General features: G+C 37.8%; 1 pseudogene; it reads right to left on the bottom strand.

Moving 5' to 3' along the window:
* Nucleotides 1–19,761: 19,761 nt before the first annotated feature.
* Nucleotides 19,762–33,449, bottom strand: LOC142139962 (Y-box-binding protein 1-like; annotated as a pseudogene).
* Between the last annotated feature and the right edge of the window lie 38,640 nt (nucleotides 33,450–72,089).

Genomic DNA, 72,089 nt, shown 5'->3' on the forward strand with positions numbered 1-72,089 from the left:
TGCTGGGGCTTGTAGTTTCACAACACCTGGCGTACCACAGGTTAGCCAAGCCTGGTCTAGTGGGACAATCTTGATTTTTGGTGACTGTTCTTCCCAATCTAAAGGGCAGGTCAAGACTGTGTATTCTTTATACACACACTGTATGCTTTATATACTACACTAAGGTGCTAGCTGTCCTTCGTGGACTGACCACTCCCCCTCTAGTGTCAGGTCCCGCCTCTATAATGGCTGACCACACCCCCTTTGGTGGGCCCCTAGTGTTGCAGTCCTCCGGTGGGCCCTTCATGCCCTAGTCCGAGACTGCATATACATAGCCTTTGTGATGCTTAAATAAGGAGTGGAAGGGATGTTGATAATCTAGACACCTTCTTCCTGTTATGTCATTTGCAGCGAGTTCATTCAAGTAGTTTTTCAAAACGTGGCAAATTGTGTATAGTAGCAGGCAGTGCAGCATCAGGTAGCAGCCAAATGGATTGACACCTCAAGCAATCCTCACCACCCACACCTTTATCATCCACCTCCTCATTATTACTAGCATGCAGTCCAGCATGCACTACAACTGCCATTGCTGGGTGTGATACATCTATACAGAAGGGGATTAAGAAGACTAATCAGCATAATTTTGCCTACTTGACTGTGAAGCAAGTATTTGATAGAGGAACCAAGTATGACAGTCAGCATTCTGTTGCACATTGGATCACTAAAGCCATGACAGCAATGTTAGGATTGGATATACGTCCAATTTCTGCCATCAATGACTCAGATTTCAGCCAATTAGTTGAGGTCAAATGTACGTGCTTCCAAATTCTATCTCAATTTAATTTCTCTTGCAGAGCAATTCCTCAGCTGTAGTGGGAGGTTAAACATAAAGTAATTCAGCCCCTACAAAATTACATTGTACAGGCTTGTCAACTACGGATATGTGGACAAGCAGTACTGGTCAAACAAAAGATGACATTGTTTATCCTCTTTTGTAAAATGGAAATGTAATTAATCTAGACATATGTGATGATGATGATAATGAGGATAATGACATTGTCACCATTGAGGAAGATAACCATGTCAGTTATACACATCAGTTAGTTATACACATCAGGCAATTACATACATCAGTCAGTTATTAAGGATGAGCGGGCTCGGATTCCGCTAATCCGAGCCCACCCGAACAGTGCGGATCCGACGGGATCCGAGCACTGTTCGGGTATTTCCGGCGCCAAAAAAAATGAAACTGAGGCTCTGACGTCCAAGTCTCGCGTCGGATCTCGCGAGACTCGGATTGCATAAATTCCCCGCTAGCGGCCGCCATTTTCATTTGGGCTGTGATTGGGGTAGAGGGAGGTTGTAGGGTAGTGGTACTCCTGCGTGATCAGTCCAGTTGTGCTTTATGCTTGTGTCCAGTGCTCTATCCTTGCTGAGTCCAGTGGTGCTTTATGCTTGTGTCCAGTGCTCTGTCCTTGCTGAGTCCAATGGTCCTTTTGTCCTGTGCTCTGTCCTGCTGAGTCCTGTGTATTTTTGTGCTAAGTCCATAGTAATTGTCTAATTATTAAAAACTACAAAAAAAATTAAAAAAATAAATAAAAAAAAAGTAAAAAAAATATTAAAAAATAATTTAAAAAGTATAAAAAAATTCTAGAGAAATATATTATTGCAGTCCTGAAATATTAGTACTGCAATACCTACATTCACTGTTTCTGCAGTCCAAAAAATAGGAACTGCAATCTATATTACTACGTTCACTGTTTCAGCAGTCCAAAAAATAGGAACTGCAATCTATATTTCTACGTTCACTGTTTAAGCAGTCCAAAAAATAGGAACTGCAATCTATATTTCTACGTTCACTGTTTAAGCAGTCCAAAAAATAGGAACTGCAATCTGTTACATTTAATACGTTCAATTTTTAAGCAGTGCAAGAGAATAGGTACTGCAATCTATATTACATTTACTACGTTCATTTTTAAGCAGTTCCAGAGAATAGGTACTGCAATCTATATTACATTTAATACGTTCAATTTTTAAGCAGTGCAAGAGAATAGGTACTGCAATCTATATTACATTTAATACGTTCAATTTTTAAGCAGTTCCAGAGAATAGGTACTGCAATCTATATTACATTTAATACGTTCAATTTTTAAGCAGTGCAAGAGAATAGGTACTGCAATCTATATTACATTTAATACGTTCAATTTTTAAGCAGTGCAAGAGAATAGGTACTGCAATCTATATTACATTTACTACGTTCATTCTTTAAGCAGTTCCAGAGAATAGGTACTGCAATCTATATTACAAGAGAAAGTGAGGGAGGAACTGGTAAACCATTGCGATTCCACCAAGCATGTAGCTCTTGTGGATGAAGCCCTTCGTACGCTTTGCCAGGATCCGAGGGTGGTCACTCTTTTAAAGTCAGAGGAAAACATTCTGGCCACCGTGCTCGATCCTCGGTTTAAAGCGTATGTTGTGTCTCTGTTTCCGGCGGACACAAGTCTACAGAGGTGCAAAAACCTGCTGGTCAGGAAATTGTCCACTGAAGAGGACCGTGACATGCCAACAGCTCCATCTTCATTTTCTTCCACACCTAAGGCTGTGAGGAAAAAGCTCAGTTTTCCTAAAAGACCCACTAGCGTGGATGCAGACAACATCTGATCCGGACTGAAGGACCTGCCAACCATTGCAGACATGTCTACTGTCGCTGCATTGGATGCTGTCACAATAGAAAAAATGGTAGAGGATTATTTTTCTGACACCATCCAAATAGACATGGCAGACAGTCCATATTGTTACTGGCAGGAAAAAAAGGCATTTTGGAAGCTCCTGTACAGACTGGCTCTATTTTACCTGAGTTGTCCCCCCTCCAGTGTGTACTCGGAAAGAGTTTTTAGTGCAGCGGGGAACCTGGTCAGTGAGCGGCGAAGGAGGTTGCTTTCTCAGAACGTTGAAAAAATGATGTTCATAAAAATGAATTATCAATTCCTCAATCAAGTACAGCACTGCCCTCCAGATAATACAGAGTGACCTGTGGTTGTGGAGTCCAGCGGGGACGAATTGATAATGTGTGAGGATGAGGAAGTACACACTGAAGGGGGCCAGTAATCAGAGGATGAGGATGACATCTTGCCTCAGTAGAGCCAGTTTAGTTTGTACAGGGAGAGATGAATAGCTTTTTTTGTGTGGGGGCCCAAACAAACCAATCATTTCAGCCACAGTTGTTTGGTAGGCCCTGTCGCTGAAATGATTGGTTTGTTAAAGTGTGCATGTCCTATTTCAGCAACATCAGGGTGGGTGGGAGGGCCCAAGGACAATTCCATCTTGCGACTCTTTTTTTGGCATTATGTGCTCTTTGGGGCCTAGTTCTATCTCCATCAGAGATATTCCTGCAGGCCATGTCACCGGCACAGCTATGTTGGTGTTAGACGTGCGCTGCATACTCTGTCTGATTTAGCAGAAGCTAGGCATTGCCCTTGATAAGCAAATAGGCTTTCCGTGATATTACATTGTCAGGGATTAGGCTAAACAGAGTGTCATGGTATTTGAGATCCCTACCTTACCTACACACAGCGTATACAGCGCTGCAATTTGTTCTATCATATTAATGTTTAGATAGGGTCTCTCCATATTAACACACTCCGCTTGCTCACATCACCCAGTGAAGCAAGCGCTATAAAAGTGCCAACTTTTAGACACGTTAGGCAGCGTCTTTAATGAGAATACAGTCTCTATATAATTGTGAGTGCTTTAAGATCTTACATGACCTTTAATCAGGCCACTTTAATCGCTGCTCTATTACAGATCTCTGTCCAGTGATCATCATGCATATTTTTGCAGAACCAAGTTAAATATATAAACAGGGTCTCCTAGAATACGTACTATTTTATTTAAAGGAGTTTTAAGGGGCATTACACTCTAATAGAGAGACTCATCATTTCTGAATAAACAAAATTATATAATTCTTATTAAGTTCCAAAAAAGAGGAACTGCCATTTCTATTACTACGTTCTTTGTTTTTGTAGTTCCAAAAAGGAGTAACTGCCGATTCTATTAATACTTTCTTTCTTTCAGTAGTTCCAAAAAATAGCAACTTCCATTTATATTACTACGTTCTTTGTTTTTGTAGTTACAAAAAAGAGGAACTGCCATTTTTATTACTACGTTCTTTCTTTCTGTAGTTCAAAAAAATAGTAACTTCCATTTATATTACTACGTTAATTGTTTGTGCAGTCCCAAAAAAGAGGAACTGCGGTCTTAACATCTATGTTGGTTTTAGACGTCCATCCGGTGTCCGCCATCTGTGCAGTGGAATTCAGACCTGTTGAGGGTGATATATTGTGGCCCCGGTACCAAATTGGGTACCGGGGCCACTCCACTACGCAGTCCAGATAGATGCGTATCAGATATTAAACTACATTCAGTGTTGGGGGCAAATCCAAAAATAATTAAAATGCACTGTCATGATCGAAAACAAGAGGTATTGACACGCTAGAACTCCACCCTCTATATGCTGCAGAGGATGGAGGAGCAGCCATATGTGCAGTAGAATTGAGACCAGTTGGAGGAGGTATTGTGGCCCTGGTACCAAATTGGGTACCGGGGCCACTCCACTACGCAGTCCAGAAAGCTACCGCGGTGCAACGTTTTGGACTAAAAAGAATATTGTGAGGTGTGAGGTGTTCAGAATAGACTGGAAATTAGTGGAAATGATTGTTATTGAATGTTATTGAGGTTAATAATAGCGTAGGAGTGTAAAAAACCCAAAATAATGTATTTTAGCGCTTTTTATGCTTTTTTAAAAATAAATCAGAACCCAAAACCCTAAATCAGAACCAAAACCTTTCGTCAGGTGTTTTGGCAAAACAAATCAGAACCCAAAACCTCAAGCTAATCAAAACCCAAAACCCAAAACACTAAAAGTGCCCGGTGCACACCCCTATCAGTTATACACATCAGTCAGTTATACACATCAGTCAATTACATACATCAGTCAGTTATACACATCAGTCCATTACATACATCAGTCAGTAATACACATCAGTCAGTTATACGCATCAGTCAATTACCCACATCAGTCAGTTATGCACATCAGTCAATTGCATACATGAGCAGTTATACACATTAGTCAGTTATACACATCAGTCAGTTATACACATCTGTGGGCAGCACGATGGCTTAGTGGTTAGCACTCCTGCCTCACAGCACGAGAGTCATGAATACGATTCCTGACCATGGTCTTATCTGTATGGAGATTGTATGTTCCCCCCGTGTTTGCGTGGGTTTCCTCCAGTTGCTACGGTTTCCTCTCACACTCCAAAAATATACTTGTAAGTTAATTGTCTACTATTAAATTGCCCTTAGTCTCTCTTAGTCTGTGTATTTTAGGGGATTTAGAATGTGAGCACCAATGGGACAGGGACTGATGTGAATGAGATCTCTGTGCAGCACTGCAGAATTAGTGGCACTATATAAATATATATGTGATATATGTGATGATGATGATGATTATGAGTACCACTGTTAGCCAAATGCCCATTACTACATTTTTAAAATCCCTATCTATTCTCCAGTCCAAAATGGTTCTGAAAGGTTCGCTTTGTGGGGACCCCAAAAAATTAAGCAGTGTGTATAGTCTTTCTCTAACCATTTTTCTTTTGGGGTTAGCCCACCTTCGTCTGTCTTCTTGTTGAAATGTCTACCGATGTCACTGTCCATCTAACCTCTTATTCTTACTGCCTATTCACTTTCCATGAAGCATAAAGTCTAATGTTAAAAATATAGTGTGCATGGTCTTTCATCAATTTTCTTCTGGGTACAGCTCACCTTCATCTATCAACTTGTCTAAAATGAGCATCCTATCAGCCAGTGCTCTGCCACTATGTTTCATAGGGATTGTAGCATGTTTTGCATACTAAGGGCCAGATTCATCAAGGCACGTATAATGAGCGCAAACTGTGTTTGTTTTAAAATGCACAGAATTCAGGGCATATGTACGTCTGAATTAAAAAAGGAGCAGATCTGAAGATATGTGCGCTGATGAATGCAGGTGAAGGTCTGTCTAGCTCTACTGCACAAGACACTGGAGGATGCATCCAATATCTATGTGAAATATAAATTTGCATAAGAACGCACAGAATAAAAAAATCAATTAATGTCATTGATTGGGCAGCACGGGGGCTAAGTGGTTAGCACTTCTGCCTCACAGAGCTGGGGTCATGAGTTCAATTCCCGACCATGGCCTTCTCTGTGTGGAGTTTGTATGTTCTCCCTGTGTTTGCGTCGGTTTTCTCCATGTGCTCCGGGTTTCCTCCCACATTCCAAAAACATACTGGTAGGTTAATTGGCTGCTATCAAAATTGACCCTAGTCTCTCTCTGTCTGTCTGTCAGTGTCTGTTAGGGAATTTAGAATGTAAGCTCCAATGGGGCAGGGACTGAGGTGAATGAGTTCTATGTACAGTGCTGCGGAATCAGTGGCGCTATATAAATAAATGGTGATGATGATGATGATGTCATCTGTTAATAATGTAGGTATTCGTGATAAAACAGTTAAAAAAGTGGGTTTTATTATTTATATTTTTATTTCCATGAAATACATTTATTAGGATGTTCTTAATGTCTACTGAACATAAAATAAATGTTTACAGTTGTTCCTGATTGAAAACACATGTTATAGCATGCAGCGGAGGGCTGGCAAATTTTAGCCCTGGGGGGCAAGACTCGACTTGTAATCAGGACTTACACTAACCCTTAACCCTGTAGCTGTAGCAAGAGATATGGCAGAAAATCTAGTACCTTTGAGATGCCCAAAGCTTGAATCATACGTGGCTGCATGAGCTAGAGTTTGGCATGCCCTTACTGTGCATTGACTGTGAGCAAACACCCCTTTCCCACCCCATTACCTCCCTGAAATTTTAAGCTGTAGTTCGGGTCCTTTGCATATGAAGATGAATTAAATGCTGCTGCGTTTAGTTGCAAATGGTCAGGTTCTGGACATGTGCAGATCAAATTTGCGGATTATGCGCAACAAAATCGGCACTTGCATTCCTTGATGAATAAGGCCGAAAACTGGGTTGTTCATCATCTTTCTCCACATGCTTTGAGTATAGTAGTGCTAGTATACAATGCTAGGTCATTTACAGGCAAGCTACTCTTTGTATTGCTGCTTTCACTAAGAAACACAACAGTGTCAATCTGTTGGAAAAACTCAGGAATGTCATTTTCAGCATTCAGTGACCTCATGTAGATAATTTATGCACACTGCTGTGCCTCTGTGTTTTATAAGGATTTTGTAATTAGCGGCTTCATTTAATATTGAAATAAATATCTGAATTTGATTAAATTAAATATGTGATTTTGTTAGTAATTATTATGTAATGAAAAGGTTAAACTTGGTAATATATATGCAGCAGAAAACATTCATTGTCCTTTCTACACTTCATACTTTTTTTGGTATACGGATTAAATGTGAACCATTATAATTCCATGTAATTCATGGAATTATAATGGTTGTGTAAGTATATTTACCTACTTGAATAGAATGTACATTTTCAAACAGAGATCCTGTGGTGTTGTGTGTGGGAGATAATGAGGGGGAGATATGCAGTTGTTTAACTACTATACAAGCACAAACAGAATATGTTCACCTAGCAATAAATAATAAGAAATGTTATTTGTGTCGCTGTTTTCTTTGCTTCTCATATGTTTTAAGAAATTCAGAATAAAATATAATTTTTACTAAGAGAAAATCTACTTTATGATCCACTACCACCTAATCTGCCAAACCTTTTAAATTAAAAGTAGGTGCAAATGGGGGGAGTGTGAGTGAGAGGACCAATCAGAAAAAGCAATGTCTTTGGTTGCAGCTTCTGATTGATCTTCCCATTCACACCCTCTCCGCAGCACCACATATCCCCAGTTTTTGGCCGAAGCTGTGAGACAAGCTGCACGGAGGAACTGATGAATTAACTTGTGGTTTGAGTGAATCGGCAATCCTATCTAGGAGTGCTGCTTTTGAGTACATTTGATGTACTTTGAATGTATTTAGCAGTCAAGAGTATAGAAAGAAGTTCTTATGTTGTGTAAATTAGATATTTTGTAAAAAAATTAACTTTCATCAGCTTAACTTTCAAAGGGATTGGAATGCTCCTATATACTCCTAATTTTTAGAAGAGACACTCCATCTCCTAATAGCAGCCATATTCTCCAGTGGTCTAGTGAAACTGGAAGTGGGGCAGGATGTGAGCACCTGATATGTGCTACGGCGCATGCACGAGTAGCGCAAACTGAAAGTTTGGCTTTCACGCATGATCTTTCATAAGAGGTAGAGAAGGGAACGGACGCAGTGAATATTAGCTGCGTACAGTGCATCTCAAGTTCCTCAAAGAGTAAATAGATTGATTGGAGACTCCAAGTATAGTAATCGGTGTCACGATAATGACCTTTTAAAGGATACCACTGCCTGATATTGGTGCAACTAATCAGGAAGGTGCGGAGTCTAACACCCCCCGGTGTTCACCAGGGACCCCCCGCAAGGAGGTATGGGCTTGGCTGCTTGAGGTGCGCAGGTCGCGGTTCTCCCAGTTAGTAATCAGGGCAGCGGTAGAGACAGGAATGGTCGTACGGTCTGGGTCAAAAGCCAAATGATGGTGCAGTACAGAAGGGCGATCCAGAGGGGAAGTCAGAAGCAAGCCAAGGGTCAGATTCCAGGTAACAACAGAGCCAAATCGCAGAACAGAGAATAGTCAGAAACAAGCCAAAAGTCAGTCGCCAAGGTACAAACAACAGGACGAAGTAGGTAACGGGACGCTGGAGCTGGTGAAACCAATACTCTGGCACCAGACTGATGGAGGGAGGTGCCAGATATACCTAATAGTGGCTCCTGATCGGGTGGAGGAGATTTTGGCAGTCAGATGCACCTGACCGCCAATAAATAGAGGAAAAGAAGTGGAGGAAGTACGTACTGTTGCTAGGCAACGCAACGCAAAAGTACGTATGGACAGTACAGGGACGGCTCCTGACAATCGGAGAGCCAGTGATCATAATAAGTTCCTGCACGGACGTGCAGGGAACATAACAATAACCTCCCTTCATATATATGTACAAGTGTATAAGTCCATACTGCATAATACGCCATATAAGACTGTATACCTGTTGCTGTACTACAAACTAATTTTGAGTACCTGCAAAAACTGTTTGTTACCAAGTTCAATAAACCAGCAACCAGGTTAACTTAGAAGCGTTTGTGGTTTAACATCCTCCAACCACTGCTGACACCTTTCACAAACATCAAAAGGTATAACTAATACTAATCTTTTGAGATATCATTCAAGGTGAATGTGTTTCTTGTGGCACTAGGATCTATCATTAGTGAGCTGAGTGTTTTAATTCAATGATCCACAGGGAATAAAATAAAAAATATATATTCTAAAATGTATTAATGATCGCTTAATCTTGAGCCTCAGTTGCATGGAAGAATTAATTGCCACTCAGCCAGTTTGGAAAAATGCTCATTTTATTGTGGGCAAGTGCCCTATAGAGAGTCCAGTCTAGGTCTAAATCCATCAAAACCCTGTAAATTCATGTGTTCTGGAATGAAATCCTTGTCACAATATCCAAGGATATATTTGTCATCCATTGACTGTCATTATGAGTATTTTATCCAGTTTCTGACTTGCCTATTTGGTATACAATGTATAGGTAAAATTTGATAACAATCTTAGAAAAATTTGAAAATGTATAAACAAAAAAACCTTTACCTGCTTCAAAAAAGCTATTTCTATAAATACCAGAACAGCAGCAAAGTACTTGCAGTTGCTTTTTTTGGTATTGATAGTAGAGATGAGCGGTTTGGACTCTGAGAAATCTAATAGATACAAGATTGGGGGTTTGAGAAGATACAAAACACATCTCGATTCTTTGCACCAAAATTGGATCTGAAAACGAGGCAAAACGTCATTTCCAGGAAAATATGGAACCAAAGCGCTTGTTATACAGGAAGTGTGTCATTGCACTTCCAGCCAATGCGTTCCAAGCTGGAACGCATACTGCCAGAGTGTACATTTGATAGGGGAGGTGTGTTATTTTACCTCCTTGACACATGTCTTAGGTACTCACAGGGAATACACATCTGCTGGGCAGGTGTGCCAGTGACTCACCTAGGAATCGCTGTGTTTGGTTGCAATAGTGAAAACTCGTTTGTGTATTTCCGTTTTGGCACTTCCAGGTTTGGCAGTTCTGGTTCATACGTTCCAGGGTGGAATGCATATTTTTTGGAGTGCAATGGAGCCATTGCCTCATATATGTGGCAATGATATGCAGACTATCACCTTTTCATGAATAATGAGCTGCAACTGAAGACAATCAGGGATTGCATAAGAAATCAGGTAACTACATGTTTTATTTAATATCTGTTCTTTACGTTGTTCTATGTGGTTGTCTTGACAAAGAACCAAATGTAGGACCAAATCGTTGACTTATAATGTGCGATATGGAACTGAATTAAATTAATGAAAGCAGAAATGGTGATTGTTTCTTTTAGTAAACTGCCATGTATTTTTACGCTACTCTGTCACTAATTTTAGCCACCTCGATGCAGACTAGTGAAAATTTGTACAGTTGTGAAGAGATCATTAGAAAATAGACTGTTAATGAATGTTAATTCTATAAATAGTAATATAGGAGCAAAAACAGCTCAAAATCACATCATTTTATCTATTTTTGACAAGTTTGAATTAGGTCCAAAACAGAACCATTCAGGATATTTGGGCAAAACCAGTAACAAAACCAAAAAATGAAGATGATTTAGAACAAAGACCACATTCAAACCAAAACACTGGGATCAGCGCTCATCCCTAGTAATGCACATCTGTCAAAGCGAGGGTTAATGTTGTTTCCCTTCAGCTGCACTAATGAAGTAATGGATACCTGGTATCCATAAGGCACGGTGATAGGAAAAAGGTCTGTATAAAAAGAGTATTTGTTTGTTTGTAAATTGTATACCTGTCGAAGGAAATGTAAACCTATATACTATTCCTTCAATTTCTGTGATTCAAAAAAAAGAAGAATTTCTTGTGAAGCTGGATTTCTGACTGTGTTGCTTACTACGATATATATGGAAGTGATGCTGGCGTGGTCCTGGAGTCTGGGCGATGGCATTTTGGTCAATTTCTGTAAATTCAAAGAAACCCTTCTCAACTGTATTTCATTGTTTTTACAAGAACTCCCATTGAGATAAATATAAGTTTTCAACCAGGTTGAGGTGCATCAGAGGGACTGAAATGGAACATGAAGCATTTAAAATAAAGTGAAATGCAAGTTAAAGTCATAAAGTCACGGATTTATAAACCCCAGTGAGACCCAACTTTAGAATCTTCCTTAAAATACATGAAAATAAATCAAAGTACTCAGTGTCTGCAAAATTTCCTTAATAGCTTTTAAATTTACGATGAGGGCTTGTGCAATGAATAGTCTCCAAGTATGAATTTCCAATAACATAGGAATATGCAGTTGTGGGCATTATCTTGTTTTAGGTCCAATGCTTAAGCAGAATGTACTATAAGTGTAAAATTGTTTAAATAACTGATTTTTCAATTTTCAAAATATAGAGAGATTTAAAAGCTAATATGATATATTAACAGCTGCTCTATCACAGGATTTTGGATTTTAATTTGCATAGGTTGAACATGAAAAGGTCACTTAAGAACAGCTTGTTAAATGCAGAGGTAATTATTTGTAAACTAACATAGCCAGCAAGGATGCTTACCCACTGTTCTCCACCTGATATTACATCTGCCCATGCTAATCCCTCTTTTCAGCTCTTCCTGCTCTAATGCGCTTCCCACTGACTAGATTGTAGCATAAACAAGACGGAGCCCTTTACCAAAAATAAAAAAATAGAAAAAGGTGAAAGAAAAACAGAAAACAGTTAGGAATATACAATCAAACATTTTATTTTTCTATTTTCTAAGTAGTGTGCATATTACACATCGTCAGTTCAGGTGGAAGGTTATTCCTGGAATGAACTGGTTAATTTTCATAACACAATCTGAAGGTACAGCAAAATGGATGAGTGAAAACATAAAAAACCATAAAAGTGTCAAAGTAATGGAATTCACTGTGAAGGTAAGGAAAGGTGATAGTGGGGTCAGTCTTCATTAATACTTTTCTAAGTGACAACTGAGAAAGGTTAACAGGGAATATTTGTGGTACAGTACAGGTATCTAGCCAAGGGTAAGCTGACATGTTGTCCAATGAATACAGAAAATGAAACAAATAGAAATGGTATAGTATTTTTTAAACTAAAAGATTGATTACCAGAGGGAGTGCTGCAAAACATATTTGTTGAAATGTAATCCGTAAAACTGTTTGCTGCACAGTGAATGTAGGGAAAATGAATGGGTGATAATTCATTATTACGGGTTATAATTGGAGCTCGCTGTCATGTTGCTTTTACAAACCAATGAAAACAAGATGGTGTAACACATATTGGGCAAGATTTATCTTCGGATGCAACCTGCACACAATAATGTCATTTCACATGTACTCGAGACTCACATGGTCCAGGTGCAGGTACCTTTCTCCTTGTCCTCATTCACATTATGTCCACCTCCCCTTGTCACACATGAATGGGAGAACAGGGCAGGGCTGGGTCAGCCGTACCAGCAGGAATCCACCCCTGTGGAGTGCGTTAACACGCTCTGCGAGGTGCTGCAGTAGTCTGTCAGCTTCCAATCAATATAGAGTAGCGTCACTCTGATTGGTCAGGGTGTAGGAAAGCTGCTCTGTATTGATTAGTAGCGGCGAGACCCCCATATGGGTTTTCTCCACTAACCGCAATGAACTATATTGTAAAATGTGTCAATGAACTCAGGGCCATCTTTTCCATTGGGCACAATGGGCACAATGGGCACAATGGGCAGGTGTCCGGGGGCCCCATAAGCAGGGCTCTTAGAATAAATAATCCTCAAAAGAAAAAAATCTGCAAAAAAACCTTCAAGGGTCACTGAGCAAGTACTTCTATCTATATCTCTATACATCTATATATACATATACATCTATATCTATCTATCTATCTATATATATATATTTCTATATATATATATATATATATATATATATATATATATATATATATATATATATTTAGGGGCCCTGGTGCACTGCTTTGCCCGGGGGCCCATAATGTTGTTAAGATGGCTCTGAATTAACTGCATTGCTACACTGTAGGGTCTCATCACTACTAACCAATACAGAGGGCCTTTCACATACTCTGACCAATCAGAGTGAAGCCGCTTTATAATTGAGAAGAAGCTGACTGGCCACACATGGGCACAATCAAACAGTAGCTCAATAGTGCCAAACATGTCATGATTCAAGGTGCTCCACTTTGTAGTCTAATATTGAATGCAATGGATGTATTCACTGTAATTTGTAAATTGAGTTATTTTTCAGATAAGATTATGACACATTCCCATAATTAAGTAGCAGCTTAACATCATTTAGCACCATCTTGACATTATATTAGGTACTCATGTTGAACAATTTTATGAAATAATTGATGTTGCTATGTGACATTAGTATAATATTCTGGCAAGTATCCATCTAACGCACATTCGCTTTTCAGTTTTTGTGCTATAATGGGATATCTGCTGGAAAACCATAATATTGCACATTAGTAGGTAATATCATATATGCTGAGTTACCAGAAGTAGTACATTACATCAAACTATACATGAGGGACCAAAGAAAATAGTCAGCCAGATCCATTGATCGTTAGAACCTAGGCATCTGTACAAGGAACACTTCAGTGCATAAGATTTTAACTGCATTTGAGTTTTGTTTGAAGCATAGTTAGTGTCGGACTTGCAAACATGTGGATTATTGATCTTGGATTGCAAGCTTAAATGTTTTTATCAAAAAATGAATTAATACCTTATACTTTCATTTTGTAATACTAAGGGTAAGCTTCTATATACTCAACACTGCGATATCTGCACTCATCATATGATGGACAGAGACATGACTGGAGTATTTCAGTTGTCCCAGATGAGAGGAGAGATATAAATAAATCCTAACTGAACAATACTAGGGGCACACCGACCAAACCAAATATGAGAGAAAAAAAAGAATGACATCCCAGCACCCGAACTTAGTGTAAGATAATAACTCAGTTGTGCATGGTACCATGATAAGTGTATAAAGCATAAAGCTATTGTTTGTTCCAAGTAAGTGGATTTATGACTATACACCAAGTCAAACTTGGTATCAAAGTGTCGAACAGACTCTAGTTCACAAAAGAAGGGACGATTACATTAATTGGCTAAACAATGTTAATGTAAAAAATTAATACATTTATTAATGTAAAAATGTATTAGTGTAATTGAATATTGAATCAGCTGATTGAAGCATGAGACCAAGTCATACATTTACTTTCATTAAGTGATCTTTTTGTTAATCTGCAGGCAACTAATTTTTTTTTTTATCTATATCTAATTAAAAAGCCAGTAGATAATTGTTTTGCTTGTAAAATGTTATAAGCATTTTGATAGGCAACTGCTTTAACTGTCAGGTTAAGGTGCTGTGAATGAATTATTTCCAGTTTTGTAACACCATCAAAGTGCATATGTACATACTGAGATTGTTATGCATTATGCTTGACAAAGGCCATAGGAGTGATTGAAAGCTTTTGCTTCACTTACTATTTTAATATACATGGACAAACTGAATTCTCCTTTTGCAAGTCCGAGTGCTGCAATGTCTTACATAGCATGGAATTTATACATTTCCTTGGACTCATTAGAGCTCATACCAATTAGCATTAGGCTGTCATTATTGAAGGAGTTAAGCTCAAGAGGGTTGTTAGCATTTGGCTGCTGCAGGGGATGAATATTGTGGGAGGTTTGGTTAGGGTTAAAGGGGGAGACGCTCCTGTGGTTCAGTTCACTGAACAATTTGTGGACTATTAATCTATTTTGAGTATATTGATTCACAAATATTTTGTAGATATTCTAGTATTCTTTATAATGTAGTTCTATTTATTAAGTATAAGTATAATTACTTTTCAATCCAAATATATTGTTGTCATTAACATATCAGCTTTTCTGTCTGTCTCCTGAGTACAGTAATGAAGTTAGACATTACTTAAGTTAAATGTGAACTTACTTGAAGTCTATTAAGATCACTGTATCCTATGGTGTCAGCATAATTTGGCCAAAGTCAGAGAATTTAGCCATTATAAATAATGTTTGTATGGTCACCATAAAAATGTTACTCTGTTAATGACATGTGTGTGGTGAAGGTAATGGCATGACCCTTTTTCATACCCTCACTTGGGACAAAGCTTATCCTCTTCCCCAAATTCTCTATTTTTTATGTTAAACCACCTCACAATTTCACTTGATTACAACTTACATTTATCAGCAATTCCACTCCGGCAGAAAATTTGAGTACTAGTGAGGAATATCAGGTAGAGGTGTATAGTGGATCGATCTTATGCATGGTGGTCTGTTTGTGAACCGGATTACTTCAAATGTGCCTGTCTGTCTTTTGTGTATATACATTATATGTGTAAAAATCCAGTATCACAGATTAAAATTAATCATTAGATAAACAAAAATAATAATATGTTGACTGCCTGCAGTGGAGGCAGCCATTTTGTGACCTGAATCAATAGTAGTAGAAAGTTGCCTATCAATCAATTCACTAGGAAAAACTGAGGTAATTTGTAGTAGTACCTCATGCCTCAGTGATTTCACTAGTTTAATTTAAAATCATAGATTAAATTGACATGATTATTGGAGACAAGTACAGTTGAATTTAATTCATACAGGTATTGCAAGCAGCATCTTCAAAAAGCTTTCTAAAGCATCACAAAACAATATTATTTTGAACAGAGGTTATCCCTAGACTTTGCTTTCGACTCTCAGTGCCCATGATTGTTCAGAAAACAGGGCACTCTCCAATATTGTAAATTGCAGACTGTAAAAATAATTTTTCAGATGGTAACAGGATTTTGAGAAGAGCAAAGGAAGTGAAGTGGAAATAAACCCATATGGCATAAAAATTACACTGCTTTTCTAACCCCTTCCTATTATAATTTCCAGCCTTTTAGAAATGATTTAGCTATGTGCCGCTCTTATTCTAAGACATCACTTATCTTTTTCCCCCAATAATTCAACTTCCTTTGTCCTCAGCTTATAGGAGCTTTAAAAAATGATATAATAAAGGAATGTACTGAATGAACTTCTGTAAAACACCTTTATTGCTGGACGCAAAAAATCAAGGACATTTTATACAAAATGGATTGTGAAAATCTTGCTGCCTTAAAATGTACATGGGTAAGCATGCTTAGACTCACTTATCTGTAGTATGTGCAAATTTAACTAAGAGCTGAAATATTTAATTGATTTTTTTCCCATGCTCCAGATGAATACGTTGGCATATTTTGCATACTTACGCACTTACTCACTGAAAATCCAAAATCTAAGTCTATGGATTGTTTTTTAGCATATTATGCAGTTCATGCAGTTTAACACAGTGCTTTACACAGAACTACTAAATGAATTAGATGTGCAATGCAAAAAAATTGATGGTTTCTCAATTTATTTCAAGATGAATGCCTTTCAAGATGAGTACCTATACTCTCAAATTTGAAGTGAGCCTGTGTGTTTGCAGGGAGGCTTAAAAATTTCAACAGGAGTGCTGTGCAAAAGTGTAAAAGTCACATAAAAAACAATGCCATATTATTTAGAGCATGGTCAAAACCTTGTACTTTGTGCTTTTAAACAAAACATTCATTGTTCATGTTCTCAAAGCTTCCCCACAGCATAATGTACCAGGTTTTTAATGAGCATTAATCCCATTGTATTTTCACCCAGGCTACACTGAAATTAAAGCAAAGTAAAGCGTAAGAAATGCTTGGCAGAAAGCGGTTATGTATGGGGAAAATTGTTCTTCTGGACATGGCAGTAGGAGGAGACAGTCCTGTGACATTTTGTGTGCCTGCACCTCATATAAGACTGGGATGTGAAAGATTGTTTTTTATTATTCTTAGGGGCATATTCAATTTTCGGTGGAAACGCCGAAAATCTCGCGGTCCGTGCACGATTACCATTATTACGGTAATCGTGCCTGGAAAAGCAGTTAATACGGTAATTTACTCGCTGGATTTCATCTCGCAGCTCTCTGAGCCACGAGCTGAAATCCAGCTACATTTTACCGTATTTGTCTGAGAGGCATGTTGGTGTCAGTAGCTGAGAGGGGGTACTGGCACTGAATTGCTGTTTGGAGGCTTCTGGGGTACCTCTTTGCACCATTGCAGCTTCTGCACTCCTGTTTGTACTATCTGGGCATCCGTCCATACAGGAAGTGACAGAAGGAATTGTGCGGTTCACCTGCGTTCCACTGCAGACTGCACGAGCTGTACTCACAGCCGAATACCATCTGGAAATACTTGTACTCTTTTCTACACATCGCGCCTCAGATTGGGAAGCCAGCACTCCGCTGACACCGAGGAGAGGAAATTTCGAGTGTATGCAGGGAAAGAGCAGGGTAAGACCATATTGAAAACTACTGACTCGTTATTTTTATTACATTGTTACAAAAGGGCTATAAACATCTTCATGTGCATTTCAGTGCCATATTGTATGCTTCAGATCTCCGTGCGCTGATCACCTTTTTAGTATTTTACCGTATTAACTGTAATAGTTTTAACGCCGCAGGACTTCTTAACAATTGAATACGCCCCTTAGGGGGGTATTCAATTGTGAGCGAGATCGGTGAAATACTCGCGCTCGAAAAATATTACCGTTAATACGGTAATTACTCGCTGAAATCCAGCGAGTGAATTACCGGATTAACGGTATTTACGCGCAATATTACAGTATTAACGGTAATATTTTTCGAGCGCGAGTATTTCACCGATCTCGCTCACAATTGAATACCCCCCTTAGTGTCTATGCTGTCCATTGTATTGGTATATTTTAGAATTCTCAACTTTAAATATACAACATTATTATGCAAATATATTATTTGTGCAAAAGCATGCATCTAGCACCCTTGTTTAACCTGAATTAACCCGTTCTGGGTCCAGTTTTTCTGCAACTGGGGTAGAGGGAGTTGTGGAATAGCTAGAGAACAAGAGAGTGTCCAAGGAAGTACATCCATATTTCTAATTAAATATGGAAAGAAAAACACTTTGTTATATTCATTTTATTATAAAATATATCTTAACATTACTTTAAAACTATCAAAAGATCCTAATTTTTTGTTTTGATGTTCTCACTCCTACGTTAAGAAAGTTTGCTTCAGTCATTACATTTGATCACTAATTAAACAATCCATTTAAGGGAAGTGCTTCAAACCATTTTTGCTTTATAACCAACTTTAAAAATATGGTAAGGCAGACACATTGTGCGATATATTAATAGTTTTTTTTAATGTAAACTGCTCTGGGAACATATTCCACTCCAATCCATTAGCGAGAGAAATAAATTAACTGCAAGAGCTAATGGCATGGTGCAGTATAAATATTTACATTAGTGTATGACTACATATTTTTATTAGTAGGTCACACAATCTCTTCCATGCTGTATGTTTTCCCATTATTATTAGAAATTAATGTGGAATAATTCCCCAGGTAGTTAGAGAGTTTAACTGCAATGCAGAGCAAGGAAGTAGCGGCTTATGCTGTGCTAAACTGATTGCAAATTTATTTCAAGGTTCTAATGGTTTGTGGTTTAGAAATGTTTGGGGTTGTATTCTAGCATTTATATATTACTTCTGTAAATCTTCATTCTGAATTGATATTACACGCTGTGGTCAAAAATGTAGAAGACTTTGCCTACACACTTCTGTAGCTTATATGAGAAACACTGTACTAAAATGGACAACAACAGCAATTATGGAAATTGTTATATTTAAACAAGAATAAAACAAACTGTCTAAATTAAACTTCATATCTAAGTATGTGTTGCCTTTTTATAATAGTCTAAGCATGTAAAGAGGGAAATACTGTAGTTCAAACTGCACCTTCCTGGTATACTGGAGTGAGGACAAAAACAGGCATCAGAGTGAAAAAAAGTCACTTGTCATTGGACAGATATTGTGTGAATGGGGGGAGCTTACTACAAACAGCACCTCATTTTTAGGTACATTACATTAAGATGTCAACTCCTATTTAATTCAATCTGAAGTTGGTGATGTCCATGAAGTCTGTTTTTTCATGCATTTTTGAAATGCATACGGTAAGTTTTGGTGACGATGGAGGATAATACAGCAAGGACAAGATGGATAGTGTATGTGACAGTTTGGGGGTTCATAATTACCTGCTTTAGCTCCCAGTTGATTTGCCTTCAAGTTTGTCATAACAGTGTCTAACCTTGGGTGTTAAGACTTATACCACAAAATCCCATTTGGCTGTAGTGAAACTGAGAGATACTGAGTGAGCTGACAGTGGGATGTAAAGTTAGTCTGCTTTCCTATAGGGTGCCTCCCCAGAACCCAGTGAATGCCATGAGGAGCTGGAGAGATTCTAAACATGTGAGAGCTTGATGTGAAAGACTGGTGTACAGTGCTGTAAACCTGACCGGTTGGAAATCAAGCAGTGAGGACTGGAAAGCCCAATCTGGAAGATTAGCAGCAGAGACATGTGATTCAAGTGGAATCTTGCATATCCTCACGTAATAGCGAGCAGTAAAAGTCCACAAAGTCAGCTCAAACAGCAGAAACAATAGCATAACTTATTCACTTCAACACTGCAGGTAAATAAAATAGATAACAGTTTACTCTTTATAGCAGGCATGTAACACACCTTTGTCACATCTTTCTGACCGTCTAAGAGCTAATTCAGTTACATCACTCTCGGAGGAGTGAGAAGTAGGGGCATTGGTGGTATCTACCTTGGCCTCCACATACATTGCTAACCCCGGAGCTTTTCTACTGCCAGCTCTCGTGGTAGTTGGCCCACACTTAAAAGTGATTAAGATAATAGGGTCATTAAAGGGATTATGTCCAAGGGTTCCCATCCCTCTGTCATGGTTGAATCTTCTGCCAGTGGTTTTGGACTCACAGCAGTAAATGGCTTGATCTTAACTCTAGGCCCGACACTCAGCTTCCCATCACCCTCTCGTTGGATTTGGTATGTGTTGACTTCTGAAGTAGGGATACTGATTACTTTATAAGGAACGCCTTCCCACATATCCCCCAGTTTACTGTGGCGATGAATCTTTTTATTCCACACTCATCTCCCACAAGTAATGGCATAGTTTTTGCGTTGATGTTGTAGTGAAAGTTACAGTGGTAATTGCTTTTAGGTGACTGTTGAATCTGGGTTCCAACCCCCTGATTTTCTTTGTCATCTTCATTTCCGTCTTTTCTGGGTAGCATCAGATGAGGTGGTCCTCTGTGGAATCTTGACCTGAAACTTCTATACATGTTCTTTAGCACTGATCTACCTTGTTCTCTGACACGTTGACTGACTGGGCTCTCCACCACTTCACTCTATACTGGGGCAACATTAGAATACTGTATTCTGTGCCCATATGGTCTCTTTACGTAGTATGGTGACTAGAGACACTTCCGGTGAGAGTTTTGGCTTGTGGCACACTTTTAATTTATTCTGGCTTCTCTTCATCAGTTTCACTGTTTTGGTTGTATTAGTGGTAGTTTTGTGGAGGACCTCTGTGATATGGATAGTGCCTATAACGACTACAGTCTGTTGCATATTTACTACCTTGGACTGAAGCACCACCAGGACCAGTTACATTAGTTGCCTCTGCATCCTTCTTCCCTTCTATTACATCAAACACTACAGTCTTTATGTCTCCCACACTGCGTAGATACTTTGGTGAGTTGTTCTTCTTAATAACAGTCTGGTGTACAAGCACATCTTCCTTGAAACGGAGGTTAGATATATTTAATGTGTTTCCTCCCCTACATGGACTTTTTGATTGATGGAAATGGAGGAGATGCTAAGCAGAATATACTACTTAAGAGACAATGAAATATGATGGTGTCAACCCCTTTGAGCAAGTCCTAAGAGATGAAACTCGTCAGGGAATGACTAATTGGCTGATCGGATGATTTGCAGCCCAAACCGGAAGTTGTGCACACAAACCGGAAGTACACATGCGTTCCAGGATAACGAGGTGGAACGCATGCTAAGGGAATCAGTGATTTGAGGTATGCTCCAGACACCCTCACAGAATACAAATTAACGAATGCATGCATGGGACTGATTTCACCACCAAAGATTTGAACAACTATTGGTAACTATAAAGTGGATTTTTCATGGGATACAAGCGTTGAATGTTTGGACTGAAACATTTCTTATGTGTTCTTTATATACAGGCTTGGAGTTTTTCTAATATGAATATTTATTTTGGAAGCATGATAACACTGGTTTTATTTTTTATCTGAGGAATTATTTATATTTATATGCATTTGTTTTTTATACAAATTTATATGGTTTTATCCTTTATCTGAGGCAATATTTATAAGCATTTGGTTTTTATATGAATTTATCTATATGTGATTGGAATATTTTTTATTATTGAGTACATATGGAAGATTTTATTGTTTAATAAAATTAATGGGTACATAAAAGGCTGTGAGCCTTTTATTCTTAGAATTGTATGTATCTATAGATTTTATCCAGAACTATACACCCAATTTTTTATATCAATTGCTGTGGTTTAAAGTGGATGTAGCGCTAGAATTTGTTATTAACATCTTCCTTGGTGTCATTCCTGTTTATAAATCCATAGTCATTGCACACATTAAACCATTTGACAGTGCACAAACCACAATCTCTGTTGGAAACCCATATGTATTACTTACCCAGCTACGGTTGCACACAGTCTATTTGTGTGTTAGACAATACATTTTCCTGTTCCTGTGTCCTAGTGCCTTACCTGTACTATCTTGTGTCACCGTCCGGCTCCACAGTGTCCTAGTGTCCTGTAGTATCAGGGTATAACATATGAATGTGGTCCATCACAGCTAAAATTCTTCTCCAACACACTGATAGACAGTGTGGAACTGTAGAAGGGTAAGTAATACATATGGGTCTCCAACAGAGATTGTGATTTACAACTTAGTATCAGCAGAGATCTGGGATCTGTACAGTTAACCCAACATGCTGTGAGTCTGGGGACTATACAGTAGAGACTCCAAAGAGTATTTGTGCTCTGCATTATATACATCTACCAGATAGTTAGGGATCTGCACTGTAACACCACCAGAGATGTAGTGTGGATACATTGTAAAATCTGTAGAGAATAAGGGGAATTGTACTAACATCAGAAACATGGGGATCTGCATTTTATCGTGGCCTCTGGAACAGGTTTGACATTGAACAGTAGTCACTAGTATGCATTGTGTTGACTAGTAGTCATGAGAATGCTGACTGTATTGTACAATGGTTACTAGAATGATGTCTGTATTACATATTGTTTATTAAGATGCTCTCTGTACTGTATATAAGTCATTAAGATGCTTTATGTATTGTGCATTGGTTATAAAGATGTTATGTGTATCGCATAGAGGTCTCTTGAATCCTCTTGATTATTTCTTTATATCAGTCTCTACAAAGCTCTTTGTTTTCCTTTGTGGATGACGATTTCATTGCCATTTAGATACAAATTTTAAAATAATTTTATGTTTAAGGCTTATTATATATATTTTCAGGAGCATTTAAAGTACATTTACTTATCAGACATTTCCAAAGTGTTCTCATGTCTCATATGATTAAGTAATGTGTATATTTTTTATGCTAGCTTTTCTTTTCAACAGGGCAATATTCATTCTAATTGTAGATATACTTGTATTATTAAAAATAAAACAAACATGACATAGTACTAATTAAGAAGTGGCTGGTGTGTGCATGTAAAAAAAACCTACACTTAATTTACCTCTGAGTAATTTATTAATTAGCTGTTGTTCGTGCACATTATTTCAGTTTTTGTGAAAAGACGTCATATTATAACTGAATCTTTGTTAATACAAATCTCAAGGGATTCAGAACATAGAGCGAAGATTCAATATAGCAAATACAGCAAATTAATATATTTTGATAACACACTTCATCAATATGACTGATAAATTATTAATTCTTTTTTGTACATATAAATATGGGTACAGTAAAATGTGACAATAAAATTATTTGTAAGTTTAATATCTTTTAAATTATAAACAGAAATATGATGTTGCTATCTGTCATGCAGTAACAGGACAGTACTAATAGGGCTAGAGAAATGGATAAAGCTGACTTTAATCCCTGTTCTGCTTGGTTGGTGATCTCGTAATGACCCAGCCTGAAGCAGTGTATTGATTACTTAGAAAGCTGATTTGGTATATTCAGTTTAATTCAAACTACAAAATACAATTTCTGCTGAGACCACATGAAAGGTTAGCCAAAATGCTCTGTAAACTCTACTGCATGACAGCTTTATGATAACTGCCAAAGGATCAGTGGAAGTCCTTTTCGAAATATCAGAGGATGGAAAGGTCAAAAGCCTTTGTGCTTTAAAATTCTGTGGTATTATTGATGTCAATAAAGTCCTATGGGAATAGAGGAAGAGTTGGCAATTTTGAGATTTTTTTTTTTTTTTTTTTTAAAAAAAAGTCTTAACAGAGTTAACCAGATTCAATAGTTCATTGGTAAATGAAGGTTTGCTGCAATATATCACGTTAGTGCATTTAGGGATTATGCAGATGAAGCATGGCATTTACTTTGGAATATAAAATAGCAAACAAGTTCATGTGCAATTTTTCTTCCAGAGACACATTTTCAAATATGATATATATAATCTGACTCTATTGAAGAGAGTATTAGCGATAGTAGAAATAGAATATTTATAACAGATAATAATCTGTTAATAATAATAATAATAATAATAATAATAACAGATATAAACTATTTGGCATATTTTGCCTAATGTTCTGTGAGAGTAGGCTCTGTAGAAGTAGTGTAGTACCACTCAGTGGAGCAGGATTGGTTAGCTGAAGTAGCACAGCTCCCATGCAGCGGGTCCCATAATCTCCCTTTTGTGTTTTGGTACCATGCTGTCTCACCTGTTGCTGTTTTATCCTGAATCTGACCTTGTACTTGCCTGATGACTCTATCTGGTGTTGAGCAACTTAGTCAGATCTACCCAGTTAGTCTTCCAAAACATTAAACACATTTAACCTCGGGGCAACTGAGTACCTGTAAGCATATTTATAAAGAATAAGGGGCTTCTACTGTGTTCTTTTGTAGTAAGTGACTCCAAAACTACAATGCATAAAACTTGTGTCTTATGTACAGAATTTAATATTGGCAGACATGATTATATTAATATTACGTTATTGTTAATTCAAGTAGCCATATAACATTCAGGCTAAGGGTCTTGATGGTATTGCATTTGAGGCAGAATATGAAGGTCTAGGTGATTTTTTAGGGAGTTTTTGCATGGAAGCGGATGGTACCATGGCTAATGAGGCATGTTCTGCCATGTGTCACTTTCCCCAAAAATATTAGACCGCTAAATTTCTGCTGAATGCTGTAGTGGTCTAGAGTTCTCCTTTAATAAACTCTGACTGAAGTTGTCCTTTAAAAATATCTGAGAGACAAAGATCTACTAAACAATGTTATCATCAAGGGAAAATGTACACAGCAAATATTTGATTTGTTAATTAAAGCATTGGTTTAACAAAGTCAATTACTTTGAGTTATTTTTAATTTGTATGCAGAATAGTAACTGTCTGTTTTTTTTTTTCAGATCACACTGGCAGCTGCAACTGAAAAAAACAAAGAAAACAGCTCATTCCACTGAGTTCATCCTCAGTCTGGCAAATTAAGTGATTTTAAACTCAAAACAGCACAGTATATACAGAGAAGACTTGGATTTTTTCCCGCGCCTATCAGTAAATAACATCCGGAAAGTATTACTAACAGTATAGCAATAAAACAATGTTAAATCAAACATAACATCTTTATAACAAATGCACAATATATAAATCAAATGTTACTAACTAGCTACACAATGGAAAAAAAGCTGAGGCATACAATTCTATATCCTCCCCCTCTCTCTCTCTCTATATATATCACAATTTAATGTCCAGCCTTTATTGTACTTATTATCAGAATATTACCATAGAATTACTGGGTAGCTAAAGAGTCCTGAGTTATTTGATGGGCAATTAAGTCGTTTAGGACAAAAAATGTCCAAAAGGGGCAAATCACCTCTCCCTTTAATCAATTACTTCAAATGGACAGTATTATCAACAGTATGTGCATTGTTGTGTTTAAACATAGCATTAATCAGAATATGCTTATCATATCTATTATACTTGGGTAATAGATTGCATTATTGTATATGACTATTCTTTTATTTTTGAAGCCGAGACTGGTATTGACAGCTTTTTTTCCTAAGTCTCAAAACCATCCTTTACTGGGATGGTGGTTTCCCTCACTGGTGTCATTCTGACAAAAGTCTGCTGTGCTATTTGTGACGTGAACAATAAAAAGCACAGCTTTCCAGTAAGAAGTTGTTTGTGTCTGTCATCTGACCAATGTCAGTATCACATTGGTGTCATCATGTGATTACAAAGGACACCCAGATCCTACTTTCCACCCAACTAATTATATGCAATATTGGTGAGTGAAATGTGCTCAATACCACTATCAATTAACAAACTGTTATAAAGTTGAAGTAGGGTAAAATTGCTGTGTTGTAATAAAAGAAATACACCTGTGAACTGTGTAGCAGCTGTCTGTTTAGAAAAGAAAACAAATGTTTTAAAAACTGCTGGTTATTGTTGTGTCCCACCTGCTGATTTATTAAGCTTTGAGTTGGCTGTGGTCCTAAAAGCTTTGCTATTTGCCTGTGTGGAATGCTAAAGCAACTGTTGGTTTTGCACAGAAAGCAAAAGTTTTAAAAAACTGCTGATTATTGTAGTGCCACACATGCTGATTCGCAAAGTTGTGAGTTGGGTGTGGTCCATATAAAAGTTTTGTTATTTGCCTTAGTATTCACAAAGGGAAGCAAGATTCCACCCAGCCCAAACTTCTGTGGTAATGGAAGATGTAATAAGAGCCTTTACGAAAGTGGCAGAAGCACAGGAGTATAATATCCATCTTTTCTGTGAGGTGATTGCTCAGGGAAGATGAGACAGGGAGGCTCCAGCTGCACCCAAGCTGCTGAAATTAACTTCTGATGATGATTTAGAAGCATATCTGGTAGCATTTCAGCGTGCTGCCACACGACTCAAATGGATTGGAGTCACCAGTCGTTGAAGCCCAATGGTATCATAACTGTAGACTGTCCAAGGATGTGCCGGTTCGTGCTCAGCTTACTGAACTTTGTAAAACATTTAAAAAGTGGTTGCATCCAGAAAAGAACACTACTGTCAGAATGATCAAAATGGATTAAGGGCTTCAGAGGAGGAGCCTTAGACGTACAAAGAAGTGGCCACTGCATTAGAGAGATACAGTCTCTTGCAGCTTATACCAGACCTCCGTTGCCTACTCCAAAGTTGGTGCCTCAGCTAAAACTTGGTATATGGAAAGGTGGACCAGGCATTGGTGAGAAAAGTTTGACTGATAAAAAGGCAGCCAAAACTGCTTTGGGTTCAATATGCTTTGATTGCGGAGAGCCTAGAAATTTGTGGGCACAATGCCCAACATCAATTGAACCTATGGATTGTTTGTGGCCAGAATGCTGTTCGGGAGAATAAACCTCCACAAGATAAATGGATGAAAGACAAAGGCAAGATGTGCAAGTTCCAACACAGAACTGGTTCCTGCCATCTTTTGTTGGCGAGATGTCAGGTGAAGGTGCCAGAACTCAGATTGGTCAGTGTTATCAAACTTGTTTCCTCTAAGAGACTTTGAGCGAGACCAACTTGGAGATGCTACCTTAGTGAATGTTTATAAAAATGTAATTGACTTAAATGGGATAGAGAAGGCTGACAGGCCTACAGAAAATATTACCTATTATATTTTGAAAAATGATTTGCTGTATAGAATTGTTAATGTTCAAGATAAAATTGTTGGTGTCACAATTTAATCTACCACTTGTACTTAAAGCTGCACATACACATCTCTGTGAGGGACACTTGGGAGAAGATAAAACCTGGAAGCATATATTACTTACAGCTTTGTCAGAGAACATGTCCAAAGCTGTACTATCTGGCACCGCTAGTTACCATTCCCAACGGGGCAGGAATCCAAAGTTCCTACAAGGGTTGTTCTGTCGCTAGAGCGGAGATGACAGACTGAGGAAATGTTTCAGAGGAACTTAGATGTGTTTTCTAAGATAAGTGGATGTACCACCCTCATAAAACACAATGTAGTTACACCTCCAGCGGTGGCAGTAAGAGTAAGACTGTACCGCACCCTTGAAGCTAGGTGTATAGCTGTGTGATAGGAAATTAAAGAATGTTGGACCTCAATGCCATTGAGGAATTTAATAGTAATTGAAATAGCCCCAAAGCGTGTACTGCTCGCATCTAATAATAATCTGTGATGCTTCATGATTTAAAGCAGTTACAGGAAGCATTAGTAGCATATTCCATTATAGAAACATTAAAATTAGCCATTAATATTAAGCAGACAGATTTAGATATGAGATGGGTGAAGAGGCCTGATGAATGAAGAGGTGAAGTTGACCTATCTTAGTGGGGCAGCACGGTGGTTAAGTAGTTAGCACTTCTGCCTTACAGCACTGGGGTCATGAGTTCAATTTCCGACCATGGTCCTATCTGTGAGGAGTTTGTATGTTCTCCCGTGTTTGCGTAGGTTTCCGTCCGGGTGCTCCAGTTTCCTCCCACACTCCAAAAACATACTGGTAGGTTAATTGGCTGCTAACAAGTTGACCCTAGTCTGTGTGTGTGTGTGTTAGGAAATTTACACTGCAAGCCCCAATGGGGCAGGGACTGATGTGAGTGAGTTCTCTGTACAGCACTGTGGAATTAGTAGCGCTATATAAATAATTGATAATAATAATAAATATCTTGCTGCACTGTTTCATGATTAAAGACTAGGGCTAATAGGCACAGAAGAATTTGTGGCTAGGAGCAAGTTCGAACCATATAACAGGATAAGAGAAGGAGTAATCCCAGCAGTGTAAGGTAATGGAGGTCTGTACCATGTCAAACAAGCTGTCTCACGTACATAAGGCTCTGAATGTGGTGCATTGCATTCTTAGTTTACATACACTGGCACCCGATCTGGAAACCTGCAGGGCACTTTGAACACAAATCAAAGAGCCTGGTATGAACTCCAGTGACTCTCCTCACCATAAGGCAATATAGAAGGGGTCCAGCAGTATCATTACAAGGAACCTGGAACAATAGCAAAGAAATAGGACAAACAACAGACAACTCCAGACTGTCCCTAGATTCCTAACTTGGCGTTAGACTGCATCTGTTCCTTTGGGCTGGACTTGGACTCCAACTACTTTCTTCTGGGCTGTTATAGGGATTCCACTTAGCTTCATCTGGATTCCCTATACACTTCTGACAGCTTATATAGGATCCCTGGCAGCTTTGTCTTTGGCTGTGGCCATTCCTTCTGTTAGTCTGGCAGCTAGCTCTAACAATCTTGCAGCTCAAACTGATAGATTGGCAGCTTTGGTAACTAAACTGGCAGCCTTGTTAGCCTTGTCTGTATGACTTGCAGCCCTCTCTGTTATATTGTAGCTTGCCCTATAGGACTTGTATTTCTGTCTATTGGATGTGCAGCCCTTCTTACCTACTACAGTCTCTACATGCTGTAGTATTTTGAGTATGTTGTCCATTTGTTTTGGGATGGAATTTATATATTTGTGGCCTCAGAATGTCAAACCCACAGTTTCATGCACAGAAAATAGAGTTCCATCACTTTTTAAGACTTGAGCACTAGACTACAGAATATGGACAAAAGTATTCAGGCACTTGACCATTACACCAACAGGGACTGTAATGAGATTGTATTCAAATACATATACTTTGATATGGAGTTGGTCCCCCTTTTGCAGTGATAACAGCTTCCACAAAATGTTGGAGTCATTCTATGGGAATTTGTGCCCATTCATTCTGTAAAGCATTTATGAGGTCAGGCACTGATGTTGGACGAGAAGACCTGGCTCACAATTTCTGTTTCAGTACATCCCAATGGTGTTCGATGGGGTTGAGGTCAGGGCTCTGTGCGGGCCAGTCAACTTCTTCCACACCAAACTCATCAAACCATGTCTTTATAGTCCTTGCTTTGGGCACTGGGACACAGTCATGTTGGAATTGAAAAGGGCCTTCCCCAAACTGCTGCCACAGTTTGGGGATAATCCAGTCAGGCAGTTCATGTTCTCCCAGCATCTGCCAAACCCAGACTCGCCCAACTGACTGTCAAACAGAGAAGTGTGATTCATACCCACAAGAACACGTTTCCATTGGTTCACAGTCCAGTGTTGGAGTGCTTTACACTACTCCACCCAGCGCTTGGCATTGCTCTTGATGTTGTGAGGCTTGCATGCAGCTATTCAGTCATGGAAGCCCATTGCATTAAGCTCCTGCCGCACAGATTTTGTGCTAAATTTAATGCCACTGGAAGTTCGGAAATCTTCAGCTATGGAATCAGCAGAGCGTTGGTGACTTTTACACACCATGTGCCTTAGCAGGCATTGATCTCGCTCTGTGATTTTATGTGGTCTTCCGCTTCTTGGCTCAGTTGCTGTTGTTCCTAAACGCTTTCACTTTCTAATAATATCACTTACAGGTGACCGTGGAATATCCAGCAGGGATAAAATTTCACGAACAATCTTATTGCAATGGTGGTATCCTATCACAGTACCATGATGTCACTGAGCTCTTCAGAAAGACCCATTTTGTATTACAGATGTTTGCGAATGCAGACTGCATTGCTAGGTGCTTGATTTTATACACCTCTGGCAATGGGTGTGATTGAAATACCTCAATTCAATAATTAACAGGTGGGGCAAAATACTTTTGTTCATATAGTGTATATATGACACTGAATTTACTGAATGCTTGTTAGCAACGACGTTACTAGCTAATTGTGAAGTTAACTTATGAAAACAGTGGCTCCAACATGACATCTTGCAAGCTCTTTCACTGAAGCGAGGGATTATGTAAAAATAATAATAATGTGAAGTAATAATAATGTTTAAATGTGCTAGAAATAACTAAGAGTGACTGCGAAAAAATGGGGGACATTTATGAAAATGTTCTATAGATAATTGTGTAGAAAAGGAGGTGTTGCCTATAGCAACCAATCAAAACTTAACTTTTATTTTTCTAGTACAATTTATAAAATAAATGGAAACTTTGGAGTGGTTGTCATGGGCAACACCACATTGTATACACAATTTCCTTTTGAATAGTACATTTTATAATTATCCCCAATGTTCCCCAGTTGCCTGCATGCTCCCAAATGAAAGTTTTAATTGTGTTTACGAAGACAAATTTTTAGACTGATACAAATTTACAAAATTGTGTTTGCTGTTATAAGTATCCAAAATAAATTGAATGCAAACTAGAGCTGAAACTGTTTGTTCATCTGTGAATATGAATACATTAGGTAAGAACATTTCCAGAAAAGTATGAACAACAAATATGCATTCAGACAGATACTACTGAGGTGGGAAGAAACAATCTACAAGGTTAGCCTGTACCCATGTATTATAGTACAGATGGCACCAAGCTATTAACCTTCAGAAAAGGTTACAGCAATTTTCATAGAACGCATGTTTCTGGTAGGGATGATTAAGAACTACAAAGGTCCTTCAGGAGATCTAGACATTGATTTTCTACCTATTTTTAGATATGTTATTCAAAGAAAACATGTGTTGGACAACTTTATGAACATTCATCATGGATGACTACCAACTCTATCTTGCAGTCACTTAACTAAACCAGATCAAGAGTTTACAAACACCTTCCTAAGCAGGTGAAAATGTTAATGAACCTTTGAGGTTTCACATCTCTGACAAGTGTGTTTGACCATTTATTATTCTGTTTATGCTACATTCCTCATATCAGCAGAAGGAAAGTCATACAGTTGCATAGCCTAGAAAGGAGGACACAGTGGGTCAGGCTCCACTACCCCTGTATTTTTCAAAGTTAAACTAAAAAAAGATTATTGGGCCTAGAAATGGACATAGAAATGACAAATACAAATGTATTGCTATCAATTCTCAAATCTTAATTTAGATGCATTACTTCACAGATAATAATTATCAATCCAATGTGAGTTTTAATAGAATATAAAATAGTGGTTCAGCAGACACACAGCTTAAAACAAGTTTCAGGGCTGCCCATTTGTGCATACCCTTGTTATATGTGTATACAAAAGACTGAAAATCACCCACATATAGTCCCATACTTATCAGCCTAAATAGCCAATTATAAAATCAGCCTGCTAACCAATAATAGTTTAGGTTACAGAAATGCAAGGTATCAGATTGAAATGACATTACTGAATGTTTGTATCAGACACAGTCTATTAACTTATTAAGAACAAGCTACACAATACAAAGTATTAGATTGATATCAGGTTACTGAATGAGTAAATAAAACAAAGCATTCAGGCAAATGTGGTGGCGCAAAATCAATTTATCAGATAAAAAAAACCAATATGTACAAAAAAAATTACTCAGTATTTTAATCTATTATGCTGCTGATTAATACTATATACTGTAGCATTTTTTCAGAAAAAATATGTTCCTGGATAAAAAAAATAAAAATAATAAACAGCTTAATATATATGCAGCAAGATATATATATATATATATATATATATATATATATATATATATATTGTGAAAAGCATGCAAACAGGTAGCTCCTCACAGGTTTTCCTGAAGAACTTTGATGTTTATTTTACTTATCAGGATGGAAAAACAGTCTTGGTAGTGTCTTCATCAAACAAATGAAGCATTCACTACAATGAACATAATCCAATAGCCCTTAACTCTGGCTATAACAGTTAAGTCTCTAACTGATCACTGGCCACTTGTTGACACCAGTCTTACACACACAGATCAAACCCAGCATTTTAAGCTTCCTGTCAGGTCTTGCACTGGCTGACTCCTTAATTGATTGGACCAGCTGCTCCACCTGGTCTCCTGCTCTGTGTGTGCAGATTTAACCCTTTCTGCACCTTTAGGCTGTGGTTTCCCAGGGAAACCACCACTCTTTCCTCTATTAGACTGTGGCAAAGTGTCCAAATTGCCACATACCCATCCCCTTTGCTTCGTCCAGCTACACGAAGCAGACTACCGCAGGGAGCGCAAAACTGGCCTCTTTGTCATACACCAGTCCATTTGGCTTCATCAACCCCAGTGAAGTAGATACTACGGGAGGTGCAGTTTTATGGAAGTGGGCATCTGCAGTTTTAAGTATAGGTCCTAGTCTATGCCCTCTCAGTGGGGTCTTCTCATGCCAGGTTTTTAGAATAGCGACATGTTTCACTTTTCGTTCTTGACTTTTATTCATCTGGAGGACTTTATCTCTATTCTTCTTATACAAGAATGGGGCCCTGTAATCAGATGTTAGAGAGGTATTTTTTCACTTTGGGCAGGATAAGCAATAGTTTTTTACAGCCCTATGTATTCCTGGCCAGTAACAGCGTAGTAAAACTCTTTCCCGAGTATTATCCTCTCCTAAATGACCCCCATAAAGATGTGTATGTGCGGTTTCCAATATTACAGGCACATGTACCTGCGGTATTAACAGCTGTTCAACTTTCTTTCCCTGAACAACCCCCGCCCTATACAACAAATCCCCTTTAATAAAGAAATACAGTACACATTCTGCCGGTCTGGCAGCTTTCATCACATCATTGACTTTTACCACAGATCTAAATGTAGTTTCTAGGTTAGCATCATTATGTTGATCCCTCTCAAAGTCCTGCAATGAAATGAGTCTTGGAACTGGGTACCAGTTATCAGCTTCCTCTGCTAACCCCAAAAGTCTCCATGACAGTGTCACTGAAAAATGATTGGCTCAAGTTCCCCTTTTGTTTCCTTGGGTGAGAATTAGGACGAGTAGCAGTCGTGGAACTGTATTTAGCATCCATAGGCGACAGTGCTGTTGTCTCTTTTCCCGGGCCCAGTGAGAGTTGGACAGGTTCCTTTAAGATTGGACTTTCGGCCGGTGTGTCAGTTGCCAATATGTCCAACCAGATCCGGTCACTAAGAACCTCCTGGAACATGGAAAACTCTCACCCCAGGATAAGAGGGTAAGGTAGTTTTGGGGCTATAGTAGCTACTACCTCAACCGTTTGGTCTTTTAGGGTAATTGGTAGTAGAGTCTGCTTGTACTCCACAGTAGCTCCATGAATGCACATCACCTTCACTTTAGGTAACCTTGCAGACACCTCTTTTGGAACCAAAGAACTGGAGACTAATGTCAACTCAATTCCTGAATCCACCAGGGCCGAAACAGCACACCTATTCACCAGGACAGGCACTTGGAATGATGAAGGACTCCCCATGGAGGAAGACATAGCACAGCAAGTAGGAAAGGCTGACCTCCGCCGAGCCATAATACAGTCCATTGGTTCCTGTTGCTTTGGACATTCAGCATGGAAGTGCCCAGGTTCATTACATTCAAAGCAAAAAGGTGGATAAACTTTTCTTACTGGCTCTGCCAGCCGTAGTGGCCACTTTGGCTTGAGCAATAGCTTTGGATTCTACTCTGGAGCCTTAGACATGCGTTGCAGTGCTGAGTAAGGGTTTATCTATGGATCCGCTTGTAGCTCCCATTTCTGTATGCTCTTTTCCAGCCAGCGGACACAATGGTCAATTGGCAGCATCTCCACCATGCGGCCAGGTGTATTGATATTTGGCTGCAACCAACTCTTTATCAATTTAGATAGATCAGCCATCTGTGAGCGAACTGATTTTCCTGGGAGATAACGCCAGTCATGGTAGCGCTGAGCTCTCCCTGCTCCAGTCACACCTACCCTGGCCAATATTTCAGCTTTTACTTCCTGATAGACAGCAACCTGCTCATCAGATAAATCAACATAAGCACACTGAACTTCACCACCCATATATGGCGCCAGATTCTCCGCCCAGGTTCCTGGCGGCCATTTCAGTCTTGTGGCGACTATTTTAAAGGCTAAGATATATGCCTTCACATCATCTGAGGTGGCCATTTTCTCACTTGTGCTAGCTCTTTATGCAAGAGCTTGTTATTCTCTGTCTGGGCCTCTGCAACCTGCAGCATTTGGGCCTGCTGTGCTTATTGTGTAGCATCTACAGCTAGTAATGCTCCCTGCTGGTCCAGCTGCCTAGTGGTCACATTCACCAGAGCCCTCAACAGTTCCTCCATATTGCTATTTTGGTGTGAAGGAAAATGAAACAGACTTGTTTGTGGGAAAGGCTGTATGTCACTTGTAGTTTACAACAAAGAACCATCAATCAATTGTATACACCTGCTTTTGTGGTTAAGGTTTGAACCACCTATTAACTCCACACATTTGCAGCAAAGATTTTGTAATAAACAGTTTTACACATTTGCTTTGTGATTAAGGTTTATGTCACCTATAAATTTCTCATATTAGCAGCAATGATTATGTATCGAACAGTTTTACACATTTGCAAACAAACATTTGAAATAGGCAGGTCTTTTTTTTCAGTACTTGCAATCAAAAGAAAAAACTTTATGCATTTGCCTTTGTGTTCAGAGATTGCAACAGCTTTTGCATGCAGCAAACAACAATGTAGTTAGGAGGTTTTGCATAAATTACCACCCTGGATTTTTTGGCTTGGGGGACAGCAATGATCTAGCTGTCTTTTGCACATCCCACGATGACACCACTTGTGAAAAGCGTGCAAACAGGCTCCTCACACAGGTTTTCCTGAAGCACTTTGATGTTTATTTTACTTATCAGGATGGATAAATAGTCTTCAGTCTTCAGCAAACAAATGAAGCATTCACAACAATAAACATAATCCAATAGCCCTTAACTCTGGCTATATCATTTAGGTCTCTAACTGGTCATTGCCCACTTGTTGTCACCAGTCTCCCACAAACAGATCAAATCCAACTTTTTAAGCTGCCTGTCAGTTCTTGCTCTGACTGACTCCTTAATTGAGTAGACCAGGTGCTACACCTGGTCACCTGCTCTGTGTGTACAAAATAGTACAATTGGCACTAGTTATACAATCGAGTTCAACTGATGTACAAACACAATAGAATATATATATTCCAAAATGAAAATATGTGTGAGCACAATAATAGGGTATTCTTCCCAAATATCCAATACACAGTCTTACTTCCAAGCGGCAGCCAAAGTTGCGTAACACAGGATGGTTAGTCCGGAATAATGATCTAAAACAATAAAACAGCAGGGCGCCTCATAGTGTATGATTTAAGATATTAGAACATAGAAAAATATTAATTATGCGTACCAAATGAATGCTTGTCAATAGACGTATCAGGTTATAACTTCTTGTGGCAAAATATTAAAATATAGAAATATTCAACGCTTATCTGTCACCGTTCCAGAGGTGTCCTCATAGACACAATTTCCTCACTCAGCTCAATATTCCTCCATTCAATATATGAAAAAGAACAGTATATACCATAGTGTAGTATGTAACAAACAGTAGATTTATTTGGATAAAATGCAATAGATGCACTCACAAAGTAAAAAACATAGAAGGGCTTATCTGTCTATTCTAAAGACATGGTGTAGAATGGTATTGTCACCGAAACGAAAGTCCTCCAGGAGCCCGAATCCAGCGGTTTCAATATAGTGCAATAGTATGTCTCAATGCGTTTCGTCTCTTGCAATTACGAGACTTCATCAGGAGATTGCCATAGGTAAGTGTAGTTGTTCCGATGCCGGTATCTATCAGATGTTCCGCCATTGTGGCGCTTCCGCATCCGCCACCATCAGGTGCGCATGCGTAAGAGTGAATTATTCAAAACTTTATTAGTCAGGGACAATGTAATGGATGTCCTCCGGTCACCAAATTGGGCATGTGTGAAAACTTCAATAACAAGGTAACTTTGTTATTCCACTCTAGAACAATGAACATGCCAATCGCAATAACATTATGTGGCATGTCGTTAACAAGTAGTAATACAAACTATTCCGAATAAAGTACATTGCAAGGTGGAAATGTATAAATATGCAAATACAATTATAAATAATTATAATATAAAAACTAAACAACAACACAAGTGTTAAATTTAAAACATAGTAAAAATCCTTTCACATATAAAACACTTTTAAAATATTATATGTATATTAAAACACCACAAACATGACTCAAAAAAATATATCTCTGACACCTTTATAAAAATGGGGCTATTTCATAATTCTCATTAAGGCCAAATGGTGCCATAGTTCCCAATTCGTATATCCAAAACATATCTCGTTGCTAGAACTTTTTCTGTAAATCACCCCCTCTTAAGCTCAATTTAACAAATTCATTAGCCTAACTAATGTGCTTCGGATCAGAATGATGGTTCTCAATAAAATGTCTTGAGACCGAGTGACTCTCAATCTTGTTCCTAATATTTCTGATGTGCTCCTGAATGCGTAACTTTAGTGGATGTTTGGTCTTCCCAAGATATTTGAGACCGCAGGAGCATTTTAGCAGCTAACTTCCTACTATTATTGAAATTTAAGAAAAAATTTCTTGTGGGGTTCATATATTTGCATATATTACAATGACCACACTTAATTGACCCTTTACAATCTGACAGAGTGCAAGAAACCATCTTTTCTTCCTCTTTAAGAAAACTAGGGGCTAAAATATCCTTTAAACCTGGACATTTCTTAAAAGTAATCAACGGATTGTCAGGGAGAATTTTATTCAACACAGGATCTCTTTTTAGGATCCCCCAGTGTTTTCGTATTGTAGATCTAATTTTATTCTCCCCACTATTATACTGAGTAATAAAAGAGACATCATCCTTACGTGGTGGCTTTTCTGATTATCTTAATAACTCTGCTCTATCTTTCTGTTTAATCCGGATAATCCCTTTCTTTAAAGCGTTCATAATAAATCACGATCTGTTGTTCAAAGTCTACTGGATTGCTACAGTTCCTTTTAATTCCACTAAACTGTGAGAAGGGATGTTAGTTTTCCATTTTTTCTTATGACTACTCTTGTAGTCTAAATCACTATTAGTGTCAACCGATTTTTTATAATTTTTGTTACCACTTAGTCTCCATTACTCATTAAGATTAAATCTAAAAATTCCACTTTTGTTTTATCAGAATTAACCGTAAATTTAAGATTATATTCATTATTCCTGATATGTGCCAATAATTTTTGTAATTGTGAGATATCACCATTCCACACTATTAGGATATCATCAATATACCTTTTGTATAATACTATTATCTTGTTTAGGAAGGGATTTGATTCATATATATGCTTTTGTTCCCAACTAGCCATATGTAAGTTAGAGAAATTGGGCGCAAAGATAGAGCCCATGGCAGTGCCACAGATTTGCAGCTAAAAACAATCTAAAAATTTAAAATAGTTGTGGGTAAGAATAAATTCAATAAGATCACATATAAAACCTTTATGTTCCTCAGTGATAGAGGAATCACGATTAAGGAATTGTTGGCATGATTCAATTCCTTTAACATGCTGACTAGATGTATATAGGGATTGAACTTCTATAGTCACCCACATATAATTAGAGTCCCATTCAAACTCATTAAAAATCTGTAAAACACTGTTAGTAGCCTTAAGATATGATGAGAGGGTGGAGACATATTTTCTAAGAAATATGTCAACCTATTTCGTTAAATGGGCAGTAAGAGAATCAATACCCACAATTATAGGTCTACCTGGAGGCCTATTTAAATTTTTATGACTTTTAGGTAGATAATTAAAGATCAGTTTAATTGGATTAGTTGTCAATAGAAACTGAAATGCCTCCTTTGATATAATATTACTATAAAAACCTTTCGTTAGTAGATCTCGTAATGTTGAGATATAAATCTGTGTAAGATCATTATCCAGAAGCATATAAGAGGATGTGTCACTCAAAAGTCTGTTAGCTTCACTTATATAATCCACTCTATTAAGGATGAAAAAAACCCCACCTTTATCCGCTTGTTTGATAATATTTCCATTGTTTTCTTTTAAACTATTTAGGGCTACATCTTCAATTTTAGTTAAATTATTCAGAATTTTACTACTAGTATCGGAATGACAAAGATATTTTATGAGCAGATCCTGAAAGATATCCAAATGATTACTTTTTGATTCAAGCGGGTAATACTTTGACACTTTAAGCCAGATTTTGAAGAGGGTATGTAATTATTACTAATAGCAAGGTCTTTTCTAGCAAAGTGTCTCTTTAAGGTTAATTTTCTTACATATTTATGAATATCAATATAAGTTTGGAATTTATTGAGCTTTTTAGTTGGCGCAAAGGATAATCCTTTGCTAAGTACAGAAACTTCAGATTTAGATAATAAATGTGAGGATAAATTGAATATACCTTTCTCTTTCAGCTGATTATTATCTATTACATGACCCTTCTCTTGTGTAGTCTGGACTCCCCCTGTTTTACTCTGAATACCTTCTTTTCAATGGGGATGCTAGCTTGATATTTTCCTTGAATGACTGTTTGTGATGTAATAGTTTCTGTCTGTAAGAGTTTTCGGTCTGTAAGGGACCCGGGGATAAAAAAAATCCTCACTATCCCTGCTGCCTGATCTTTTCAGGGCTAAAAACCTGTTCTTCAATATAGGTTCAAACTGCATCTTTCGATTGATTTTTGACTCAGCCTTCTGATGGCGCTCAGGGATCTTTTTCCATTGGTTATTAACTCTGTTTCCTCTATTATATAACTCTTTCCCTTAGAATCTCTATTAGGATATATTCTAGACCAATATTTTACATTTTGATGTTGTCTTGTAGTCCCTTTTATCTCTTTGAAATTTACGATATTTGATTTTAATAACTTCAGTTTCCACCTTTTCCAATTTTTTATTAAGCATTTCTTCATTGACCTTAAAGTCTTCATTATTCTTAAAGGGCTGTATAAGGCTTTCTTTACTATCAAGTTCTTTCTCTACTTCACTGAATTGTCTTTTCTTTTCATGTATAATCAATTTTATAAGTTTAAGTGAACAATCATGCAATATATTGTCCCATTCTGTAATAAACTTTTCCTGTCTAAAAGTAGGTGATTTAATCAATCTTAGACCCCTTGGAATACAATTGACTTTCTGGTAATATTCTAGACTTTTAACATCCCACCATATTTTAGTTTCTTTAATTAGTAATTTCTCTATATCCCAAAATAATTGGCCTAATTCATTACTTTGATCAGCTTGAACCAAGTTATCATTAAATATTTATTGACAAAGCTCACCTTTGAGCAATTCTACTACCTGACTTCCACATAATTAATTATGTGGAAGTCAGGTAGTAGAAGAGACTAAAATATTTCCAGGATTTCCGGGATTTTTTTATATATATAGTCCTCCTTCGTTTTCTCAAGTGCCATTTTACAATAGACAGCGTGTAAGGAGGAGATTAGCTATCATGCTCTGCTCAGAAAAAAGTGTTCAGGGTGAACGGAGGACATAGGAAAGCAATCGTATCCTGTCATTATTGTAAGACAGTTCAGTAGAGATTAATAAGATAGAATAGTTTGCTGATCAATTGCTTTTAATTTCAATCTTAAAAACCCTTTACACGGACTAGTGGCTACTGATCGTCGTTAATGCATTGCATATATATATATATATATATATATATATATTTATATATATGTTTAATATACTAATATTTTCTATTATTCAATACTTGTCGGTTTTGAAAGGGTGATCCATATTAGAGAAATGGTGTTTGCGTATGAGGGTCAGCAGCAACTACATACCCATAACAAGTAAAGAGTATTTTCTTGTCTTTGACTCAATGCAGCACAACTCCCCCAATAAAATATACAAGTTGTTTGTTAGCAGTATATTGTGTAACAGTGTTATAAGAATTGTAAGATAACATTTTTTTCTTTCCCTGTGTCATTTGGTGTTCCCCTGGTGTGATCGCAGGCATCTACAAGTAGCTCCAATCTGTTCAAGTAGCATTACTCCTCTTGGCAACCATGAATCACTGTATAGATCAGGAGAAGCCCAGTACCAGTACTGGCAGTTGTACTACTATTACGACCTCTACTAGTTAAAAAGGTAATACAGAAAGAAAGTTGACAAAATCGTCCTCAAAATCCAAACACTATTTGTAACATTCAATCTCAAAGAAAGCATCAGCTCTTGATGTAAGGAAGAGAATTAAGAGGGAATTTTTTGATGAATGTGGTGATTTGTCCAAAAACAGCCAAATCAGTGTCTTAAGATAACACTGACATTGAAGAACAACTTGAGTACTCACAGAATCTTGAGGAAAGTCTAATGAGAGAAGCCATGAGTGCTATATGTGAGTCTGAGGTTTCAGAATCAGTCACTGTAAAATTAGAGCAGCCTCCTTTGAAAAATCCTCAACCATTTAAAAATGCGAGGATAGGTAGCAGTGTTGATGAATTAGCCATAGAAATTGAGGAGGCTACTATGGAAGTTGCAAATGTGCAAGAGGATGAGGGGGATAATTGTGGATCTGAAAAATAATGTGTGATAATGATTGTTAAGAAGTAAGGTAGCCACCAGTGCTACCACCAGCAGATGCACCTGATAAGAGCACTATCATGCCAGGGAATAATATAAAAAAACACATCTTGTGTTTCAAATTTGTTTTATCCAAACCCAGGCAACATTTGTCAAGACATCTGTTACCAAAATAAGTAGAGGTAGGGACATTTAACATCTAGGGACCTCCTTCCTGTTACGTCATTTGCAGCAAGATAATTCAAGTCATGTTTTCCAAATGTGGAAAACTGTGTATAGAAGCAAGCAGCCAAGCATCATCTACCAGCCGAATGGATAGACACTTGCAATCTTCACAGGTGTCAACACCTTCATCATCTTCCCCTCAATATTGGTACATAATCCAGCATCCAATTATCAAAATCCAAATAACTCCCCTAATGCAATCTTTGTTTCCCAAAACACATCCTTGTATTCTACAGCTGCTGCTGCTGAGGGGGAGAAATCTATACAGAAGAGTAGCAAAATGAATAAGTATTTTACACAATTATCTGTTAAACAAACATTTGCAAGAAGCAACAATTATGACAGTCAGCATCCTGTTGCACAGCAGGTCACTAAAGCCTTGACAGCTATGTTAGCATTGGATGTGTGTCCAATTTCCTTTATCAATGCATCAGGATTTAGACGATTAGTTGAGGTCATGTGTCCACGCTATCAATTTTATCTCAATTCCATTTCTCCAGAACAGCAATTCCTCAGCTGTACTGTGAGGTGAAGCAAAAAGTCACATTCAGTCCTTAGAAAATGCCATTGTGCCGACAATAAAATCTATATGACCTTGACAGTTCACTATGTAGGTGTATCGCCATCAGCAGCAACGCTGGTAGCTTCACCATCATCCTCCTCATCCTTTCTGCAAAGTAGACCTAGCACTCACTGTCAGGTCATTCACAGGCAAGCTACTCTGGTTTAACAATGAAACATACTGGTGTCAATCTTTTGAAAAAAATCAGGAATGTGATAGTCAAATGGCTCACCCCACTAAAACTCTCCTTAAAATAAAACTTTTAATAAGACTTACTACAATGATACTTCAATATACTTAGCCAAATGTACACACAATGTAACACCATAAACATTTAAACTGATTCAAAATTGAACTATTGATATCTACATTTACAGTCATATTAATTGATGTTTAGATCAATATTAATTTATGTTAATTATTTACACTTTTAAAAAGAAAATTAGATAACTTGAATTCATTTAAACCAATCAACATGAAAAATACTCAAATCCTTTACATCAGCTTAATAATTTTGATGATTCAAGATAGATTACAATACAAATAAGAGGTATACACAAACGTACTTCTTGAGTATTGTTATTTATAGAAATCATACACTACAGCGATTTAGATATATATATATATATATATATATATATATATATATGTGTGTGTGTGTGTGTGTGTGTCCAACTCTGTGATGTTTCCACCAGTGAGTTTATTATTAAACCACAACCCAATATATTGGCGCTACAGGAATAATTTGTTAATCACTTATGTATCTTTAATGACACAGGGCATCAGCTACATTATAAGTATTAGCTCTATATTGATATTCAAAATCTGTAAAAGGTGACTGTAACTATTGTGTTGATTTTCCTTTATCCTTATAAAAGCAGTTGTTTTACACGTAAAAATAATGGCAAAATATATGTTACGCTAACTGTGGCCAAGACTATTCTTTTTTTTCGAAAAATGTGTAATTTTTGTAGAATAATGGCAAAATATATGTTACGCTAACTGTGGCCAGGACTATTCTTTTTTTCGAAAAATGTGTACTTTTTGTAGAAAAATATAGATGTGAATACTATTGCATGAGTAAAAACATTGAAGCGTTAGCTGACTAAAATTTGGACAGTATACTATGTTATCTAAGTTGGCTAATCCCTAAATGAATAATGTGTATTATGTGTGAACAAGAGTACATAAATAATCTATTATTTATGTTTCACTTTATAACATATATCAGAATTTAGCCACAATTGAATTAGCACACTGATTAGGAACAAAACCTTCCTTCCCCACTGGAAAAAAAAAAGTCTTCATTTGGTCAGTAATTAACATATTAAAGACTGTAGCTTGGTTTGTGTGAAAGGTAAACTCCGCCCACAAGAAAGGTTTTTCAGACACTTACACAAGGAGACACTTTCCTTTTGGTGAGCTGCTGCTAGCCTGACCAGACGTGTGGCTTTTGCTCCTAGATGTACATGTAGGGAAGTGAGTAACCTCATGGCCTACAAAGGTCCTGACTAGTAGGAATGATGGCGTTTGAATGGAATGAATGAAACATGAGTGTGAGTTGGAAACATAAATGTTATAAATGTTGGAATGTGTTGTTGATTGGAAGATGGACTTTGAATCTTGATGCATATGTGTTGAGTACATGAGAATGAATGATCATTTATACAGATGTTCATATGTGTAGCGTACATGAGAATGAATGATCATTTATACAGATGGTTTAATGCTATAATGGAGTCATGGAAGCATTGGTGTTATACATAGTTCTGTGGTTCTGTGTTGGTTTAATGCTGTAATGGAGTTTTGTATGGAAATAATTTGCTTTATGCAGTAAACGCATAGAAAGTGATGGATTATTCAGGAAGTGGTCAGATTGTTAAATATAACGTTTTGTTGGACTGTTGGTTTATAGGAAAGTTTGTGACTCTGAATCTCTGAGACCATGTGTTAAAATGTGAGATGAATGGAGTGTGTATGTGTGTTCTCTCCCCCCCTCCTTCCCTCCCCCGGCACATACACAATGCATTCTCACACACACACACACACACACACACACAGACACACATTTAGACAATAGTTAGTCAATACACACACAATGACTTGTATATTTATAGAACAGGCAATTAATGATATATGGCACCAAAATCTATACTTTGTGTAAAATATTGTTATGCTGTTTATTGTTTTATAATATAATACAGCACACTTTAAATGAAGTTATACCTTCCTGTGGTTATTCTTGAAGCCTGTGGGTTTAAGGGAATATAGACATGATATTTCTTAAGTTAATTTAGAAGTACCTTTGCAAGAAGTTGGTTGATGGTAATAGTCATATTTAACGGTAATAAATGGTCATCTATACATTTGCCAGGATATTAAGGAGATTAAAATTCACCAAAGGAGGAAATCTTTTTACAATGTGTATATATTCTTGAACAGTTTCATACCTTCTCCTTCTCCACTCCTCTGGCCCTTCTGTTCTCGAGAAGAAACCAAATCTAAAAAAAAAATATAAAACAGACATTAGACCAATACATCTTGAACTACTAACTATTTTTGAAATGAAAGTCATGTGAAAAAAAAATTAATATAGATTTTTTTAAATTAGATTTTAAATTTACCTCAAGATTTGGCTTTTCTCTTCCCAGATACTGCTTCCCTTGCATCTCTTCTGGGGCGTGCTGTAACATCTTCTTCAGTTTTAAATGAAAAACATTTTTTAGTAATCATATCAGTTAATCATATCAAAAGTTTAAAACACTGGAAGGGAAAGTGGAGGGTTCCAGGGTGTCCACTGTCCCTTCCACTCCTTCCACAAGATCAGCCCTGAGAATCTGATGTATTTTCTCCTCCCACGATTTGAATTTGATGCGCAGACCTGTGCCCCTGGCATGTCTTGCAACTGTTGCCATCTTTGCTTTTGTGGTGCGCTTATAGTACCGAAAGCACTTCTGGCAAACTTCAAAAGTTCGGGCACGAACGCCAACAGCTGACATATCTGTGGCTATCTGGATCCAAATCTTGGATTTCTGTTTGTGGGAGGTTTTTTGAGCGTTTGCACCCTTCAGTGTTTCGTAGTGCTGCAGTACCCGACCAACCAGGAAATCATTTTCCTACTCTGTGAAGGGCCTTAGCCTTGATGCTGCTGTCCTTTCATCGTCACCTTCCTCACTGTCATCTTCCTGATGTGCCTGCTGTCTGCTTGTAGCTTGGTTGAACGCTGCTGACAAATTGCTGTCTTCTTCGCTCTTCTCGACGCAGTGCACGGTTCTCTGCCCATTCCTCTCCACTACTACCAATTTCCTCTTGGCTGTCCTGTGGAAAGAGAGGATCCCTATGCTCCCTAGACATGGCTCTCTTTAAAATTTGACTAATATTAAAAAAGGGAACTAGCTTCAAAATAAAATAACTATGTAAATACACTGATAATTTTATTAATTCTGTGTTATTTTAATATAAATACCTTTCCTATACTAATAAGAAAAAAATATTTGGCTGTACTTTAAGAAATATATTGTATTAACTAATCTGCAATACACAGATACTATACTACTATGATACAAAATACTAGCCTATACTGCAATGGTACAATTTTATTAAATATATTACTTTGACCTATAAGCAATATAAATTCCTAGTACAATTTAAATTAATTTTATTGAGGTAGGTATATTACCTATTCTGCAAAAATCAGATACTATGCAATGGGACAAATCTAGAGAACTAGGTTAATAAATATATTACTTTGACCTAATAAAATTCTAGCCTATACTCCACTTTAAAAAAAAAAATTGGCCACGAGATTAAAAAATATATTATATTGCCTAATCAGCAACTTTTTTTTAAAAAAAGTGAAATTTATTGGAAACTAGGTATTTGTATGTATGTATGTATGTATGTATGTATGTATGTATGTGGGGTGTTATTATGTGTTAGTAAAAGTGGGTATGTCTGTAGTATGTATGTATGTATGTATGTACTATAATAGTGTAGTGTATTATATTAATAAAAAAAGGAAAAATGTATTTAAAATAGCAGTAAGGTAGCAGTAAGGTAGTGTAGTGTACTTGCATGCCAATGCAGAAATGCAGAAAACTCACAAGCCAGATGCAATGCAGCAAAGTCAAAAGCCAGATAATGCAGTCACCAAACCAGCCAACAGCTATCAGCAAATGACAGTTTGCTGATGGCAGTGTTAATTTTTATAGTCAAGATGGCCACATCCTCTCCACTCCCATGAAAAAACTCGCTCAGACCAATCATTAGCGCACAAGCGCGGAGTTCAAAGATTTCAAATTGAATTGCACGAGTTTTAGCGCTGCATTAACAAAATATGGTCGCTCTACAAGGTAAAAACCCAAGCAGGATTTGTTGGTTTTTTTTTAACGCTGCGGGAAAACAAATATCTCACAGTCAGTTCAATTCCCACCTTATTGTCTCATCATCTGTTAAATAATGTCTAGTGATGTCGACACTGGCTGTCTAATGAGCTCTAAAACTGTCACTGATGTCCCCTCTCCAATGTATTAACTGCTGACCCTCTTCAATGTATTTCTTGCAGTGCTGACCCTCTCTAATATATTTGCTGTAGTGCTGAACTTCTTCAATGTATATGCTGCAGTGTTGACCCTCCCAAATTTATTTGCTGCAGTGCTGACCCTTTCCAAAGTATCTGCTGCAGTGCTGACCTTCTCAAATGTATTTGCTGCTGACTGTCTCCAATGTGTCACACATGCTGCCTAACGGGTACCTACTTAGTTTATCTTCTATATTCAAAAAAAAAAAAGTAATTGATGTATACATCTTCAATGATAGTGAGGGTGATAATTGATTACCATCAAGGAAGAATACCACTGTTATCCAAATGCCCATGATTCATCTGTAAATATTCCTATCTAATCTCCAGTTGAACAACCAACAACCAAAATGTTTACTTGAAAATATATACAAATGAAGAGTCCCTTTGTTTGTTTCACAAGGACAGCATTACAGCACATACTAATTTCTTTTCAGTCGGATTTACCTTACTCATACCATAACAAGCACTTATAGCAAAACAAGGTGTTTAAAAGCTCTGCACTTGGCTCCCGGTGTATGCTCTGCGCAATGATATGTGCATAGTAAATAAATAGATGAAGGTGCAGGCCATATATTTGTCACAAATTTTAGCCAGTCAGATTGCTGCAGATTTTGGTCAAAATGGGTGAAAATTGGGACAGTGGCTGGAAATGGTAAATAGTAATATAGGAACAAAAACAGCTCAAAATTACATTATTTTACCTGTTTTTCACAATTTGTAATAAATCCAGATCCAAATCTAAAAACTTTCGCAATTTTTTGGCAAAACTGGTAGCAAAACTGAAACATGAAAGCGGTTCAGAACCGACACCAGTTCCAAAGCGGAAACACGAGGGTCAGCGCAAATTTCTATACTAAAGCAATCTTTTTTTTTCTTTAATGAAGATATGGCAACTCGGAGGGTTCATTTTTTATTGTTCCGTCTATAGTGGCTTTATTACAGGTCTTAGTGTGACCGGTTATAATTAAAGCATAGGTTGTAATGTTTTATAAGTGTTCATTGAGGTGCATTTCCACTCTTCTTGCCTGCCAAAAATAAACACTACTTCAAGGAAATTTAATGAGACTGATTGCAGCATTACTGTCACATGTGGTGAAAACTTTGACTGGGATTCCAAATCTTTACAGTTGAGAGTTGCTGCAATGTTAAAATGTATAACTGGGGAAGGTTTCTAAAAGCCTTTGTTTGGGTAGTGGGCATGGTATACTTTCAAACCTAGCAAGGAGGACTGCGGTCTTCTTTATGAGAACACACACAACACCATTCTATCTATAAGTATGGGCTATAGATAACCTAATGCAGACCAAAGAGTGGCTGATGGTGCCGAGCCCCTGGAACCTAACTAATAAGAGCAAGTCCCTGGTTTTATATTTCGCTTGCTTTCTTAGGATTAGAATATACTTACCTTTTTAAATGTGCTCAAAAAACATAATATTAACAGAACGGAATTACATCCCAATGTGCCCCTATATACGTCTTCTACTTCTTTCTGTTTTGAATTTGATTTGAGTGATAGGGTGCAGCTCTCAGGTACCAATTTGGAAAATATATACTGAGTAATAATATTTAATTGGACATATATACTTAGGGATGATTAACTATTCTTATACCTAGATTGGTTGTTTTATCTTTAGTAGTAAACAAAAAGCTTCTCAGGACACATCATGTCCTGATCATACCCATGTTCTTTAACTTTCTTGATAAGAAAATACATTATTCTATTCTTCTTCACTTGATATATCATTGTAAACAATAACAAAACCAAGTTGCTTGTATAAATGATCAGAGGGAGTAATCATTCTTGCATAAATAAACTTTCTCTTTCACCTTCCTTAAACTGCAGAAGAAAACTGATGTGTGTTTCTTTATGCAATGTCACCACACGACTTCAATCTGATAGTGGGTATTGTGTAAATGGTTCTTAATTGGTTAGCACACATACTGGGCCTGAGTTATTAAGGCAGGCATACTGAGGGCATCGTGCCTTTGTTATAAACTGCATGTAAATTGGCGTACTCCCAAAGTCAACAAGAAACTAAATATATGTGTGCTGTTGACTATGGGTGTGGTTTTACTCTGCTCTACTAGACCAGTCAATGAAATATAAAATCTTAATAGAAAGCACAGAAAAAATAAAAAAAATAAAAAAATTAAAGTTGCCTGTAAATAATCTAGTCATTTATGATTACACATAGAATTTTATTTTCCCTTGGAAAACATTTATGAGGCTGTCCTTAATGCCTACTGTGCATAATGGACATTTTAAAGTTGCTCCTGATTGCAGACACATGTATGTATCCAGCATGTATATGATACTGACATCACTATGACTTGGGACAGATAAGCCCTATAGCTGGTGCAAGAGATATTGTAGAAAAACAAGTAACTTTGAGACACCCAGAGCTTGATTTGAATGTGGCTGTGTGCGTGCGAGTTTGGCACGCCCTTACTGTAAATTGACTGGGCCTGAGTCATTAAGGCAAGTAGGGCAATCAAAAGGAGTAAATGCTTTCCGGGATAAACCATGTTACAATGCAAGGGGTGCAAATTAGTTTATTATTTTGCACATAAGTTAAATACTTGCTGTTTTTTCATGTAGCACACAAATACTTGATAGTTTTATTTTTACACTGAAATTTAAAGTTGATCTAGGACATGTCCTACCCCAACTATAAATCTGACCTCCACATTTTAAATTCCCCCCCCCCCCCACCTCCAATGCAACATGGTTTTGCCCAGGTACAAAGTTACTCCTTTTTTATGCTTTGTTCTCTTTAACGACTCAGGCCCACTATGGCCAAATATCCCTTCTCTGCCCTGCTTACTCCCCAAAATTGTAGGCTGTAGTAAGTGTGCAGTGTCCCTGCGCATGGAGTGGACAGGGCTGCTTTCACGGCTGCATCTTCAAGTTCTAGGCATGTGCTGAGTGATTTTGCATACAATCTCAAAATTAGCAGATACATTCCTTAATGACTCAGGACCACTGTATTTAGTGTCTTAATCATATTTAAGACCATTTATAGAGATGACTGAAATTGCTGCAAAATTATGCATAAATTGTATTTCATGGTGAGGGAGGCCGCTTCAGAGATGCGAAGCTTCAGTGATACACTCTTCACCATTCTTCCAAGTACACATTTATCACTGTATTTGTAAATTATCATTCTCAAAATGTATATTCTAAAAGTGGGACAATGCCATTCAATTCATTCTGCTCTGTGTTGTATTTGGGTAATGGCTGGGAATACTTATTGCCAATTTTTGTAGACAAAAAGTGCAAAATTTCATGATATTACAGAAGAATGTTTTTTGCTCTTCAGGCTCATAACCCTATTTTGGGTTTTGTGTTGCAGAAAGACCAAGTGTATTGCAGCATTTTTGCAATCTTTACACTTCCTAATTCATGTTCTCAATTACCTTACTCCTACTTATCATTCTCCTTATTTATTACCACCCCTCCTCTGCCAATACCCTGTATTGGCTGATTCAACTGCACTCATCCCTCTAATAGCACATGGATTCTTCTCTCTCAACACCCTTCCATGCACACATTTTTCAAACCTTCTATGTCATCCCCTCTGAAACCTCCTTCTCATTTGAAATCCATACCATACAGCTCTTCTCTCCACTCCACCTACACGTTGCTCCCATCTATCGCCCCCAGGCCTAATTTCCCAATTCCTTGACAACTTTACCACCTGAATCTCTTTCTTCCTTTCTACTTACCTACCCACTCATATTATAGGAGATTTCAACATCCCCATTGACAAGCTTACTGACTCTGCTGCATCTAAACTTCTTAAGCTTTCTTCCTCATGCAGTCTTTCCCAGTGGATTTCATCTCCCTCCCATTGCAATGGACACTCCCTGATTCTCATGTTCTCCAAACTCTGCCCACCTGCACACAAATCCATGCACACACAGCTACACATAAACTGCCTTGACCCAATCCTCTTCTCAGCCTCACTTGATCCACTCCATTCTTCTACCCTGTCTTGTCCTAATTCTGATGTTGCATTTTACAACACTACACTGCCTATATGAGGAAGTCAAAGCCACCACACACCATCTCTGAAGGTCCAAACCCCAACCCTAGAACTTCAAACAAGTCCCCACCTGCAAAAGTGCTCCCATACTATCCAGCACCAATGGAGAAAACGCCAGACATTCAGTCCCTTGCGTATCTGGCTTTCTCTTTTAAAACATTTCCAGAATATGCCCCTTTCTCATGCAGGACATAATGAAAAACCTAGTCCATTATCTCTCTGCCTTGACTACTACAACCTTATATCTGGTGTCCCCCTCACTTGTCTTTTTCCTCTACAATCCTTTTTATATGCCATAATAACATGGATCTTCTTCTTTCACGACTCCACATCCGCTGTTCCGCTCTGCAAATTCAATTCAAACTTCTCACCCTCACCTCCAAAGCCCTCACTAACTGTTCCTCTTCATGCATATCTGACCCTAATTATAATATACACTCTGCGGCGCCCTTTGTGATCTGCCTCTGACCTACACCTCTCTGGTAGTAACCTCTCATTTTTGCTTTCAAGACTTTCCCACACTGCTGCCCAGTTATAGAGTGCCCTATCCTGCCTGATCAGATTCTCTAGTTGAAACATAAAAGATGATTAGTGCCAATAGACAAATTTGTAGGATCAGAGGTAGCAGCCAGGAAAAATGCAGCTTACAACCTTGCTTCAATAATTCATCTAGTGTGGGTGGAAGAGAAGTATTCAATTTTATTATGAGCTAATACTATTTTATTTTGTACATTTTAATTTCAACAATTAAGTGTTCTGCATAATTGTTGACACATTTGAGATATGAATAAATTAAACTTTTAAATACATAAAAAAGTTTCTCTGAATTGTATGATATTTCATAATGTTATATACATACAGAAATAACAAATTTTTTTAAGAAAATTGAGAGATGTACTGTAATCACTGATGGACAAAAGTGTAATAAATGTCCAACATGTGATATTTTCTTAGTACAGGTGAGTGTGTAAGCATTAGATTCTATATTGTTATCTCCATCATGCAGTGGACACTATTGGGGTGTCTGTTGTCTTTTCTGGGACATTACAGAAGACAGAGTGGGTTCAACATCTTACTAGCGACATATCATATCCATCTTCATTGGTCCCAACAATCACCAGTGTAATATTGTCATATCACCAACATATGGTTTTCATTTTCTAAAGAAATTTTGTTACCTCAATATTGCATTCCTTTTCTATCTTTTTGGTTTCTCACTAACCAGATGCTCTCCCAACCTTCAATCTTCCAAGTACTCTCGCAAACCCCACTTGGCACTTTACTATAGCTTGTCTTACCTGATACTATCCCATCTAAATGTTCTACCAGCTCCAATCCCATGCCAACTCTGTGTCCCTGTTTATATTGTAAGCTCTCACAAACAGGACTCCCTCAATCCTTTGTCTCATGTTTGAACCTCCTTCGTCATTCTGGTCTGTGCTTGTCCTCTTCAATGTGTGATTTTATTGTGTATGATTGGTAACTATGACTGCAGAGTTTTGTGTCACTATACAAATAACCATTTATAATGATGATTACAGTGATTCAGTCTTAGGCAATAACATAAAAGGAATTATGCAGAGACCAATAAAATGTAGTACAAATCATAACACAAATTTATCATTCTTCTCTTTTTTTTGGTTGAAACTTTTCAATCCTTATCTCCTTGATAAGGATTGAATGTTTAGGGCAATGTATCAAACAATAATCTCAGGGACAGCAGTGCCGATAACCTGCAGTCCCTGAGAAGCGACTCACCTCTTCAACGCAGTGTTTTCTCATTGAAGAAAGCTGTAATGATTTTATCTTTTTTTTTTTGTTAGTGCGCATGCGCTGACCGAAAACTTCGGGTGATGCGGTTTGCTGTGAAGTGCGTCACAAAGCCCCTGCACACTTCCCTAAGGAAGTGATCAAGAAGCAGGCGGATGCCCAGCTCTCTGGGGAGTACGGGAGAGCTCCCAGAAATTTGGGAGTCCTGCAGACATTCAGGGAGAGTAGGACACTATGGGATATACAGAATAACCATGGATATACTTGCTGGTGGTTCAATATATTTTTATGACTCTTTTCAGATACTGTGTTTAAAATATAGGTCTCTCCTTTATGATATACAAATATAGTGATGAACCTGTGACCCTCCACACACATACCAAATGTATGCAGGAATATATATTTATATAACTTTCACAAATATATGACATGTTTTCAAATTGTGAATGATATATAAACTGTACATACTGCATGTTAATCAGTCACTCGTCACATAGATACACGTACTACAGATGGGACCACAGATGGTGTTGCAGCAATTTCTTGCAGGGGTGCCATTTAATGCATTAAACCTGCTTATGAATATTAATCAAATGTCTCTACAGGACTATGAGCACAATGTACATTAGTGGATAAATGGTGAAGCAAATACAAGTTCTTGTGAGGGTTTTTATTTTATTTAGGAATTAAATGTATTTTAGAAAATAATACAAAGTATATAACTAAAGTAGACACAAACAAAATGTCTGTAGAATAATGTGCAAAATGATTTTTGCGGCAGAATCAGACTTTTTGCAAAGGAATTAAGTTTTCGTGATAAACCATTGAGTTCAGTATTTGCTTCACCATGCCATTGCGCATTTTATTTGTAAATTTGCGTTTTGCAGGGATGAATAGAGCTAGGAAAACAACTGTTAATTCATTCTGCAGTCTGGTGTGATTGGGGTAGAACTGGGAATACTTAAATCCAGATTCCACTGGCGAAATACCAGTGAAATTAATTTACCCGGCCAAATGCTCTGGGAGACAAATATTTCAGTGCAAAATTTTCATCACTTTAAAATACAGGATGTATGCATTGTATACGTCTACAATGTTTTGTGTTGTAGCATACTAAATTAACCCAATTAGGCACCCAAAACTACTGCTTACATTTAATATATTCAGTTGGTTATGAGTGATGTTGTATCTATCATATATTATAATGATGAAAATGTAAATAAAATATTATCTATACAGCTCCTCTGTCAAACAGTTCTGAAATTCAGCTTCTACTATTTTATTTTTTCACATAGCAACCTTTGTAGATACATGTAGCCCTAGTTACCATTAGAGATGTTCACTGACCCCCGTGTTTTGGTTTTGGTTTTGGATCTGGATTAAGTTCATGTTTGGATTTGGTTTTGGATCTGTATTTTTTTAGAAAAATAGCTAAAATCACATAATTTTGCTCTTTTTTTGTTCTTACATTATTGCAAACCTCAATAACACTAATTTTCCGGTCATTTCCAGTAAATTTTGACCATCTCACAGGGCACAGTATTATTTTCATCCACTTTCGGACAAAGACTGCCGTGACCTGGCTGGATGCTACAGAGCAACGACACAAACACACGACAGTTCATAGTGGTAGTAGTCTTAATAATGATGAACACAAATCCGACCATGCACACGCAGAGAGGAACACACCAATGGTGTGTTCTCTGGCAGGCTCTTGACAGCAACTGCTTCTAATACACACTTGAAAATATTCCGATTAATGAGCTTGACGGCCACTTACATTGAAGTCTATTCCAAGAGCGACTTTATTAATGTTGGTGTTAACGTGTTAATTTAAGAAGGCGCCGACTCTACAATGTGCTTTACAAAGGCTTGTACAGTCGCTCTTGAAATAGATGTCATTGTAGGGGGCCGTCATGTTCATTAATCAGAATTCTTTTAAGTGTGTATTAGAAGCAGTCGCTGTCAAGAGCTTGTCGAGGAACACACCATCGGTGTGTTCCTATCTGGGTATACAGTATCGAATTTATCTCAATCAGATTAAGGTACCCAACCTATTCATAGCACATCTAGGAAACATTGAAACACAGCAGTGTCAGAAAAGAAAAGTGGTGCAAGATAAAATTGTCCTTTGGCCCTCCCACCTGCCATTATGTAAGATATTGAGAAGGACATGTACATTTTAACAAAGCAAGCATTTCAGCGACAAGGAGTACCACTTTTGTGGCTGAAGTGCTTGGTTTGTTTGGGCCCCCCACAAAACAAGGTAACAATGGACTTAAGGCAGCTAAGGTAACAGTGCTGTCAATGAACACTACAGTGGCAAGATGTTGTTGCCATCATCTTCAGCCTCATCCTCACCTTCATCAGTGTGTACATCATCCTAACACAATATTAATTCACCCCCGCAACAAACCACCTTTACAGAAGTCTCTGTAACATAAATGTCAAAAACAAAATGTAAAAAAAAGTTTTTACTTTTCTTTTTTATAATTTATTTTTATTGAAAATAAAACGAAAGGACGCATACATATGTATGTAACAATATGAACACAATAGTACAGTATTTTTAACTTTTTGTTACAAAACAACATTTAGAAATTCTACAGCATCCGCAAAGATGTTCTTGCAATTTGCTAGAAAAATAAAAAAGGGCTCATTTTGCTTCGCAGAGCTGAAGAAAACACAAGTGAACACACCCAAAGAGGTGTGTAACTGCTTAACAACTCTAAAAGATAATGGATAGGGGATAGAAATAGAAAGGGAAAGACTGGGGAGGAAGGCAGGGAGTGGAAGGGGGGTGCCGGACTTTAAACATTCCACTGAGCAAACAACGTAGTATCTTTAAACTCTATCCACTCCGCCCACAGCAGGTAAAATTCTCTATATTTGCCAGCCCCAGAATAAATTATCTTGTCCATTGACATATAGAAGTCTATACGTGCAAACCATTCTTTTATAGTAGGAGCTAATGGTGATCTCCAGTGAACCGGTATCACAGCCTTTGCTGCACCATTAAGGTATTTTACAGAGGACTTTTTATATTGGGAAATTGCTTTTTTATTATCATTGAGTAGCCAATATCTCGGACAATAAGGCAATTCACTTTCCACAATTGTTTTGGAGAGGAGTACGACCGTATCCCAGAAAGGTCTGAGTGCCGCGCATTCCCATCAAATGTGCAATGGGCTGCCTGACACCCCCTGACACCTCCAACAGAGATCAGAGACCCCAGGGAACAATTCGGCTAAGAGGCTGGGACACCGGTACCACGAGTCAATATTTTGTAATTTGTTTCAACCACTCTCACACTAACTGAACTGGCTTGAGTATGTTGAAAAATATCCCTCCACTCTGATTTAGGTATGACTGTGTCCAACTCCCGTTCACAAACCCCAGTGAACTTGGGTAATGCATTGAATAAATGCTCAATCAGGAGTCTATATATAGATGAAAGAGTATGCCCAGGACACTGGGGCGCAGTACATAAGGACTCAAACTGTGTGAGTGCCCTGCCCGCCTCCTCATGGGAGCACGCAAAGTGTCTCAATTGAATGTGTCTTTATATTTCCACATTGGGTTAACCCCACTTTGCCTGTAAATCAGCAAAGGGTATGACTCCTGACACGTCCACCAGCTGGCCGACCCGGATTTCCCCTGCTTGAATCCAATGTTGGAAAGTCTGTCTGGAAAGACCAGGGGGAATGTCTGAGTTGTCAAAAAGTGCAGTCAAGGGTGAGTGTTTTGTGGAATAGTGCGCAGCTTCGACCATCTGGTCAGTGTGGGAAAGATGGTCGGGTGTTTAGCAGTGGGAAGTGAAGACTGCCATGGAGCAATATCAATCCGTGTGTTTAATGTGTAATCTTCAATCCAGACCCACTGCTTGTCCTCCGCTCCCCTTGTCCAATCCAGAACTCTATTCAGCATGACGGCATCATAATATGTAGAGAAATGTGGCAACTGTAGACCACCATCACGTTTGCGTTTATATAATATGTCATGCTTGAAACAAGGCATCCTACCTCTCCAAACAAAGTGTCTAATGGCCTTATGTAGCTCATTAAACCATGAAGTGGGGATATGGATTGGGAGTGTATGTAATAGGTAGAGAATTCTCGGAAGTAAATTCATTTTTACAACATTAACTCTAACTATCAGGGAAAAGTCCTTCTGGAGCCCGTCTCTCAGGTTGGAACGGATGGTTGCAGTGATAAACTCCTTGTCATCCTTATGAATCATGTAGCTTTTACCTTTTTAAAGAAAAAACACATCTTTAATAAAGGTGAAATTTTACTGTAGAAAAACATAAAATTGCCAAAATGTCATTTTACCCAAATATTAATAAGCATTCCAGCATCAGCTAGGTTCCTTCTCTCAGCTAGATCCCAGCACCTCTGCTTTGTCATCATTCTCACCCTCATTAGTGTGTACATCATCATTACTCAATACTAATTAATCCTGACTGGAATCCACCATTACAAAATTCTCTGTACTTTGATCTAAATGCCAGTAAAGGCCTTCCTCATGGAATTTGTAGTTCATTTTACGACAGAGCTGTCACGATTTTTGGGCAATTCTTTTAGACCAGACCAAATGTCAAAATGTTCTGATGAATCATCTGCTTCATCCTTGGGTCTCATAGAAAAGATGTTGGCAATTTTATGGGTTTAAAAAGGTACAAGCTTTTTTTCCATATTTGTTTCCCTAACTTAAAACCACTATCATCATCATCCTAACATAATATTAATTCACCCCCGCAGGAAACCACCATTACAGAAGTCTCTGTAACATAAATGTCAAGAACAAATTGTAAAAAAAAGCTTTTACCTCTTTAAAGAAAAAAACACATTTTTAATAAAGGTAAAATTTTACTGTAGAAAAACATAAAATTGCCAACATGTCATTTTACCCAAATATAAATAAGCAATCCAGCAATCCAATCCCGGCTGGAATCCACCATTACAAAAGTCTCTGTACTTTGATCTAAAAGCCAGTAAAAGCCTTCCTTGTGGAATTTGTAGTTCATTTTACGACAGCGCTATCACGATTCTTGGGCAATTCTTTTAGACCAGAAAAAATGGCAAAATGTTTTGCTGAATCATCTGCATTATCGTTGGGTCTCTTAGAAAAGATGTTGTCAATTTTATGTTTGTTTTTTTTGTTTTTCTACAGTAAACTTTCTCCTTTATTAGAGAGGTGTTTTTTTCTTTAATAAAGGTACAAGCTTTTTTTCCATATTTGTTTCCCTAACTTAAAACCACTATCATCATCACCATTTATTTATATAGCGCCACTGATTCCGCAGAGTGGGAGGAAACAGGAGCACCTGGAGGAAACCCACGCAAAAATGGGGAGAACATACAAACTCGACACAGATAAGGCTATTGTCGGGAATCGAACGCATGACCCCAATGCTGTGAGGCAGAAGTGCTAACCACTAAAGCTGGGTACACACTACACAGTTTTCATCCAATAGTTGGCTAAATCAGCCGACATACGACCACTCGTTCAAAAGTCGGATCAGTGTGTGCAGTGACACGATGGTCGAAAGTCTGCCCAAATGGACGATTGTCGCCTCATTTGGTTGGTCGTACCGTTTAATATTTTCGTTCCAATCTCGTTTCCGTTGTGTAGTGTGTATAAACTTCCGACCGATCCACAACACTGAGTATGAAATTACAGTCATTGCTCACGACAACATGGCTGTAAAAAGTCGCTAAAGGGACGTCCGCTCTTCCCTTCATCGTCCTAAACAAAGCTAGTGTGTGTGCAGTCCATGGACCGAGCGATCGCAACATCGATCGAATGTAAAATCGCTCGGCATAAAAAGTTGGTTGAAATTTCTGTAGTGTGTATCTAGCTTTAGCCACCATTTGCATTTGTACATAAGCTGTAGCACAGGACGTAGAGGGATTAGTATCATCATGACTTAGACTGGAGAGTGACAAGAACATTGCTATCCCTGTTTCTGTGTGACCAACGGTACTGAGACTGGAATGCAACAAGAACAGTGCTATTGAAGACTGCAGAGTGAAAAAACAATGTGCCTGGAGACTGGAGAGTGATAAGGACACTGCCATGCCTCCTGTTTCTGTGTGAGCTATGGCACAGTAGAATATTACTGGAGACTTTTAAGAACACTGACAGCCCATTTTTTACAATTTCTCTTTCAGCAGTAAACACTGGCACCTCTACTATTTCTGGGTGAGCTATAGCACAGTAGAATGGGACTGGAGACTTTTAAAACCACTCCCAGCCCTATTATTTGAATTTCTGTTTCAGCACTAAACACTGATACGTCTCCTATTTCTGGGTGAGCTATGCCAGAGTAGAATGTGACTGGAGACTTTTAAAAACACTAAATGCCCTATTATTTCAATTTCAGCATTGACAATTAGCAATGGAGCAATGGCACGTAGACTATAGACTCGCAAGAACACTGGCATCTCTCCTGTTTCTGTGTAAGCCATAATAACACAATACAATGTGACTCTAGATTTTAAAGAACACTGACTGACAGCCCTATTATTTCAATTTCAGTATTGACAATTAGCAATGGAGCAATGACACGTAGACTGTAGACTGGCAACAACACTGGGACCTCTCCTGTTTCTCTGTGTGAGCTATAACTCAGTATAATGTCACTGGAGACCTTTAAGAAAGCAACCACCCCATCTCTTTCTGTTTTAGATATGACACTGCCCAACTGCACTAGAGACTGCCAAGAACCGTGCTACCTTTTCTGTGTCTCTCTGTGAAATGGCACCGGATCTCCGTGGAGGGCGGTACTTATAGAATCCAAAACTCTCGTGATCCAACAATGATACAATGACGTTTTGACTCATTTTCACTTCCGAGGGTACTTGAAAGTACCGACCCGAGCATCTCTAGATACCATGCATGTGACAACCACATGTACAGAAACATTATAATAATTGGCCAGAAAATTTTCTTTTGGGAAACCTTGCTTGCGGCTTCTTTTTATCAAGAGGAATGAATTAGAACAGTCTGGAGGTCCATTACCCTGTATCTCTTATTAGTTAAGACACTGTTCTTCTACCACAATAGAATGGAACTATGTTTACATAACATGACAATATATATGATACTAACATTATAAAGTTTGTTGCCAAGACTAAATGATTTAATACATATAATAATACTTTTGCCACTGGCAGACATTGTAATCCTGTTATTTTCTTGGTGTTATCCTTCACTGCCATTCAGAGTAGAGGCCTCTGGGAGTGGTGTTCAACTACTTCTGGACAGATGCAGGTTGCATTTTATGATATATACAGTACAAGGAACTGTCTTAGAAATTAGAGGGCAGCTATGTTAAATTGCACTTGAAACAATTGTACTATTGGCAGATTTCCTCATTTATGTGGTGTCTTTAACCACAGTCGTTTCACATAGATTATACAAGTGGGCCTGGGCAAACTAGTATCGCCCAGCACATTTATATTGTCACTAATTTGACCACTTTTTGAATATTGGCATAGTTTTACAGACCACACTTCAAAAACATCTAAGAGAACATCAAAGAATATAGAGGCAGTCAATGTAATTAATAAAGATTATAAAAGAACTAAATTATAAAGAGAGGTTAGTAAAATTTGATTTGTTTTCTTTAGAATTAAGGTGCCTTAGATATGACATAATGAGTAGCAGTAATAAAGTCAATATAAGGATCTACTAACCAACATTCCATGACCAACACTGTACTGATGACAAGAGGACATAAACTGAAGATGGAAGAATGATGGTTTCACCATCAGCAGGGGACTGGTCTATTAACTGTAAGGGTGGGAAAGATATCTAGTGCCTTACCAGATGAGAAAGGTAATGTTAACTAAAGGACCAATTACTTTCTTGCAATAAATTACATTTTAGAGATCTGGAAGGTATTTTTCCCTCTCTCAGGTTAATTGGTAATTACCTCAATTAGAGTCGTGTTTGCCTTCCTCTAGCTCAACCATATTAGAATTTCGATTTTTTTTTTTTTAACTTGATGGACCTTGTGATTAAACAAGGATGAATTTCACCTCAACCAGTTTAATTTATTACAAAATATGGACTGTAAAATCATTTACTTTTCTAGTCTTTTGTTTCCCCAGATGTCCCAAACATGTTTTTAGACCATATTAGTTATGATTATCTTGAAACTTATATATACTGTATTTCTTATGCTGTATGTAACATATTGACAAACAATATGAAAGAAACTGACTGCGCACGATAGAATGGCAGCCGATACTAATACCTATAAGGAATCCACCAAATACCCTCTTAATTACATACAAAAATAACAAAAGTATGAGAACAGCGCTAATCTATGCTAATAGAGATATTCAAAAAGATTAAAAAAAAACAGGAATCAGTCCACACTGTTCATACATGTAATAAAGTTCTTTGAAATTGTAGCATCCGTTGTCTCAGTTTTCATAAACGTTGGTAGCAAGCACAATGCTTTAAAAGGCGGAGATCCACAAGTGTATATGTATCTTCAAACAAAAGAAAAACAATAACACATGAGATATGTTCTCTTGGAGCAAATACACCCCGTGAAGATGCCGTTACCACACTCAAACTATGGAAAAACAGTGATAATGCATGCAATCCTTAAAGCCAGTAGGTGTGTAACACAAGAGTTGAAAACATAATTAACGTGATAAAAGGTTCATACTGACATTAAAATTGGTGTTGATAAACACATAAAATAAAAGACTGCAAAATGGAGATGCGTCAGTACTTCTCACATAAGTCATCTATGCCTCCTTATCATTAAATGAATATCATTAAAGCATCCATACTTCACAGATGGATCCGCCTCCTTATGCAAATTCCTTAATATTACTCCAATAGGAGAAAATAAAGGGGAAAAAAAAGAGGTAACATAGAGCTTTATCTATAATATAAAAAGATTTGTATCATCAAAAGATATATAGTCATAAAAACGATATTCGAACAACAAAATAATCCAATAAATGACATTTTAGAGATCTGGAAGGTACTTTTCCCTCTCTCAGGTTAATTGGTAATTACCTCAATTAGAGTCGTGTTTGCCTTCCTCTAGCTCAACCTGCTGTAAAATGATGCATTTTGCGTCATTACATCACAGAGGCGGGGGCAAAAAGACGCGATTTTCGGAGCCCTGCCCCGTGCACTCCCACCTTCCCTCTTCAGCTCCCGGATCATACTTGCAATAAGTTGGCAAGTATGGTTTACCTTGAACAAGTAAACACAGAAAAGGACAAGTACTAGAACTCAACAAGGGGTGTTTCTGCCTTTAAAAGGTCCCAAAATAGCAACTTGGCACTCACTGCCCAGAGATAACTTAAGTCAGACTGGCGTTGAAATTTCAGTCTATATCAGCTGACAGGGAAGAGACAATCGTTACTTGGAGAACCTCCTTTGTCCTAATCTCTCTCTAGGTCTTAGGGAATTGTGTGTCCTCCAAAAGCGGAGTGACAGTGACACAGGAGCACTGCATTTCTTGTAGCCTCAAGGGAGAGAACCTCTGCATCTCAGGAGAAGCTTGGATGGACAGTACCCCTTTAGAGTGGCTTAGATACTGGTGAGGTGTTTTCGTTATATCTTGTAGTCTTTGCCAGACTGTAGTGTGATTTGTTGTAGGTTATTATTTAAATATTATTATTGTTGTTTGGTGTTACCTTTTTGTTAAATAAACCTATTTATTTGGTATTTTGGATATTTGCCTCAATGATTTTGAGCCTGGAGGCTCATATACAGCTTGACATTTTAAAGTGATTCCAAAAAAACAAATATAGGGCAAGCAAACCCAAAATTTGACATTAATATATATCAATGGCTTTATATTTCTGAACTCAAATATATACCGGAAATTGCTGAAGGATTACTACGTAGCTGGCAACATCAGCCATCTTTCCCCTATTTGCAGCTGGTTGTCATGTTAGGAGGCGTGCTTCAGTAACTAAATTGTGAGATAGTGAGATACAGTCTTTATCTTCAGAAATGTTCTGTGCAGATTGGTAGATTCATACAAACAGGCAAGGCGAATGACGTTACATTTTATATATGTATGTATATAGTAATCCAAATATAATAAACCAAAAGCACGTACCCTAATGATATAAAATATTTATATCATGTATGTGCCTTTAACCTTCTATTAAATAAAAAATTTCAAAACACTTATCATAAAACAATGTAATAGAAAGAGGGTAGGTAGCTACTTCAATGATAAATAACAGAAAAAAATTGAAATTATTATTATCATCGATTTGTAAGGCACCACAGTGCTTTGCAGCACCATACAGTAGGGAAAACAGTACATACATAAAACAGGAACATATAAGGTAGACAAAAAAAAATCAGACAGGAAAACAAAGGCTATGAAGGACCCTGCTTATTAGAGAGCAAACATTTTAAATGAAAGAGAGCACAGCTGAAACAAGAGAAGGAAATGTCTATCAGAGTGGAGACAAGGATAGTTGTAACGGTGCATTAGTGTGAATAGTGTTATCAAGGATAAGGTCACCTCTAAAAAAGAGATGGGTTTTCCAAGAGCATCTAAAGATTTGAAGGCTGTGAGAAAGTTTGATCGAATGTGGTAGGGAAATACATAAGAGGAGAGCAGCACGGGAGAAATCTTGTAGGCGGGAGTGAGAGGTGATTACCAGAGACCAGACAAGGCGCAGGTCTGAAGTAGATCTAAGAGGGAGGGAGAGTATTTTAATTTGAGGTTTGAGATGTATACAGTGGTAGTGTTGTTGAGGGCTTTGTAGGTAAGGATGAGTAATTTGAAGTTGATTTTGGAGGCCACGGGAAGCCAGTGTAGGAATTTGCAAAGTGGTGCAGTAGATGTGTAGCGGTGAGAGAGGAAGATCAGTCTTGCAGGAGCATTTAGGATGGGTTGAAATGTGGATATATGGGTGTCAGGAATGTCAGATAGCAGGATGCTGCAATAGTCAAGACGGGAGATGATGAGAGAATGGATCCAATTGTAAAGCGCTACGGAATTTGCTGGCGCTATATAAATAAATGTTGATGTTGATGTTGATGATAATTGATTTGGTAGCATGTTGTATAATAAAAGGGCAGATTCTGGCAATGTTTTTAAGGTGGAGTCGACAGGACTGGGAGAGTGTCTGGATGTGTGGAATAAAGCAGAGGGCGGAGTCAAGTGTGACACCAAGGCAACGGCTTGCGAGACTGAGAAAATTGTGGTGTTATTGACAGTGATGGAGAATTGAAAATTGAGGGTAGATGGTGACTCTGGCTGGAGGAAATACAATAAACTCTGTTTTGGACATGTTGAGCTTTAGGTAGCATTGGGACACCAATGTAAAGATAGTAGAAAGACGGTTACAGGAGATAGTACAGAAGGAGAGACGTCAGTGAAAAGAGATATAGATTTGGGTGTTGAAAATCTGGAAAAAACAAGAAATAAGTAATCCCAAAATCAATCACTTTGAAAAAAAGACTAATGAGACTAGCTAATTAATCATCATCATCTATTTATTTATATAGCATCACTAATCCCGCAGCACTGTACAGAGAACTCATTCACATCAGTCCCTCTCCCACTGGAGTTTACAATCCAAATACTCTAACATACACACATACACAGAACAAGAGAAACTAAGGGTAATTTAATAGCAGTCAATGTTTTTAGTGTGGGAGGAAACCCACACAAACACAGGGAGAACATACAAACTCCACACAGATAAGGCCATGATCAGGAATCGAACTCATGACCCCAGTGCTGTGAGGGAGAAGTGCTAATCACTAAGCCACCGTGAACTTAATTAAATTAAGCTGACACATTATTGGTTTGTACTCCAAGAGGAATATTATGCATATGTTGTTTCTTGTATGTTCTTGTTTTTAATTTTTTTCTTATTGCACCCTATATATTGTTTTACAAGTGATTTTCCATTTTATTTAAAATTTTCAGTAATTGGGGCTGAATTAAAGTCCTCTTTTACTTTCATATATGGATTGTTTTGTATGTTTGCACCCAATTTTAGCAATGAAAGAAACCACCTGTCTGTTCTTTTAACCATGTATTTGTTCACTGTTTCTTTAAAAAAAACTTGAAACTAATCATTGTCTAAGATTTGAGTCTTTTTTAAAAATAATACTAGGTTTCGTAGGCGACAGGTCGTTCAAAATTTCATCTTTAACCAAATATGACAATGTTTTGACAATATTCGTCTAAGTTTACCCGCTGAGCAATTATACTGTGTGATAAATTTTATCTCTGACTTACCTCATACCTCTCTCTTTTTTGTCCTTAGTATATTCACTTCCATTTCTGATTTATAAGTGAGAAATTGGAGCCTATCCATATTTTTAACATCTTTTAAATCTATCTCAATATTATTAAAATCATATTCTTCTCTTCAAATTTTTGATGGTACCTTGGTTCTGTCCGTTGGGTATGTTGTTTAGCCAGCTTTTATAATGGTTACTAGATGTCGGAATATAACCATCACAATTAACTGGTTTATTATAGGTTTTAGTACTTAACGAACTGTTGTAAATAAAGATCCAGATCAAGGAATGCTCTCTTAGCACTGATTTCTGCTGTAAACTCCAAATTCAGCATATTCAAGTTAATATATGTGATGAAGTTTTCCAAAGACAATTTGTCACCTTGCCATACTATCAGGACATTGTCTATATATCTTTGCAACTGTATAAGATGCTTCTTATACGGACAATTGTTCCAAATCTAATCGTCTTCCCACTTAGCCATGTATAAGTTCGCAAAACTTGGGGCAAAAGTAGTCCCCATCGCTGTACCATTTAACTGTCTATAGCAGGACTTCCAAACCAGAAGTAGTTGTGAATTAAGATAAATTTGATGCTCTTTTTAATGAAACTAATTTATGCTGGTTGAGGAAACTATGTGGATTTAACTCCTTCTTATAATTCTCTTTGCTTTATATACCCAATTTTGCAGAGATGAATATACCATATTTTGCCCTTTTCCTTTATTTAATTTATTTTAGGATATCTCACTCTCTCTCTCTGCAATTCTTTTCCATTCTATTTCATAGTTAGTTTATTTTATACAATTTATATGTTTTTTTGAACAGAAGTTTAGGGTTATATTCTTATGTTTCTATTATTAATTATACTGTATAAATGTTATATACACAATTCTGTGGATATTGCTAGATCATTAGAGTTTTTTAGATGTCTGTGCATCTTTGCTTTGAGCAGAAGGACTTCTTTCCATAGATTTTTTGTCCCAACCCCTTGGGAAGAAGGGTTCCCTCTTTAAGGATGTATTGATTATGGCAGCACTAATCCTTGAAAAAGTTTGTTTGGGGTGAAATGCGTTGGACCGTGAGTGTTGTTTAGCACTCCGAAGCATCCATTTCATCAGATAAGAAATCGGAAGTTACATATCAAACCAGAAGAACTATTTGCGCTCCAACAATTTCCAAGTGGAACGCACAGTTGTAGTCTGCCGGAAGCAAGGAGAAAACAAGTGAAAACCTTTGACCGAATGTAAAAGACTCACGCCATTTAATATCATTAAGGATGGATAGGACGTTGCTACCTACCCTCTTTTTATTCTACATTGATTTATGATAAGTTATTTCAACAATTTTATGTAATAAAAGGTAAATGGTATATACATAATGCAAGTATTTTATATCATTGAGGTGTGCACTTGTTTATTATTTATAAATGTCTTAAGCATGTTGGAGAGACTAGCTATCTTTGCGGTGTGTTAGAGTTAACAGAACAAAGACCCTTTTGCAAGGGTAGCAGAAAAATATGTATGCATGAATGTGCATGATAAAAAAATATTGCAGTTTAGTTTTACCTTGAGTCTTAAGGAAGCAGATGTTTTCTCTTTAAATGTTCTCCAAAGTGTCAGTAATATGGGGTTGCACAACATCTTAATGGCTTATTATCAATATGTTTTTGTCGCTCTGCATTTTCTCTCCAGAATGTTTCTTCATATATGCTGTGCAAGCCAATGTTTAATTATCTACTGCACATTTACAATATGTTAACTTTTTCTTTCTTTTCATTGTTTTATGCTATAAATCCCAGTGTGTCCTTCTCACAGGAGAAGAGTTGTCTCTAACTGACACAGTGAATCTTGGTTGGTGTCACATGTTCTCTTGATCTGCACCTGATTACTGTCAGGTTCCTTTGCCTCTAAGAATTCTTATCGCAGAAAGAAATCCCGCAAGACGAGGAAACAGATTGCAGATAACCTTCTAGGTTGAGCTTCTGGGGTTACTTTCCTATTCCTATTTTAGTAGATTCCAGACTAGTCAATGAGCCTGCTCAATATTTATAAAAATAACAGCTTTAAACGACTAAGAACTTGAATCAATTTGTTGCTCTTATACATCAAAGTCTTGACGACTTCTATGCAGCACCTTCATTTTATGCTACGCTATAAAAGCTGTAATTGAATAGCCACATTGCTGCAGAGTTTTACAGGGGAAGCTCTAGCATGGGCAAAACCCTCCATAAAAATTAAAAACCCTACGTTTCACAACATCACTGCTTTTATGAATGCAGTTATTCTTGAAGTTTGGTTGAAGGTCATTTGGCCCACATTTAGATTTTTCTGTGTGCGCACTCAGGTCCACATCAACTGGTTTGCTAACATTTATATTTGAAAGTGCTTCTGTGCCTGATACACCCTTGCGCCTTTCCTCTACCATGCAGTCTACTTTTTCTGGAAGGGAAACTGCAAATAAAAAGGCCTTTTGTACATCTCACCAGTGTAGGCAAGCTTTTGTCACTGCTTTCTTGGCCACTACTGCCGTTTTGCCATCTCAAGAGCAACCAGTGAAACTTGATACTATAGAGTCCATCTAAACACTGACTTTCACAGAAAGAACCCTATTGGAAACCTGGACTTGGATTCCTATTCCGAGAGTTTTTCTGATGACCCATTGCCTTTTATTGGTGAAATTGGTTCTTCATCTCACTTTCATGACATACAACTGGTGAATTTAACAAAATTGCTAATCAGTGCTCCAACTTATGCACAGAGGTTTTGTGAATTGTAAACCTCAAAGAGTACACTTACAATGGCCTAATAGATGCTATACCCTGTCATAGCAGTATCTACATGAATACCAATGATCACTAATGATTACTGATCAATATGACACTATGATCACTAACCACTACTTTACAGTACACAAGCATGCTCTGGATATATCTAATTTTTAGACCAATCTCCCCAGCATAAAAAATATATTAGGGTTTCTACCCACACTTACTCTTAGGCTGCTCTCACTTTCTGAATTCTCGAAAACATCAGCTCTGCATCCCATTAAGATAATGATAATTCTAGTGTGTGCTACATTAAAGAGTGTTGTGCAGAATTACAGCATTATATTCAGATGTGATTAATGGTTTATTACATCAAAGTATAGAACATTTATTGTATTTAGATGAACATCAAACTTCCAATTACTAGAAACCAATTAGGATCCGGTGGGAGGAGTCAGCTACAAGCACTCTGCATTCATGAAAAAAACACCTTGAGGAAGGTTTCATTCACTGAATCTGAAACACGCTGTTATCTTCACTTCATCAATAACTGCATTGCCTGCACTGACGCTTCTGAATTCCACTATGGTATGCATAGAGACATTATCTGTATGAATGACTTTTGCGGAGTAATTCTAACATCTTGAACTCTACATTAACCACTTCCTTTGCGACATATCCAAAGTATTTTCAATTATTCATACAAATAGGATATATTTGGTTTTAAATTATGTTTGATATCAATTAATAAATCAGTTTACTTTTTACATACATTTCAACCTGTGATTACTTTAGACTTACCTGCATACATGGATATTGTCACTAACACGCTCCCAGCTGCCATGACTTTGGGGTGTTTGCTATATGAGGTCACACAATTCCAGCCCGCAGTCTCTCTATACCTATCACACAGGATATAGACCTACTGAATCGCCCCCAAGCAGCGCTCACACCTCATACACTTCAGGTTTGCCACCACCTATTGAATGTGGGCAATAGGACCCCAATATACTGTTCCACACAGGCACACAGGCTTCTAGCTATCCACAGACTAGCAAGACCCACACCAGCAAGCAAAGTGTTACCTCTTCACACCTCAAGACTGCTCCAGAAATGTAAATGCAAGCACACACAGCTTGTTAATCAAATGTATCAACAAAATCACACACTGGCATTCCAAGGGTTAACTTGATCAAGCTCTCTTCTTATTAGGCTAATGGATTCTTTACAGTATCAATGATGCAACATATTAAATTATAGATTTAATATACAAAAGTACAGGACATACAGATACAAAAATAATGAATAACAATTAATAGATTGATAGATTGACATAACAAGCAAAACAGTTTAAAATAAAAGGGGTTACATTCAGAATAGCACTTACTTGAGTTGCATAATCTGTGCCATGGGGAATTGGCTAGGAAGATGGACAGTTTATTAATGTGACTTGATTTCCCCAAAAAGTCTGACAATTTTCTCTCTCATCTCAACATTTTAAAGACCTGTCCTTTCCCCCAGTGGTTGTGGCCTGTGACACATTTCCAATCACCATTTGCATGTTCTCTGATTTACTACCCAATTCTACTATGTGATTTAACTTTTCTGTAGAGCGTCACATCTATCCAATTTTATCATTAATAAATCCCCTATGATCCTGTCCATCTTTTGATACCAAACATGATGACATTTTGACAATGTGACATACCTTTTCCAAAGATATGTGGTTTTAGCTGTTCACGGATACCACCCGTACCTGTCATTTACAACCCTGGTGTGATTTCTACTCCTCAGTATTGAGGACCACCTGGATTTCCCAAAATATGAACTATGAAGGTATTTTTCCTTTGAAGCTCATATTTCTATATACCTGTATAAGCCTGCAAAATGCTGCCTTGGGTTGTAAGGATGTCCAGCTGTGACTGGCCCCACAAAGTCTATTCAGGAGTCCAAGACTAACTGCAAGAGCTCTTTGAAGTGCTACAGGTGACATGGATATCTTCTCACACTGGGATGTGCAAAGCCATCAAATACATTTACATCAGACTCTCTGTCTTCACATTTTACACTTTAACAGATCAATCTATACATGGATTCATTTGATATAACCTATTTACACTGCAGTTATGATTTATCCCTTATAAATAACTGCAAGCTCTCTATGTTCACGACAGATATAAAGAAGGAGCCACAGGGGAGGAACGGCTATCTATAATCACGAATCTAGTGTGAATATTAATATTTCTTCCTCAATTGACCAGTCAACCTGATATTGGGTAAGTTATTTATACCTATTAATTTGTTTTTGGCCCAATTTGAGGTAATATACTACTGGATATAGTGGACAAGCTGTCACAGATACCTCCCTATATACATTGTGGATAATTTGAATCAAACCTTCTGTCTATAATTTATTTGGGGCTTTAAACATTAAGATTAACTAAGTACCATGAACTATTTCTTACATTCATTTGGATTATCAAAGACATTGACACTTATAAGGACTGTACAATAATTTTATCCATGTTCACACATTATCGAATCAATTCATCCAGACGCTAGATGTAGTGCTGATTAGCCATTTTGTTGAATTCTGTAATTTTGACTTAGGACACTCCAGCACTCAGTCACTGTGAAGCTACTTATTTACATTTCCTACAGAGAATACTAGTGCCCTAATATACAAGGGCAATGCTACATGCACTACTGTTAGATGCACTCAGCTCTCCCTTTTCAAGCAGAGGCGTGTGAAGCGGGACATACTTCCCAACTGTCAGTACAGTCAGAACAAAGTCCTGTTGGCAGACTGTCCTGCTTTCTCCTATCTGCTCTTGCTACTTTCACTACTTGTTGCTGCTGCTCGTGTCCTAAATTCAGTTGCTGCTTGTCTGGATCCTGGAATGTTGGGTCTCTGTTTGGAAAAAGGACAAATACCTAATATAGAAATCCCAGCAATGAGTGAACATAATAGGCCTCCCTCCCCCAAAGCAGCCCAATATTAAATCAAAAGTACCCACGTTTAATAATTAAATTAATGTCATTCACCTTTGATAAAAAGATCCATTTCCTCCCCAAACAACCCCATCATTAAATTAATAGTATGTATATTTAAAAAATAAACCTATTTCCTCACAAACATTAAATAATTAGCATTCACTTTTAAGAAATAACAATCCTTCTCCTCAAACTCGGCCGCACATTCAATTAATAGCACCCAAACCACCCTAGCATTAAAAAAAAGTCCCATCATCACACTCTTAATAGGTCTGCCATAAATTAACTATTATATTAAATATCCCCAACCTTCACTCCACCATTAAATTAAAAGCTTCCACTCTCAACCTACTATTAATATTTCACACCACATCCACATCATATAAAATACCCCCTCTACACTTATATTAAAATCCCTTTTCCCCCTTTCCCCACACTTATATTAAAAGTCCCTCCAAGCCTATGTTTACAAAGGAACTATTGTACTTATACATAAAACCCTCCCACTTACATTAAAAGCACATGATAACCCCCCACACTGCACACATGAGACATGCAGGCAGTGGGAGGGAAAGGGGCATTGACACAGCAGGGGAGAGAGGGGCTGGGACACAGCTTGGGAGAGAGGGCTGTGAGCAGTACAGACAGAAACAATCGGCACACAAGCTTCAAAGTGGCTGGTCCTGGGGGCAGGGTCCAGCCAACTCAATTATACAGTGCCCTAAACACAGTGGCACCTCACAAATCAACAACAGCAACAATAATAAAAATCACAAATACATATTTATTTTATGTTTCTATATATGTACATAATATATAATATTCCAATGGGGGATAATGGGGATGATGGATAATGGGGGATCATGGGAGATGGGCGATGATGGGTAATGATGGGTGATGATAGATCATGGGTGATGATGGCTAATAGGGAATTGAAGGGGATGGTGGGTCATGGGGGATGATGAGTGATGGGTGATGATGGAATATGGGGGATGATGGGTGATGATGGAATATGGGGAATGATGGATGATGATGATTATGATAGAACTAAGAGTCCAAACTGTACTTCACTGTGTATGTACCAGCCCATGCACATACTCCGAAGAGAAAAGCGAGGTCCCCCAGAGCATATATTCATGTATTGCTATATCCCCTTTCACATTTTGCTATGTTCCCGCTGATGGCATTTTGCATCCCTGGACAAAAGAACCTCAGTAATTACAAGTGCAGTAAAGTCTAGTTTATTAACTTAAATGCATTTTTTACAATAGTTCCACTCATTAAAACAACCTGTCATATTCAGGGCACTCTCATTGGTGGCACCTGCCCCAGCTACAATATAAACGTGTCCCAATAAGTGATCATTATAATTTCATGCTTTTGTATTGTGAAAGACTGTGGGTTACATTCAGCGCCTAGTTAACCAGTGTGTATACTCCAGTATGAACTAATCCATTCAGGTCATAGGTGGTCTATATTTTACTTTTAGGTGAAAATGTTTTGTATGTTAATGTTAATGATATCCAGTGTTTCCTGCCTCATGGAAAAAAATGATGAAATGATGAAACAGGTTTGTTGCACAAGCTGTATAGCAGAGCTTTGTGGCCTGTTTTAGCTGCTAATTATCTAACTAGAATAGTCAGACTATATCACAATTGCATATCTCCTATCTGTCCCACTTTAGGCAGGATAGGGTCACACTTTCAAAAACACAGGGTCAAACAGACATGTAAACTGTCACATACACAGACAAGCACAGACTCACATATTCACAAACACACACAGGGTCAAACATACAGACATGTAAACTGTCACACACACACTCTTACCTTCTTTTGCCTTCTGCATCACACACATACTGGCCATGTGAGAGAAAGAGGTGGGACCAGACACCCGGGGAGAGAGCTGTGATCACACAGCAGGGGACTTGGTGATGATTGCAGCTACAAGCAGTAAAGTGGCTGGTCCTGGGAGAGTGGCGGCCACTATAAGCATATGGCACCCCAGGCAGGACAGGGGTTTCTTGGGACTAGGAAACCCGCCCTGGGTGCGCACCTGGCTATGTGACTGGACCAAATAGCATATGAATCACTTTTTACCTTTGCAATCTGGCTGGACCAATATGTAATATGTAGATTTAACCTCATGTGTCTGACTCTCAGTGACCTATAGATTAAAAGCTTGCAAGCAGGGCCCTCTTACCTCTTTGTCTGTTTTACCCAGTATTTATTTTTACTGTTTTTTGTCCCCAATTATAAAGCGCTGCAGTATTTGCTGGCACTATATAAATAAATGTTGATGATGATGATGATGAGGTG

The sequence above is a fragment of the Mixophyes fleayi genome, chromosome 2 (assembly GCF_038048845.1).
Source record: "Mixophyes fleayi isolate aMixFle1 chromosome 2, aMixFle1.hap1, whole genome shotgun sequence".
In the NCBI taxonomy this organism is placed as follows: Eukaryota; Metazoa; Chordata; class Amphibia; order Anura; family Limnodynastidae; genus Mixophyes; species Mixophyes fleayi.